The 72,089-nt window shown below is 38.7% G+C and overlaps 2 protein-coding genes across 6 annotated transcripts in view; both read left to right on the top strand.

Moving 5' to 3' along the window:
* LOC149783547 (ras-related protein Rab-20-like) overlaps positions 1–13,136 on the top strand; it is a 21,154-nt gene extending 8,018 nt beyond the window's left edge. The window contains exons 3-5 of one of the 2 annotated variants that reach the window (XM_089931815.1): positions 3,199–3,255; positions 6,595–6,707; positions 12,384–13,136. In XM_089931815.1, the coding sequence (XP_089787941.1) occupies positions 3,199–3,255; positions 6,595–6,707; positions 12,384–12,759 (546 nt within the window). In that variant the 3' untranslated portion in view covers positions 12,760–13,136. The remainder of the gene's footprint in view (positions 1–3,198; positions 3,256–6,594; positions 6,708–12,383) is intronic. The other variant, XM_089931816.1, reaches the window with a different exon arrangement.
* Positions 13,137–47,763: 34,627 nt separating this feature from the next.
* Positions 47,764–56,839, top strand: LOC149783546 (ankyrin repeat domain-containing protein 16-like). 4 transcript variants are annotated; one of them, XM_089931813.1, is made up of 4 exons: positions 48,064–48,437; positions 51,733–51,803; positions 53,317–53,388; positions 54,729–56,839. In XM_089931813.1, exon 4 carries the CDS (start codon positions 54,830–54,832, stop codon positions 56,135–56,137), a length of 1,308 nt encoding a protein of 435 aa, XP_089787939.1. In that variant the 5' UTR covers positions 48,064–48,437; positions 51,733–51,803; positions 53,317–53,388; positions 54,729–54,829; the 3' UTR covers positions 56,138–56,839. The 4 variants fall into 4 exon arrangements, with proteins under 4 accessions (XP_089787938.1, XP_089787939.1, XP_089787937.1 ...); XM_089931812.1 differs by lacking the exons at positions 48,064–48,437; positions 53,317–53,388 and adding an exon at positions 47,764–47,787; XM_089931811.1 differs by lacking the exon at positions 53,317–53,388.
* Positions 56,840–72,089: the final 15,250 nt, after the last annotated feature.

The raw sequence follows: 72,089 nt of genomic DNA, 5'->3' as shown, positions 1-72,089 counted from the left end.
AAGATCTTTTATCAGCCTTTAAGGTAAAAACAACATGACACAAAGTTTGGGGGATAGTGTACATTTTTCAATACTACCTAAGCCTGCTTTGTGAAACAATCATCTGTTCAGTTATGTCAACCAGATGAGCAGTAGCAGGTCAGTTTGGGCCTCTTGTCTTATGGTTTAGGTGCTGAAGCAATTTAGATTAACAGATCAGCAAAGGTCGGATATTGAAGGCAGCACTGTTACATTTGTTATATGTTAAATGGATGACCTTTGGCCTGGATAGTTAAGTGGTAGCAGAGGAATCTAGCTAGAGTTATTAAGTTGGAAATTCATGATCTCATCAGTGAGTTATTAGTTAGATTCAGTCAGGAAGTCCTGTTCTCAGCACAGGATCAAAACAAACGTATTTCCTCTTTTATATTTCTTTTACACACTGGCCTGAATAAGGAAAAAAAAACACATAGTTTTTGATGATTTGATTGAGAAACATGGTTTTTATTTTTTATACAAGATGCCCATCAAGACCAAGATTTAGAGTTATGATTCTTCCAACTTCAACAACCGCCATAAATCATCGGAACAGATGTGATACCTAACTGGCTCCCTGCCAATGAGACATTCCTTCAGCCTGTAGGTTTATTTGTTAACTGACAAGGCAGAATCTGCAAAAAGTCCTCAGTTTTAAAGATAATTAAGGAGTATGGTATTCATTAAAGGAAAAAATGTTAGAGGAATACATAGAGTGTAGGTATCCTATCATTTTTATCATACCTTTGTTTGTAGTTCATTTCTCCAGCTTCTAATATTTTCAGATTACATAGTTTTCTATATACAAAATTATCATGATGTGCTGTCCCTGCATCCTTCAGTGAAAATCTCATGTAAACTAGATAGCTATAAAAAAAAAAAACTATTGAGCCAAACCAAACCAAATGTTATACTTACATATCTTGAATAGGTCCCATGACCTAATTCAGTGACTATATTTAAATTATTTGCACATTTTTTAATGGTTCAGACTTTCACTTTTGTGGAAGAAAATTTTATTTTAAGTACATCAAAGTATACATAGTCTAAACAAATTACATTTTATATGCTTTTTTACCTTACTATATTGATGATTTAGTTAAATTTTCAGGCAATTATTGAAATTTTTCTGTAGATGACTTTGTTAGATTTTCAGATCATATAAGGAATTGATGTTATTTTTGAGGAGCATGATATGGCAAAGGTAGGCAAATGAAGCTTGTCACTCATGTTAGTAGGCATACTGCTGTATCTGGTAATTCTGCACGTCAAGTAATTATGTGCAACAAAACATCATTACTGTAAACATTGGATCACGTGTTGCTTTTGTTCGAAAATCAATGTATGAATAAAGAATGATCATCCTTTAATTAAGGAAAGTGATATTCATAAAGTGTACAAAACTATCCCACATTTCTACTCTAAATGCTTATAAAAATGTGATTTCTAAATGTCAGCTTGAAGACCCACTCTATGACCTTCTTGAACTTGTAACCCAGAAAAACCTATTTAATATTTATCTTTTTGAATCATAAAGATAAATACATTATTTAAAAGATGGAAATGTTTACCTTAGGACAATACTGCATCTTAATCCAGGTTTGTAAGTATACAAGGAGTTGTCCTACATGTATTTCATTGTCTGTTATAACAGTCAGCTTACCACTAGAACAGAATTCTCAAGAAATTCCCTGGTGTATGGTCAGTTTCTAAATTCTTTAGTAAAATTTTTCCCCAAAAATGAGATGTTGTAAACACATTCCTTGTTGTTTCTCTTCCACATTATAGCTTTTTTTTATTTAAAAATGTTGAACTTTTACTTAAATTTTTTACAAAGTCACTTTAGTTTGCTTAATATCTCTTGCCATTTAGTGGTATTGTTACATTGAACTTTGTAAAACCAGCTTTAACCTGACCTAATTACTCAACTGAAATGCTGATAGAGTCAAAAGTAATGTATTTGGTTTCCACGGCCGGATGGATTAACATCTTTTCAAAGTTGTGCACAGTATAGGCCAACATATCAAGAGTCATGAAAACACAGGGGTGGTATCCTCTTGTGTCCAAAATTAATATTTTCTTTTGAAATGGTAAGCATTGCAGTATCTTATTTTTGTCAATGAGCTGCATTCAGTATGCGTTTTGCACCAATATTGGTGATGGAAACCTTAGATGTGCAGAAAAGCCTGAAGTGGTATATATAGACAACATGTGGCATGAATAGATTCTATACCATTAACACATTAACTCTTGGAGGTTTTTGTCATTTTAACTTGAAAATTGAGTAGGAAACACATTTTGAAAGCTATTTCTGAACAGATCCGAAAACACCAAATCCCAGGTGATCTTTCAATAACATTCTGCCTAATTGTTTTAGAAACATCATTTTTCATTGGCTATTTGGCTCGTGCATGAGCAGAAGGGTAAATGTTGGATTTTTTTAAATTTATTTTTTTGCTAAATGGACCATTATTTTTGTATCAAGACCACTTTTTATTCCAAATGCCCATCTTATCCTACTTTTTGCAAAGGTTCATCTGTCTGTTTGCAGTTCTTAGCAGTTTGCCTTAGATCTGAGACCAAAAAGTCTAAAATCCCGGCACAAAAAATCAGGTTCTGGCCACGCAAATTTTGTGTAGAACAAAATCAGGACAAAAGTTAGGGTTTTTTATCTGTATTTTGTAGTGCAGCTAGATATTCCAGATTATTTGGTATCATTGTAGAGCTACATCTGTCTACGTTTCTATAATACCACCCACTTTAGTGTATCATGCATGACCATGATGCTACAGAGCTCGGCAGTAGGCTACTACCTCCTGCCACATTAACTCGTTGCTAGGGGTTAATGTGTTAAGGCACTTTCACAAAGTTTTTCTGTTTGTTTTGTTTCTTTTTAATGTTGAGGATTTAAATTTGAGGTCTGCATTGTTTTGCAAACACATACCAATATGTTATCTGTTTGGTCTAAAATTGCAGTATTGTGACTCCACTTTTCCAACTTATCTAATTTTTGCAACTCTGATGCTTTCCACATGCTATTTTTGTATCATGACAGATATGTGTTGGAACAACCCTTAATATAAAGACCCCTCACAATTACAATACATGTTACTTATATGGTTCCCTTAGACACCATTACAGTGAGGGAGCATTGAATTTCTTTCCATTTGTTTTTCATTCCAGACAATAGGTGCAGCCTTCTTTTTAAAGCAGTGGGGATCATACAACGTGGCTGTATGGGTAAGATTTTTAAAACGAAGACTAAAAGGTTCTTTATGGTTTCTTTTTCCTTTACACACTGTTGAATACTTCCCCCAGCTCAACACAGTTGAATATTATAAAGCGGATGTAACATTAACTGAACTTCCTTAACAATATAACATCAATCTTACTCTCATTGATGTTCCGTGCTGTTCACAGAAAATATGGTTATCAAATATGGCCTGTCCATCTGTCCCTTCTTCCACCCATCTCTTCATCTCACTTTAATTTCTGCCTAATAACTTCCTTAATTATACTCCCTGCAAACAAAGTTATGGTGGTATATTGGAGTCAGCTAGTCCATCCGTTAGTCTGCCCATTCGTCACAGTTTTCATTACTGAACCCAGTAATATATTTTCAGTGCCACACATACCTATCTTTATTCCCTAACACCCCTAAGCTTTGGGATATGTTCTTGAAGCTTTTTATACTTTTGGATCTAGAAACCATGTCCTGCACAGGAGTCCTGAATGGCCAAGTTGTCTAAAGTGTTCTGTGTTACACATGACTGCCATCTCACCTCTGTCTGCATGGGTTCTAGTTGAAAGCTCAGCCAATGTGGCTGTGTGAGAAAGCTTGCAAGTGGCTTCTTGAGGATGTTTTCTGGGATCTTTTTTCACCTGTTATACTGGCCATTATGTATAGCCTTGCCTGTGCTGAAAATGGTGTTAAATCCCATGATGACAACAGCACAAAAATGTCATGCAAGAAAAGGAGATGGACTGCTTCACATTTTAGGAGTTGTTCCAATTGTTTCCATCCATCCAGTAATAACTTTTCTAAGGGTAATATCTTCTGAACCATTCCAAATATCTTCATCATGCTTGGTATTTATTTCATTTTGGATTACAAAAAGCATTTTTGTTCCATATAAAACTGGGTTTGTTGGATTAGTACTTTTAGAGTTATCTCCCATATTTATACAAATGTATTAACACTTCATTTCACTTTACAGATTAAAGATTGAGCTCTGTATGATCGGCAATCTATAAGTTATCCATGTCGTTATAATTTTTAAAAATAATTGTTATCATCGGCTGTCATACTCTTGAATTATTCACGAAAACTTTTGCAATATTTGTATCTTGATGAAACGTGTATGCATCAGAATGTTTCAAGAGTTTATGTCACATATAAGAATGGGCATTTTCAGATTTTTACCATTAGTGCAAGAAGGTATTCTTAAAGCACTCATCTTACTAATAGATCCAGTCATTATAGGATTTCAACAAAATTTGATATGCAGCTCGATAGTCATGAGACAGTGACTGAAATCGATTGCCAATTTTCTATGTACTTTTTTTCCACATAGTAACTCTCCTAATTAGATAGGTTGTTGCTGATGAGACCTTGGTCAAGTTCAGTTGTCATTCTTTATCATTTTAGCATAGTTACAGCCCCTGAATACCAAACCCAGCCACTTTTTTCCACACTAGAACTCATCCAAGTTTTATTTGCAGTTTAATATTTGCGTGGCCTTAGCTTTCTTCGGTTGTCAGCTTTGTACCTCATTGTTTAGCAGAGTTATTGCTCCTGATTGTCAGACACACCCACTTTCTTTAATGCACAGTAAATACCTTCATTACTATTGGATTTCAAGCAAACAATATATCATATGATGCTTGATATTGATGAGCCTTTGTTGAATGTCATTGTCAGCGTTTTGCAATGTTTAGTGGAGTTATAGCCCTTTATTGTCCGTTGCACATATTATTGTATCTCACAAAAATTCTTACTTTTATTTGGATTTCATCCAAATTTGGTATGCTACTTGATATGGATGAAAATGTGGCTGATTTATTGTAAGCTTTTGACATAATTACTTAGCAGAGTTATTGGCCTTGATGGTCAGGCTCACCAAATTTCATTTCCACTTAACTTCCATAAATATTACTGGATTTCAACAAAGTTTTCAAGGTTGCTCAGTGTTGATAAGGTCTCAGCAAAATTTAAATATCAACATTCTATAGCCTTGCTTAGTAGAGTGATAGGCGCTAGCTGACAGATCCACCCATTTCCATATCTGTACAGCAGCTCCTTTATTTACAGTTGGATTTCAGCTAAATTTGGTAGAAAGCTGGTTATTGACAGGGCTTTAGCTAAGGTTGCAATCAGTTTTTTGAGTCATTATTTAGTGGAATTGTGGCCCCTGGTTCTTGGACCCATTCGCTTTCATTTCTGCACAATAACTTAGTTAATTTTAATTGGATTTCAACCAGATTTGGTGTGCAACTTGAAGTTGCTTGAAGCTTGAGTTCAGTTGTCAGCATCATTTGTCATTTAGTAGAGTTAATGCCCCTGATTATCATTTCCATCCAATTTCGTTTATGTGCATATCTCCCTTAATGGATTTCAAACAAATGTAGTAGGCAGCATGATGTTTATTGAACTCAGCTAAATTCATAAAAAATGTTTAGGAATATATTCAACATGCAGCATTGTCTTTTAACAAAGTTGTGGCCTTATATTTTCAGATTCAATAATTTTCTTTTGTTGAATTAACACAGGATTTTTACTCTTCTTATTTAAAATCTGTACATTTATGGAATTTAATCAAGCAATGTAATTATCTTTTATTCAGTTAAATTTACATGCTCCTCTTGAATGTGTACTTTAAAGAGTGCCAAGCAGAACTGAATAAATGTTCAATTTATTTCCACTTGGTTTTGATTTTTTTCACCCCAAAATCTCTACATAATGTGTGTGTGTGTATATATATATATATATATATATATATATATATATATATATATATATATATATATATATTCACACACACCAAAAATCAAACATGCCACTCCTTAAAAGCTGAGCTAGAATAAACATTTGTTAATTTTAACACATGCATATTGTTCATATTAACTTGAACCAGTTAAATTTTGGATATGATTGAAATTTTTCCCATATCCATACAGTCCTATATGGAAAGATAAAAGAGCTTTGTGTAAAACAATACAGGCCTGAGGAGTCACACTGCAGGTGCATTAAGAGTTTGCAAATCACACATATATTTAAGTTACTTTGGTCATCTTTAAATGTTTTTTAAAACATGTGCTTTTATATCTGAAATGTCTGATTACATTAATAAGGTTGTGTTGCATTGAGACAGATGGCTGATAAAGGTTTTTTCCTAATTTGAGTACATGTAAATAGCTAATATCAACTTATTACATCCATTTACCATCCATCCAACTTTTTTCCATTTATCTTTTTTATGATGTGAACTCCAGTATGTTTGTCTGTCTGTCTATCCTTACATACCTACCTACCAAGATATCCATGTATTTAAGATTAAAGATAATATCTGTCTCATTCAGGATACAGCAGGGGATGAGAAATACACAGGACTCCAGTCATTCTACTGTCGCAATGCAGGAGCAGCCATCTTGGCATTTGATCTTAATCATGAATCAAGCTTTGAATCGCTGTGGTAAGTTTATTTTTTGCTACCCTTACTGCAAAGCCTGTATATTCATCAATCCATTGTACATATTCCATCAGCCCATTGTATATATTCCATCAGCCTATTCTATATATTCCATCAGTCCATTGTACATATTCCATCAGTCCATTATATGTGTTCCATCAGTCCATTGTATATATTTCATCAGTCCATTGTATGTGTTCCATCCGTCCATTGTATATATTCCATCAGCCCATTGTATATATTCCATCAGTCCATTGTATATAATCCATCAGCCCATTGTATATATTCCATCAGTCCATTGTACATATTCCATCAGCCCATTGTATATATTCCATCAGCCTATTCTATATATTCCATCAGTCCATTGTACATATTCCATCAGTCCATTATATGTGTTCCATCAGTCCATTGTATATATTTCATCAGTCCATTGTATGTGTTCCATCCGTCCATTGTATATATTCCATCAGCCCATTGTATATATTCCATCAGTCCATTGTATATATTCCATCCGTCCATTGAACATATTCCATCAGTCCATTATATGTGTTCCTGGGATGGTCCTGGCTTTTAAAAAGCTGTCGCCAAACAAATCGCCAACCTCAATATTTTGTTGCCAATTTTCAAAAAGTGTTGCCAGAACAAGTAGTGTACATTTTTCCAAGTGTTAATTTAGTCTATTAATGTAACAGGCAATGAAAATTACAAAAGATGGGTTAGTTAATTCTTTAATTACAACAAGGATTAACATAATGTTACAGTGTTACATGAAGATCCGTCGCAATTTTAGGGCTGCCCACTTGTTGAATGCAGTTTCAAAGTCTAATTTTTCACATCTGTACATGCTGATTCTCATGAAATTCTCAAGAGATGAGATGCAGAGTTTATTTCTGATGTCAGTTTTTATGAGGTTCATCTTACTGAATCCACGATCACAGTCCACAGCACTGACAGGTGACACTAGAAGTCTATCAGCAGCCCCCCCCCTTATGGCTAGCTTCACAAAGCTTGTAGTGAATTGCTTCCTAAATCCCAAGAATGATCACTGAATGCTGTATAAATTTTCTCCACAAGCAAACTAGGATCTCCATTCCCATGAATGAAACTTACACAAGTCAACACCTGGCAATATTGGACCGTATATATAAGCATAAATTCACACCCAATTTAGAGATTCTTTCACTCTTGTATTTTGAGAAATAAATAATTATTATTAATTATGCAAAACTGGTTGTTGGTTTTTTTGTGCTATTTCTTGTTTCGGAGTTTAATTCTCAGCAGCCGTAACACGGATTGATGGCAAAAGGAAAAGATCAATGAGTAAAATGCTGCACTGGCGACAGGCATAATTGTGATTGAGATTTTTTCCATTTGCTTTGTATTTATACACAGTAGTCGGTACTTCAAAGGTTATCAGTTTTCTGTGAAGGTTCAGCAAAACTATTGTACTGGTATATGTAAAGAAAAGAAAAAAAAAAACAACAGAAGATTTAGCCATTCAATTAATTGTATCTGTTCTATTCGCGTCTTCAGAAGTCGGTCAGTTGTAGGTATAGTTCGGTAGCATGATTGACTGTATCACAGTATACAGTACTTAGCCCAGATGTCAGCATAAGCAGATTATGATGTAACAATGCACTGTAAAGATGGGGTTGTCAATACGAACAAAGGATTGTTTGTGTAACAGATTGATTCCAATGCATTGCTTAGTCAAGTTTGTGGCTTCCTTTCGTTCTCCCTTTTAATTTATCCAGTCCAAATCTATCATTGTATGTACAAATTAAATAACCAAAAAGTCTGTCTCCAAAAAAATCGCCAGATGGGATATTTTTGTCGCCAATAAGGAAAAAAAATCGCAATTTGCGACATTGGCGAAGCCCAGGACGATCCCTGTGTTCCATCAGTCCATTGTATATATTCCATCAGTCCATTGTATGTGTTCCATCAGTCCATTGTACATATTATATCAGTCCATTGTTCATATTCCATCAGTCCATTGCATGTATTCCATCAGTCCATTGTACATATTCCATCAGTCCATTGTACATATTCCATCAGTCCATGGTCTATATTCCATCAATCCATTGTACATATTCCTTCAGTCCATTGGATATATTCCATCAATCCATTGTATGAATTCCAACAAGCTTTGAATCACTGTGGTAGGTTTACTTTTAGTTAACCTTATTCATCAATCCATGGTACATATTCCATCAGTCCATTGTATGTATTCCATCAGTCCATTGCATGTATTCCATCAGTCCATTGTACATATTCCATCAGTCCATTGTACATATTCCATCAGTCCATGGTCTATATTCCATCAATCCATTGTACATATTCCTTCAGTCCATTGGATATATTCCATCAATCCATTGTATGAATTCCAACAAGCTTTGAATCACTGTGGTAGGTTTACTTTTAGTTAACCTTATTCATCAATCCATGGTACATATTCCATCAGTCCATTGTACATATTCCATCAGTCCATTGCATGTATTCCATCAGTCCATTGTACATATTATATCAGTCCATTGTTCATATTCCATCAGTCCATTGCATGTATTCCATCAGTCCATTGTACATATTCCATCAGTCCATTGTATATATTCCATCAGTCCATTGTACATATTCCATCAGTCCATTGCATGTATTCCATTAGTCCATTGTACATATTCCATCAGTCCATTGTACATATTCCATCAGTTCATTGCATGTATTCCATCAGTCCATTGTACATATTCCATCAGTCCATTGTATGTGTTCCATCAGTCCATTGTACATATTATATCAGTCCATTGTTCATATTCCATCAGTCCATTGCATGTATTCCATCAGTCCATTGTACATATTCCATCAGTCCATTGTATATATTCCATCAGTCCATTGTACATATTCCATCAGTCCATTTTGCATATTCTGTCAGTCCATTGCATATATTCCATCAGTCCATTGTCATTATTCCATCCGTCTATTGTGCATATTCTGTCAGTCCATTGCATATATTCCATCAGTCCAATGTACATATTCCATAAGTCCATTGCATGCATTCTATCCAACCATTGTGCATATTTCATCAGTTCTTTTTTGCATTTCATAAGTCCATTGTACATATTCCTTCTGTTGATTGCACGTAATCCATAAGTCCATTGTACATATTCCATCAGTTTCATTGTATATATTCCATTCAGTCCATTGTACATATTCTATCAGTCCATTGTTCATATTCCATCAGTCCATTGCATTTATTCCATCAACCCATGGTTCATATCCTAACAATCCATTGGATGTATTCTGTCAGTCCATTGTACAAATACCAAAATTCCATCAGTCCACGGTAAATATTCCATCAGTCCAGTGCATGTATTCCATCAGTCCATTGTTAATATTCTGTTAGTCCATTGTACTTATTTCATCAGTTCATTACACATATTCCATCAGCCCATGGTCTATATTCCATCAATCCATTGTACATATTCCTTCAGTCCATTGGATATATTCCATCAATCCATTGTATGAATTCCAACAAGCTTTGAATCACTGTGGTAGGTTTACTTTTAGTTAACCTTATTCATCAATCCATGGTACATATTTCTTCAGTCCATCATATGTATTTGATTAGTCCATTGTTCATTAACATGTTCTTCAGGCTCAAAAACATTTGGACCAACTAAATATGACAAGGAGTACCCAGCATTGAGACCTTTAAATTGTATGCAAATGATATACATCCATCTTCAAATAAATTGACCTTTACTAAGAATCGACAAACTTTTAAACAAACAAATAACATATCTTGGCCATATTTTTGTAAACATTTCTGAGCTGGGCAAATAATGCAGATTTACTGTTAAACATGATGGATGTTGATAAAATTTTAAAACCTTGGGCAAGATGATCACAAAACTCACAGAACAAATTTGAGCATACATGACAAAATAAATCTTGGCCTGAATACTTTTCAGCTTTTTTCCTGTAATTTTAGTCTGACACTAATTAAAATAAAGAAAACATTGTTTAAAAAAAATATAAAAAATATTAAAAGACTCAAACATGAAATGTACTGTACACAATCTGACCAAATTTAATGGGCTGGATCCTACCATCGACAGAGCCCCCATTCTGAATTTTGTGGAATTGTTATCAATTTTTCATGAAATTCCAGATTCAGAATTTTATTTTATAAATTTCAAGAAAATGAAAATTTTTAGGGATAAAGTTTTAAAACGGATTCTTCTATCTGGAATGAAAAGAGTCTAAAGTACTTCAGCACTAATAAGATAGATACGTAGAATGTAGTTGTTCAGTGTATAAAACAATAAGTAGCTAACAAGAAACCAGTTGATTCAGCTAATTGCATGAAAAATGGCAATAGAGATGAACAGAAAGAAAAATCTCTGATTATTTTCATGACTAGTATTTACGATCACTGCTTTGGTGAGAAACATTCAAGGATTTCAAGGTTTGGGAATTATTGGAAAACTCGCCATTTATTATCATTGGACCTTTATTAATTCAGACCATGAACTGGTATATATAGATTCATTGGGTATAAATTCATTACTTTTAAAGACTACTATCTATTCCAGATGTGCTGCCTAGAGTTTGAAGAACTTATGCCTGATACCTGATAAACATGATCATGCAGTGTGTCGAGAACTTTAAAATTTGTACAGATTGATGCCCTTCTCCCATAACAAATGCTTCATATTACAAAATCTTGGGGGGCCCCGAGTGGCCGAGTGGTCTAAAGCGCTCTCTGTCACGGATCACTGCCATCTCACCTCTGTCTGCGTGGGTTCGAGTCTCGGGCTCGGCCAATGTGGATATGTGAGAAAGCTTGCTGGTAACTTCTCGTGGGTCAGTGGTTCTTTCCGGGGTTTTTCCCGGGTTCTTCCTCCACCATTAATACTGGCCGCCATGTATAGCCTATCTTGTGCTGAAAAATGGCGTTAAACCCTACAACAACAACAACAACAACAACAACAAAATCTTGGAAAGACAGAATGTGAGAAAAATAATATGATGAATACTATGGTGGTCAGAAATAAAAATACGATAAGAAACTTCTCTAAAACAACTGAACGGAATTGGATCAGGTTTCGCATATCTTTTTATATTGCACAAATGATGTAAATATACCAGCAGAAATTGTCACCAAAAATCAAAATAGAAAAAAAAACTTTAAATAAATTCTTCTAAAAGACAACCAAACATATTTGATCACAGTTGACATAGATGATACTAAGATAAAGGCCTTTTATGTTTGTAAAATTAAAAATAAAAGTATGCATGTTTTGTACAACTATTGCATTTGGCTTTTAAGCTGGTAAGCAAAATCTGAATATTTGATATAAAAATCAAAGTTTATCTCATGTGATAAATTTCATCTATGATGAAGACTTGTGAAAGGTTCTCACTCTCAGATCAGGCAAGATTTTTTCCCCTTCCTGACAATGCTGTTTTCATGATAGATCAAGACTTATGTACGGTTCTCACTTTCAGATCTTATGGCAAGATTTCTTCCCCTTGTTGTAGACAGTGATAATTTCATGTATAATCAAGACTCGTGTTAGATTCTCATATTCTGATCTCATGGCAAGATTTCTTCCCCTTGTAGACAGTGCTAATTTCATGTATGATCAAGACTCATGTAAGATTCTCATTTTCTAATCTCAGGGCAAGATTTCTTCCGCTTCTAGACAATGCTAATGAGGATTGCCTTAAGGTGGTGGTGGGGACAAAGTTAGATATTCTACAACCAGGATCAAGGGAGGTAACACAAGAGGAGGCCAGGAGATTTGCAAGGGAGATAAATAGTAACATAGATCAGAAGAAACTGGATAGGGACCCTTACTTTGAAACATCAAGTAAAACTGGCCAGAGTGTGACTGAAATGTTTGAGTTTATATACCAGTACTGTCTTCCACTGTCAGAGGATGAGAAAAAGTCTACAGTGGCAACAAAAAGGACATCAGCTTATAATACAAGTACAGTGGACTTGAGAAAGCCCACTGTATCATCTCCACAAAGAACTAATTGTTGTTCTAGATGATTCCATATCTGTAAACAGTAAATTTTATGTTTTTAAGGTGATGATTATATCTTCCATCCCAGACAGAATGAAAAGCGGATTTCACAAGACCATTTATTTTAAATGTTTTGCTTTGATTATGCTATAACTTTTACAGATCTTTAGTTACGTGTTAAAGTTATATGTTACGGTAAGAGCTAATTGGATTTTATATTAAATTTCTTATGACATGTTTTGAACAGGTAACTGGAATGATGTACATACTGTGTAATCTTATTATGAAAGTAGAAAAGTGACACACATGAATAAGTTCAGCAAAATATTATGGAATAGGGATTTTCCACATTAAAAATGTCATGAAATAGGGATTTTCCACATTAAAAATGATGATAAATAGAGATCTTTCACATTGAAAATTTCATGGAATTGATATTTTTCATGTTAAAAATGACATGGAATAGGGATTCCACATTAAAAATATCATAGAATAGGGATTTTCCTAATTAAAAATATCATGGAATAGGGATTTTCCACATTAAAAATATCATGGAATAGATATTTTCCACATTAAAAATGTCATGGAATAGGGATTTTCCACATTTAACATATCATGAAATAGGGATTTTCCACATTAAAAATATCAAGGAATAAGGATTTTCCACATTCAAAATGATGAATAGAGATCTTCCACACTGAAAATATCATGGAATAGAGATTTTCCACATTAAAAATGTAATGGAATAGGGATTTTCCTCATTAAAAATATCATGGAATAGGGATTTTCCACATTAAAAATATCATGGAATAGGGATTTTCCACATTAAAAATGTCATGGAATAGGGATTTTCCAGATTAAAAATATCATGGAATAGGGATTTTCCACATTAAAAATATCGTGGAATAGGGATAATCCACGTTACAAATATCATAGAATAGGGATTTTTCACATTAAAAATGATGATGAATAGAGATCTTCCAGATTGAAAATATCATGGAATAGAGATTTTTCACATTAAAAATATCATGGAAAAGTGATTTTCCACATTAAAAACATCATGGATTAGGGATTTTCAACATTTAAAATGATGTTGAAATAGAGATCTTCCTTACAAAAAATATAGAGTAGGGATTTTCCACATTATAAAAATCATGGAAAAAGGATTTTTTGCATTAAAAAATCATGGAAAAGGGTTCTTCCACATTAAAAGCAATGATGAAACGGATTTTTCTACATTGAAAACAATATATTAAAGGAAACATTTTGACAAAATGACTGATGTACCTGCTAAATTTAGACAATTTTTTTTTTTTTACATTTCAAATGAGTTAAATATAGGAATGTAATTATAATACTTTATAGTTGTACAATTATTTTAAATATAAAAAAGTGATTCAAAGAAGAAAAATAGCTATTTGTTTACCAAAAATTGTACACCTAACCTGCATCTTTTTCTGTTCATTCTCTAACCTTTCCTTTCTCTTTCTCTCTCAAAGAACAACAGAATAACAAATTGATATTTTACTTATTAATTTAATTACTAGTTTTACTTGGTTATTTGATTATTGGTCACCTTATTTATCAGATGATCTCTATATCTATATATTTGCAATGGTAACTAAGTTACATTTAGAGTAAGTGAATAGAATTATTTAATTTCCATCTTGAAAGACTTACACTTCTCAAGCACATGAAAACAGACTTATGAGAGATAAATAGCCTGCACTGTCAGTAAGTTTTTAACATAACCTCTGTTTAGTTGTATTAGTCATGGGCCAGAAGAGATTATAGGATATCCTATTGTCTGTTGGTCATCTAATGCCTGATGAGCTTTTGGTGCAACTTTTTTATCACTACCCCTCCTAAACTACTTTACAGGGATTACAACGAAATTCTGCACATTTATTCTAAGGTCAAGTTGGTCCTGAATCAAAATGGTGTCAGAGATCCAATCTGGCCACCACACCAGCCATTTTTTTGAAAATTGTTTTCACTATATCTGCTGAATGAATGCTAATATCAATATTTGATTTTCAATGAAAGACTTAACATAATGTCTAATTGGTTTTAAATGAAAATTGTGCCACTCTGACAGCCAATATGGCTGCCACTGCACCCATTTTGAAAATCCCATTATCATTAATCTACCTAAATAGACTCATATCAGTATGAGGTTTTCACTAGAAGACTTCTAATGATATCTATATAGTTGGTCCTGAACAAAAATGTAGCTGATCCAGCCTCTTATATGGCCACTGTGATGGCTAGCTTGAAAACTGCTGTTGTTGTTGTGGGGTTTAACGTAATTTTCAGCACACGATAGGCTATGCATGGCGGCCAGTATTAATGGTGGAGGAAGAATCTGTAAAAACCCCGGGAAGAACCACTGACCCTGAAGAAGCTACAGGCAAGCTTTCTCACATACCCACTTGGCCGAATCTTAGAATCAAACCTACTCAGACAGAGGTGAGATGGCAGCGATCCGTAACGGAGAGCGCTTTAGACCACTTGGCCACTCGAAAACTGCATTATTGCTTCTCTTGAATGAATGGGTCATATCAACATGGGGTTTTCACCAAGATGTTTAATGAAGTCTATTTGGTCATAAATTAAAATGTCATTAATGTTACATCCAATATGGACACTTAGATGGCCATCTTGAAAATGGATTCCTAGAAATTTGTTTTTGCTAGTGAAGCATCAGTTACCTCAAGGGACTCTGATTAAGAATATATGTCAGAGTACTATGTCAGAGTACTATGATTATTCAAAAAGTGCATCAAAATGAAGCAAAATTATCAAATGTGTTTATGGGTGACTGCTCTGCATTGAAAATGGCTTCCCAGGGTCATGTTACTGGAACAGTGATTATTAAAATGACTTTGCCAGTGGACATTTGAGGTATATTCTGTTATCAGTATGAGTAATTACTTTGTGCAGTAGAATAGTTTTGAAAGTATCTTAGTATCAATTGATAAATCCCTGCCTATCTACTGTTCAAGGGCCCAAAGATCAGATACAATCAGTTTACAATTGTTTGTTATTGCTGCTTTGCCTAAACTACTATGGCAGAGTCATAATGCTAGGTAGTTTCCTCATGAGTTTAGTTGGTCTTAACTCGTTAACTCATATAGTAGCCTACTTCCAGGCTCTGTAGAGTCAAGGTCATGTACATTGCAATAAAGTGGATGGTATTATAGAAAGGTAGACAGATGCAGCTGTACATTGATACCAGATAATCTGGATGTTCTAGTTGCACTCCAAAATACAGAGGGAAGACTGTAATTTTTTGGACCTGATTTTTTTCCACCAAAGATTTTGCCCATGGTCGGAATCCAATTTTGTGTCTGGATTTTATGCTTTTTGGCCTCAGATCTAAGGCAGACTGGTCTGAACTGCAACCAGACAGGCAAACCTTTGCAAAAGTAGTATAAGATGGGCATTTGGAATAAAGAGTGGTCTTGATAAAAAAAAAATGATTGGCCCGTTAAGCAAAAAAACCAAACAACTCCAAAGAACTCCAACTTTTACCCTTCTGCTCATGTGCAAGCAAAATAGCCAATGAAAAATGATGCTTCTAACACAACTAGGCATTAGGCTACCTGGAAATCTCTTGGAAGTCGATGTATTTAGAAATAGACCCCAAAATGTGTTTTCTACTCTCATTTCAGGCGAAACAAAAAAGACTCCAGGGGTTAAATGAAAAATTAGTTTTCTTATACATCCAGTATCGCAGCCACATTCATTTTAATTATGCTTCTCATCTGAAGAACTTAGGTAATTCCCGATGCATCTGTGAAGTGTTACAACTCTGAGTCTGAAATTATCTAACAAAAAGAAAAAGTGAAACAAACAATTTAAGTAAAATCAACAAATAAAACATTTCTCTAAGTCACAAAGTGAAGATTTAAGAGAGTATTGTGAATCAAATCCCAAATAATCCTAAATGTCCTATGACAAGTACAAAAGTATAGAATATTCTGAATGAATTTTCATAGTCTTGAATGTCTATATATACCACTTTGATGCAATCCAGAATGCCTTTGAATGAGTTCAGAGTAATTCCAAAATAATGTGTTAATCCATTCAATGAGCCCCTAGTAATTCCAGTTAATAATTTCAGTAAATAATTCCTGTTCAAGCAGAACACAACTTTAAATGATTCCAACAGACTGGTCTTAAAACTGGAATGAATTATTTGTTTGTCAGACTCCAATTTATACACATTTTCACTTGGCCTATATTATAATACAGTGTAAATATTTTAATGGCAAAACCTAGTGTAACAGTAATCAAGACTAATCTTGAACTCTTGCAATGTAAACAAGTCTGTTTCTAGAATGTTCTGAACTAACAAGTTATGTCATCATGTTATTTACAACTTACAATCATGAACAAAAGTTAGTCCTGTAAACATCCTGTTTACAAATGAACATTATCTTGAAGTACAATCTACAATCATGGACAAATGTTAAGCACACAATATAGGTACACATAACAGAAGAGTTGTCATGAAACTTAACGCACAATTTCATCTTGTGGTCTCATTAGTCAGTAATGAAAATTAGTACCACTCAGACATCATTATGGCAGCCACAATGGTTGTCTTGACAATTTTGTCTTTCCTACTTTTTCGATGGAGACGGTCATATTAACATGAGGATTTCAGTAATTCGTCTCGCAGTATGTTGTTAGTCCTAAATCAAACTGTCATTGTAACCTTCAGTATTGCTGATCATCATAAAATTTTTGTTATCACTACTTCCCTGAAAGGATGGTCATATTAAGATTGGGTTTTCACCATAATACTGTGTAGTTGGTCCGCAATGAAAACTCTGCAAATCTGATTTCCAGCATTGTTACCATGTATGCCATCTTGAGTTTTGTTATTGTCCTTATTCCAGACCTTTTGGTCATGAAACTTGGCAGTTGTGTTCCTGAGGCTTAGTAGATCCTAAATGAGAATTGTGCCCCTTCGGCATTAATTGTAGCCACCGTGGTGGCCATCTTGAAAATCTTTCCTGATTGGCTGCCACAGTGGTCATCTTGAAAATCATGTTATCACTACCCCTTCAGAATGGAGTGTCATATCAGTGTGGAGTTTGCACTGAAAAACTTCTTATGATGATGTCTAGATGGTGCTAATTCAAAATGTTTTTGATCTAATGCCTGTAATAGGGCTTCACAGCAGCCATCTTTAAACTCTTGCTATTGATACAGTTCCTGAGCATTTTTATCAGTAAATAACTAACTTTTCTCATTGGAGAAGATAAGTTTCCTGGACAACAAAATAATCTATTGACATTACAAAAGTAATTTGAAATAAGCAACAGTTAAATGTATTAACTGGAACAGAAAATGCCAATTCCTTTGTGTCTTGTTATGATGCAACTTACATTTTACAACTCCATTTCATTAAGTTTCTGGGATTAAGTTCAGTTCAACAATTCCATGTCATTATGTGGATGGGGTTAAAATCTATTCTATATCTCCATTGCATTAAGTTTTTGGGGTTAAGTTCAATTCTACATCTCCATTGCATTAAGTTTTGGGGGTTAAGTTCAATTCTACATCTCCACTGCATTAAGTTTTTGGGGTTAAGTTCAATTCTACATCTCCATTGCATTAAGTTTTGTGGTTAAGTTCAATTCTACATCTCCATTTCTTTAAGATTTGGGGTTAAGTTCAATTCTACATCTCCATTTCATTAAGTTTTTGGGTTAAGTTCAATTCTACAAATCCATTTCTTTAAGATTTGGGGTTAAGTTCAATTCTACATCTCCATTTCTTTAAGATTTTGGGTTAAGTTCAATTCTGCATCTCCATTTCATTAAGTTTGTGGGGTTAAGTTCAATTCTACAAATCCATTTCTTTAAGATTTGGGGTTAAGTTCAATTCTGCGTCTCCATTTCATTAAGTTTGTGGGGTTAAGTTCAATTCTACATCTCCATTTCATTAAGTTTTTGGGTTAAGTTCAATTCTACAAATCCATTTCTTTAAGATTTGGGGTTAAGTTCAATTCTACATCTCCATTTCTTTAAGATTTGGGGTTAAGTTCAATTCTGCATCTCCATTTCATTAAGTTTGTGGGGTTAAGTTCAATTCTACATCTCCACTGCATTAAGTTTTTGGGGTTAAGTTCAATTCTACATCTCCATTTCTTTTAAGATTTGGGGTTAAGTTCAATTCTACATCTCCATTTCATTAAGTTTTTGGGTTAAGTTCAATTCTACAAATCCATTTCTTTAAGATTTGGGGTTAAGTTCAATTCTACATCTCCATTTCTTTAAGATTTGGGGTTAAGTTCAATTCTGCGTCTCCATTTCATTAAGTTTGTGGGGTTAAGTTCAATTCTGCATCTCCATTTCTTTAAGATTTGGGGTTAAGTTCAATTCTGCGTCTCCATTTCATTAAGTTTGTGGGGTTAAGTTCAATTCTACATCTCCATTTCTTTAAGATTTGGGGTTAAGTTCAATTCTACATCTCCATTTCATTAAGTTTTTGGGTTAAGTTCAATTCTACAAATCCATTTCTTTAAGATTTGGGGTTAAGTTCAATTCTACATCTCCATTTCTTTAAGATTTGGGGTTAAGTTCAATTCTGCATCTCCATTTCATTAAGTTTGTGGGGTTAAGTTCAATTCTACATCTCCACTGCATTAAGTTTTTGGGGTTAAGTTCAATTCTACATCTCCATTTCTTTAAGATTTGGGGTTAAGTTCAATTCTACATCTCCATTTCATTAAGTTTTTGGGTTAAGTTCAATTCTACAAATCCATTTCTTTAAGATTTGGGGTTAAGTTCAATTCTACATCTCCATTTCTTTAAGATTTGGGGTTAAGTTCAATTCTGTGTCTCCATTTCATTAAGTTTGTGGGGTTAAGTTCAATTCTACATCTCCACTGCATTAAGTTTTTGGGGTTAAGTTCAATTCTACATCTCCATTTCATTAAGTTTGTGGGGTTAAGTTCAATTCTACATCTCCACTGCATTAAGTTTGGGGTTAAGTTCAATTCTACATCTCCATTTCTTTAAGATTTGGGGTTAAGTTCAATTCTACATCTCCATTTCATTAAGTTTTTGGGTTAAGTTCAATTCTACAAATCCATTTCTTTAAGATTTGGGGTTAAGTTCAATTCTACATCTCCATTTCTTTAAGATTTGGGGTTAAGTTCAATTCTGCGTCTCCATTTCATTAAGTTTTTGGGTTAAGTTCAATTCTGCGTCTCCATTTCATTAAATTTTTGGGGTTAAGTTCAATTCTACATCTCCATTTCATTAAGTTTTTGGGTTAAGTTCAATTCTACATCTCCATTTCTTTAAGATTTGGGGTTAAGTTCAATTCTACATCTCCATTTCTTTAAGATTTGGGGTTAACTTCAATCCTGTGTCTCCATTTCATTAAGTTTTTGGGTTAAGTTCAATTCTGCGTCTCCATTTCATTAAATTTTTGGGGTTAAGTTCAATTCTACATCTCCATTTCATTAAGTTTTTGGGTTAAGTTCAATTCTACATCTCCATTTCTTTAAGATTTGGGGTTAAGTTCAATTCTGCGTCTCCATTTCATTAAGTTTTTAGGTTAAGTTCAATTCTGCATCTCCATTTCATTAACTTTGTGGGGTTAAGTTCAATTCTACATCTCCATTTCTTTAAAATTTGGGGTTAAGTTCAATTCTGCGTCTCCATTTCATTAAGTTTTTGGGTTAAGTTCAATTCTACATCTCCATTTCATTAACTTTGTGGGGTTAAGTTCAATTCTACATCTCCATTTCTTTAAGATTTGGGGTTAAGTTCAATTCTGCTTCTCCATTTCATTAAGTTTGTGGGGTTAAGTTCAATTCTACATCTCCATTTCATTAAGTTTTTGGGTTCAATTCTACATCTCCATTTCATTAAGTTTTTGGGTTAAGTTCAATTCTACATCTCCATTTCTTTAAGATTTGGGGTTAAGTTCAATTCTACATCTCCATTTCATTAAGTTTTTGGGTTAAGTTCAATTCTACAAATCCATTTCTTTAAGATTTGGGGTTAAGTTCAATTCTACATCTCCATTTCTTTAAGATTTGGGGTTAAGTTCAATTCTGCGTCTCCATTTCATTAAGTTTGTGGGGTTAAGTTCAATTCTACATCTCCACTGCATTAAGTTTTTGGGGTTAAGTTCAATTCTACATCTCCATTTCATTAAGTTTTTGGGTTAAGTTCAATTCTACAAAGCCATTTCTTTAAGATTTGGGGTTAAGTTCAATTCTGCATCTCCATTTCTTTAAGATTTGGGGTTAAGTTCAATTCTGCGTCTCCATTTCATTAAGTTTTTGGGTTAAGTTCAATTCTGCGTCTCCATTTCATTAAATTTTTGGGGTTAAGTTCAATTCTACATCTCCATTTCATTAAGTTTTTGGGTTAAGTTCAATTCTACATCTCCATTTCTTTAAGATTTGGGGTTAAGTTCAATTCTACATTTCCATTTCTTTAAGATTTGGGGTTAAGTTCAATTCTGCGTCTCCATTTCATTAAGTTTTTGGGTTAAGTTCAATTCTGCGTCTCCATTTCATTAAATTTTTGGGGTTAAGTTCAATTCTACATCTCCATTTCATTAAGTTTTTGGGTTAAGTTCAATTCTACATCTCCATTTCTTTAAGATTTGGGGTTAAGTTCAATTCTGCGTCTCCATTTCATTAAGTTTTTGGGTTAAGTTCAATTCTACATCTCCATTTCATTAACTCTGTGGGGTTAAGTTCAATCTACATCTCCATTTCTTTAAAATTTGGGGTTAAGTTCAATTCTGCATCTCCATTTCATTAAGTTTTTGGGTTAAGTTCAATTCTACATCTCCATTTCATTAAGTTTTTTGGGTTAAGTTCAATTCTACATCTCCATTTCATTAAGATTTGGGGTTAAGTTCAATTCTACATCTCCATTTCATTAAGTTTTTGGGTTAAGTTCAATTCTACATCTCCATTTCATTAAGATTTGGGGTTAAGTTCAATTCTACATCTCCATTTCATTAAGTTTGTGGGTTCAATTCTACATCTCCATTTCATTAAGTTTTTGGGTTAAGTTCAATTCTATATCTCCATTTCATTAAGTTTTTGGGTTAAGTTCAATTCTACATCTCCATTTCATTAAGATTTGGGGTTAAGTTCAATTCTGCTTCTCCATTTCATTAAGTTTGTGGGGTTAAATTCAATTCTACATCTCCATTTCTTTAAGATTTGGGGTTAAGTTCAATTCTACATCTCCATTTCCTTTAAGATTTGGGGTTAAGTTCAATTCTACATCTCCATTTCATTAAGTTTTTGGGTTCAATTCTACATCTCCATTTCATTAAGTTTTTGGGTTAAGTTCAATTCTACATCTCCATTTCTTTAAGATTTGGGGTTAAGTTCAATTCTACATCTCCATTTCCTTTAAGATTTGGGGTTAAGTTCAATTCTGCTTCTCCATTTCATTAACTTTTTGGGTTAAGTTCAATTCTACATCTCCATTTCTTTAAGATTTGGGGTTAAGTTCAATTCTACATCTCCATTTCATTAAGTTTTTGGGTTCAATTCTACATCTCCATTTCATTAAGTTTTTGGGTTAAGTTCAATTCTACATCTCCATTTCTTTAAGATTTGGGGTTAAGTTCAATTCTGCATCTCCATTTCATTAAGTTTTTGGGTTAAGTTCAATTCTACAACTCCATTTCATTAAATTTTTGGGGTTAAGTTCAATTCTACATCTCCATTTCATTAAATTTTTGGAGTTAAATTCAATTCTTCATCTCCATTTCTTTAAGTACATATAAAGTATGCTTGGTCTAATCACCTCTTTCTTACAAATGGCAAGTCTGATTTTACAGCATAAGGAGATGGCTTGGCCAAACATTCATCCATCATTGTCGGAGTTTACAGTGCTAGGAAAAGGCCTGGTTAAAGGTTCATCAATCCATATCACCATTTTCAAATATACCTTCTTTGATTGACTCCTTACAATTTTCATAGAATTTTCTTGAATTGTGACCAAACAATATACTTGCATATAAATCAGAACCCAGCTTTATATCTCCAGATCTGCATTTGCATAATGTGTGGACAGATCCAAGTTGATGTTGTTTTTTAGGAGTCATCATTAGAACCAACAAAATACACCCTGATCAGCCAGTAATTTATGCTATTTGCAGTTAGAGCTAACTTATAAATGAGTATATATAGTATTATTATATGCTCATTTTTGCTCCGTTAACTTTGCATTGTCAGAATTGTGCATTATTTTACAATATTGAACTGACATAATTCATATTGCACTCATAAAAGAACTACTTTCTATTGTAAACAAACAATGGATGCAGACATCAGCACTTTTGATTTGTAAACAAATCCTGTAGACTCTCATAGTAGGCCCTTTACATTTTGTTGCTTAAATTTGTTTCTGTGTGAACTCAAGCAGATGTGTTGTGGACTGTTCAATGCATTTGTATGGGAAAATATGAACTAGTTTTGTTGGATGGATATACTGCACCAGACCTGCCAACTCTTACAATTTTGCCATAAGTCTTACGAAAATTACCCTTAAAATACGGACTTACAGCATAATAGCAAAAGCTACGGAACAATGATTGTTGCCGCAAAATCCGGATAATTGGTTCATCCGTGTTTGATTTGGATATGGGTTTCATCTTAGAAGTAGTGAAATTAGTCAGGATAGCAAACTAACTTTACAGCAGCACTCCAGTCGCGTTAAATTGCACATATTTATTCATGCGAAGCGTCTGCATGATCAAACTGTTGATTATATAATTTTTTTTAAACGGCGTTCAGAAAGTGGTGCATGTTTAAGACGAAAGGGACATTAAGCTTCGAGAAAAGTGTTAATAATCAACACAGCAGAATAAAAAGGAGTATTCAGATTCTTGTGAATAAAAGCTGGAAAGGACACAATTACGTTTATTGGACATCAAGTGCCAATTTGAGTCTTACTCATAACGGGAAATATGATTGCCGTCATCATGTGAAATAGAAAAGAATTTCCAAGAATTATGTCAAGTTGAGAGGTAGCAACAAGCAGTTGAGCTGCATAGGGTTTGGAACTAGAGTTTGTGCAACTGTACTATTGGTAAAAAAACGTCTATGCGTAGTTTACAAACTTTTCAGTTGAACATAAGGTTTATTGTTGATGCATCAAACTTTTAATTACGTTTTACAATAGCAGTTATTCATAATTTGTTACACCTTACTGAAAAGTGGTCGATCCTATGGAAAACATCAACTGCCTTACTGAGACGGACTCATCAGAGTTGGCAGGTCTGCTGCACTCCCAAGGTCGTGCAGTATTCCATCTGAGAAAATTGTCCATATTTTCCCATACAAATGCAGTAATGTATATTACTGCATAATATCCTGTACACAAGCATTGAAACCATTTATTTTTTGTCTTATTTCCAGTATATTATATCATTCAGTATGGAAATTGTAGTTCATATGGTAATAGCAATAGACATGTTTCTGGACAAGATTTAAAAACCATTCAAAACACCAGGTTTGACCAATTAAATATTCTCATGTTATCTTTGCTCCCTGGTTGGACAAATGTCCTGCAGCTGAAGTCTACTAAGTTGAATAGTTATAGCATCAAATATGTGCAGCATTTCATATCAGATTAAAGATGTTCTCTACACATCCTAGCTATAATAATGTAGCCTCGACTAGCATTTGTATAGGTTGATTACGGAGACCAGCACATATCATATTGTATCTTCGACTGGCATTTGTATGGAGGTAGGCAGATATGTAGCCTTGACTGGCATTTGTATAGGCTGATGAAGGAGGCAGGCGTATTATAATATTGTAGCCTCAACTAGCCTTTAAGTTGATGAGGGAGGCAGGTGTATATAATATTGTAGCCTCGACTGGCATTTGTATAGGTTGATAGGGGAGGCAGGTGCATATACTATTGTAGCCTCGACTGGCATTTGTAGAGGTTGATAAAGGAGGCAGGCACATATAATATTGTAGTATCGACTGGCATTTGTGTAGGTTGATCAGGGAGGCAGGCATTTATAATATTATAACTTTCGCTGGCATTTGTATATGTTGATTGGGGAAGCAGGTGCGTATAATATTGTAGCCTTGACTGGCATTTGGTTGATGGAGGCTGGCATATATGTAGCCTCAACTGGCATTTGTATAGGTTGATGAGGGAGGCAGGCACATTTAGTATTGTAGCCTAGACTGGCATTTGTATAGGTTGATGGAGGCTGGCGTATATGTAGCCTCAACTGGCATTTGTATAGGTTGATGAGGAAGGCAGGCATATATAATAGTATAGACTGGACTGGCATTTGTATACATTGATAAGGAAGACAGGCATGTATGATACTGTAGCCTCGACTAGCATTTGCATAGATTGATGAGGGAGGCAGGCACATTTAATATTGTAGCTTCGACTGGCATTTGTATAGGTTGATGTGGTAGGCAGGCACAGTTAGTAGTGTAGCCTCGACTGTCATTTGTATAGATTGATGAAGAAGGCAGGCGTATATAATAGTGTAGCCTCAACTGGCATTTGTATAGGTTGATGAGGAAGGCAGGCATATAAGTAGTGAAAGGGGTCGGATTAGCGACAATGGGAATTAGCATTACAGAGACCCTTGGGTCCGATTAGCGACAAGGGAAATTTAACATGGAGAAAAATCGTGGGTCCGATTAGCGACAAGGGAAATTAACATGGAGAAAAAAAATATCGTGGGTCTGTCTAGCGACAAGGGAAATTTAACATGGAGAAAAAAAATCGTCGGTCCGATTAGCGACAAGGGAAATTAACATGGAGAAAAAAATCTTGGGTCTGATTAGCGACAAGGGAAATTAACATGGGATTTTTTTTTTAAAAAAAAGGGGTAGGCAATGGAAAGGCTATCTCTTTTCGAGATATATGGCTGGCCCTGAAAAGGGCCTTTGGTTTATGTTAATATGCCATTAACATAAAGGGCATTTGCGACATCTTCTTGTCCTCAAACTTCGTCTTACAGCAGGGCCATACATCAGAGTCCTCTTGAGGCAACCTTGTCTCTCTATATAGACTCTTCTTATCCACAGGCTGCTGCTGGTCCTGTGGACAACGGTCCACTTGGATCGGACATACATGAGCATGTCCGTCCTGAACATCATTGTTGACACAAGGGTTGAAGATTCAACGTCGGTCCACATGTTGAGGCTCCGAGAATAGGTGAATCAATGCAGTGAACTGCGCTTATTTATAGGAACAGAAAGGATTGAAACGGATTGAGTTCATTCACCAATCCGAACACGCGTTACAGAATTCAGTCAGCCAGCATCCAATCCGAAGAGAGCAGTCTGTGACGTCACGTAGTCAATATAGATTCGCTAGCGCTTGTGTGCAGTCAATCTATGCGACAGTGATTCAACATGACGGAAACTCAGAAAACGATCCAATGGGGTGCACCAGCAGGGGAGACCGCCCAAGGGAACCCGGACTTACTTTCAGAACAGGTGAATTGGGATTTTGTGGATTTTCTCTCTTCGCAAGAATTTGTTCCGGAACCTGTGTTACCTTCTTCATTACCGCAAGTGGAAAATTTTAGACAGAGACAGAAAGAAGAATTGGAGAAATTTATACAACGACAAAAGGAAGCCGAACAAGTTTTTCTCCTACAGCAACAGCAGCAAGAAGAAGAGGTAAGAAAAAAACAACAGCAGCAACAGCAAGAAGAAGTAGCAGCAGCAAAGAAACAAGAGGGTGAAAATCAAACGGTCACGGTACTGTTGGACATTTTAGCGGAGTTAAGAAGTCTGAAACAAATGTATCAGACTTCTTTATCACGACCGAAGAGAATACGACCTTCCCGAGCTAAACACGTTAACCCTGTGACTAAGCCTACCGTACCACCCTTAGTGATTTCAACCCAATCATCAACATTACGCAGTTCAGAAGTAGGCCTTGGCCGTGGCAAAGGCATAAGGCAGTTAAAGTTGATTGGTTAAACTCACCCCTGCACCTAAATAAAAAAGGCCCTTTTCAGGGCCAGCCACATTTCTCGAAAAGATATACAATTTCAAATTGCCAATAACTCAAAAAAAATATTCAACAGCCCATTTTACCCTTATAGTACGTGTTTGTGTATGAGTGCGTGAGTGTACGTTCTTATTTTAAAATCAAAACTCAAAGACACTTACCTTATATCATTCATTTATTCTTTTCTCCATTTTTTTACAATCCAATTCACAATTCACAACATAACACTTTAATTAAAAGTTCATTGACTTCTACTGTCTCCTTGTTTAGTCTCTCTGTTTTTTGAATTTTTTCACCGTCACACTCTTTTCCTCTTCTTCCTCCTCCTCGCTTTCTTTCCTTCTTCTTTTTTTCTCCTGTTTCTTTTTCTTCACCTGTCTTCTTTCTTCCTCAGAAGAATCCCTCTCTTCCTTTGAAGAATCCTTCTCTTCTTCTGAAGAATTCCTCTTTTCTTCTGACTCCTCTTGTTTCTTTTTTGGGCAATCTGGAGACCAATGTCCTTTTTCTTTACAATAATAACAGGTATCTTGACTTTTGTCTTTTTTATCCCCTGTTTTTGTTCTTTTTTGACGGTCTGGACACTCTGAAGACCAATGCCCTTTCTTCTGACAGATATAGCAAGTATCCTGACTTTTATCTCGAAAGGAAGGAGAGTAGTCCGTAGGCTGGTCTGAAGAGAATTTTCTAATGACCCCTCGCAAAGCTCTGACGAAACGTTCGATTTGGTTAGTCTCTTCCATCGTTGTTCTCGGCTTGAGAGTGAAATGAATAGTGAAAGAACAAGACACACACCCTTTTATATACGCTAGTCTGCCATGACTATAAATTAGTCTATGGTGTTTGAACTTGAGTCATTTGACGTTTTTCACTCAAGATGAAACGATCCCATTCATTTGAGAGGAAAGAAAAAGAAAGTAAGAGGCAGAAACGTGATCTATCGCCTCGTACCAGGGCTGAAATCTTGGCACAAATTCATGCCAGTGATTTTGAAGAGGACATGAGTGAACCAGAATCCGAACCCTCTAAACCAAGTTTGTCACCCTTACTCAACCCTGAAAAATACTATTCCATTCGAGAGACGGAAAAGCGCTCCTCTAGAAAATTTAGAACCACGGCTTACACCTACACGGTGAAGTTTAAAGATTTCAAGTCCGACGTACCGTTGGAGAAAGCAGAAGGGTTCATCACCGAGATGTGGGATTCTTTGCTCACTTCACTCAAGCAACAATGTCAACCCAAAGAAGACGATCGCTTGACACTATCCATAGATCACGACGGTTTGAAATCCCCTGTTTGGATCGAGTTTAGCAGACCCGCAGAACTAACCCCTTCCAAAATCATGGACAAGATTCAACACGTACAACAATCTAATGACCAGTTTGACATCACCGATGGTAAAGCCACACTGAAAATGGCTCACGTCTCTCTTCCTCAAGGGACTGGACAACGCAATAAGGTGTTATTGGTGAACGAACTTCGCAGTACCAAAAAGAGCCTCGTCCAAATTCACAACCCTCAAGACCAGATGTGTTTAGCCCGTGCCATCATGGTGGGACGAACCTATGCCAACAAGAACGACACGGTAGAATGGAAAAGAACCTGGAAAACTAGATTGTGCCCTACGAGTAGACAAGGCATACGTACCAATAATACCAAGGCACACATATGTTCAGGAAAAAAGAAATGTCACATTTGTCATCACATCGTGGACTTGGAACACCAATGCTACGTGCAAAAATACCAACCCCACCAGAGAAAGAGGATGGTCACAAGAAGAAAAGCAATTTCATCTTTTTCGATTTCGAATGCATGCAAGAGACTGGCATTCACATTCCTAATTTCTGCGTGGCTCATCGAGCGTGCGAGAAGTGCATTCAAGAACCTATCTTCAGTCATTGCCCTCACTGCAGCAAGATTCCTGGAGGGCGTGAAAAAATCTTTCGAGGACCTAACACGCTAGCCGATTTCGCTCGATGGGTCTTAGACCCCGTCGACAAGACGTGGAGCCAAGAGGACATCGAACGTTACGGAGATTGTCATCGTCATGCCACGGTGATGGCTCACAATTTCTCCGGATACGATGGACAGTTTCTTCTCAGATACTATACGGAACATGGCACCGAACGTCCTAAAGTGACTTTGAACGGAGCCAAAATCATTTTCATGCAAGTGGGACAAGTACAGTTTAAAGATTCGATGAGCTATTTGGCCATGCCTTTGAGTCGAATGCCTAAAACGTTTGGAATGACAGAAATGGCTAAAGGGTACTTTCCACACTTTTTCAATACGGAAGCCAATCAACACGCCGTTCTACCCCATTTACCTGAGGCTCACTATTACGACCCCGACAACATGCGTACCGAACAACGAGAAGCTTTCTACGCTTGGTACCAGGCTCACGCCTCGGACCCTTTCGACTTTCAGGAAGAAATGTTAAAGTATTGTCGTTCCGACGTGGACATTTTACGGCGTTGCTGTGGAAAATTTCGAGAACTGTTCATGGAACACGGAGGGGTCGATCCTTTGAAAGAAGCTTGCACCATTGCCAAAGCGTGTTCCTTAGTGTATCGACAACGATTCATGCCTGAAAACACCGTGGCTGTCATCAGCCCTCAAACGACCCACTATGTCAAACGTCAATACTCGGTCAAAGCCCTACGTTGGTTACATTACTTGTGCGACAAGGAAGACAAGTGGATTCAGCATGCCCGCAACGGAGGGGGCGAAAAGACCATCGGAACGTATTCGGTCGATGGCTGGGACTTAGAAAACCCCAAGATCGTGTACGAGTTTAACGGCTGCTTATTTCACGGATGTCCCGTCTGTTACCCTGACCGTGGCACTAAAAATCAGTTTTTGCAACGAACCATGGAAGACTTGTACCAGGACACTTGTCAGCGACGCCTAAAGTTAGAACAGGAAGGATACCAAGTGGTGGAAATGTGGGAACACGAGTACGATCACCGTATGAAAACCGATCCCGAGTTTAAACGCCTCGTGGAAAGTTACCAGTTCATGGACCCGCTGAACCCGAGGGATAGTTTGTACGGAGGAAGGACCAATGCCACCTGTTTGCTGTACCAAGCCGACGAAGAGAAAGGAGAAGAAATCAAATACTTGGACGTGTGTTCGCTGTATCCCTACGTGTGCAAATATTGTCGCTTTCCTGTAGGGCACCCGCAATTGCTGACGGAACACATCGACCTGGTCAACATTCGACAATACGAAGGCTTGATCAAGTGCAAAGTTTTGCCTCCCACGAACCTATACCATCCCGTCTTACCTCACCATTGTCAAGGCAAACTGATGTTTCCCTTGTGCCGTACTTGTGCCGAAACATGAAACCAAGACGAACCTTGTCAGCACACCCAGGAAGAACGGGCCTTGACGGGAACCTGGGTCAGCGTAGAATTGTTCAAAGCTCTGGACATGGGATACCAACTGTTAGAAGTGTACGAAATTTGCCACTTTCCCAAGACACAACAATACCGCAAGGGTGACCCTACTCAGAAAGGCATTTTCGCCGACTACGTGGATGCCTTTTTGAAACTGAAGCAAGAAGCCAGCGGCTATCCTTCCTGGTGTCACACTCCCGAAGACCAAATAAAATTCAAAGAGAAATACTACGAACAAGAAGGCATCACTTTAGACCACATCGAGAAAAACGAAGGCAGGCGATCGTTTGCCAAAGTGATGTTAAATTGCTTGTGGGGTAAAATGGCACAACGACCGTGTTTACCCAAGACGGAATATTTGACAGAACCTTCCCGCTACTTCCAGATGATTCACGACAAAACCAAATACATGAAACACGTGGACGTCGTTCGAGAGGATTTGATCTTGGTCAATTACGAAGAAGATCTGGACTTTGTACAAGACGACCCTTTTGGAAGTGTCATCATTGCGGCTTACGTGACAGCTCATGCTCGCTTAAAATTGTACGAAGCTTTAGAACTGTTAGGGGAACGCGTCCTGTACTTTGACACGGACAGTTGCATTTACATCCATCACCCGATTCAACATCACCCTGACATCGAAGGAGACCGTTTAGGAGCCTGGACAGACGAGCATCCCGACGACAAGATTCTAAGTTTCGTCAGTGGCGGTCCCAAAAATTACGGCTACGAATACCGGGACAAACAAGGAGAAGTGCACACGACGTGCAAAGTGAAAGGACTGACTCTCAATTATCGTACCAGTCGAGTGGTCAACTTTGGGGTATTGAAAGAAGCCTTGTAATCGGGAGAGGATGGAAACTTTAAAGTGACCACTTACCAACCGAACAAGATTGTACGTTTACCCACTCACCACATCGTCAGTCGACCTTTGGAAAAAGTTTATCAAATCGTGTACCAGAAGCGAGTTCGACTTCCCAATCATTTCACCTTACCGTATGGACACGTTGGTATAAAACATTGGTTGTAAGAGGATAGTTACACCACCAGAAAGATGACTTCGCCACAGCAAGAATCGAGTGAGAAACCCGATGAGAACTCCAAGTTCAAACCCTACCATTTTCCAGTCTTCTTACCTGACTATTGTGATTGTGCCCGTCGATTGGACACGTTTCAGAAATGGCCTACGGATAGGGAAGGATTACCTTCTTCGCATGTTTTAGCTAGAACAGGATTTGTCTACTTGGGACCTGAGTCAGGATTGGGATACGAGGTACAGTGTTTCGCTTGCGGACTGAAGTTACGAATGGATCTATGTATCTATAAAGATTCAGCTATTCTGGAGCATACTCGATGGTCTCCGCACTGCCCTTACCTTTCTATGGCCTTTCCACCCATCACACTACGGTACAATGTTGACGGTACCTTAGAGACGGTACCTTCCAGAACAGGACATAAAAACCGTAAAAAAGGAAAGATGTACAAGCTGGAGACTGCATTGCGACTAGTATAAAAAAGGGCTATGGTCAAGATCGATAGTTCATTGTGACTACCAAGACCGAGCGAACAAGATGAATACTTTGAAAGAGACATCGTTCCAGTTTGGGGATTGTAAAAAAGTTGTATCTTCCTCTAGTGTGACTAATATTGGATGGATAAGACCCATGCATTGCGACGGAAAATGTCCGGAAGGAAACTGCGATTGTCCATGTGGTTACCATTGTAATTGCGTAACGGAGTTTGCAGACGAGTGCGATTGTGAGCCTTGCGATGGGACCGATGCTGTACGTTGTGATCTGAGCGATGCCGTAAAGCATCATGGGAACTTTAGTGTCCCTACCCCTATCATGGAAAGTGATGCTGTGCGTGTCAAACCTGTGGGATGCGAAAGTGATGCCGCTCGTCCTCTTGGACATTTTACTGGGTTTCGTTTTAAAGGGGAATGTTCACTTTCACGTCTACCCCCCTACGGATGTCATCCAGCCCTGAGCAAACTCCTGCCCATGTCACTCAACCCTCATCGTAACGAACCTGTGAAAGACGAATATTCGTTCCCTGTGCGTTTGTCGGAATACTGCGACTTTGAAAATCGTCTTCAATCGTTCGAAGGAAAATGGCCTAAGTATCTGGGAGGACCGACCCCCGAAGAATTAGCCAGAGCCGGATTTTTCTACTTGGGCGAAGGAGATAAAGTCAAGTGCTTCAGTTGCGGTGTGTCACTTCACCACTGGGAACCGCAAGATTCGGCCTACGTAGAACATGCTCGATGGTCACCGAATTGTCATTACTTACCCTTAGTGGGACCGAGACATTGAAGTAACTTCTTACCATAATAATCTGTTCATGGATACTTTACAAGAGAACATTCGTGCTTTGCCTGTGGAGTTGAGAGAACGTATTTATCGAGAACTGGTCAAAATACAAGTGAAACGTAAAGAACAATTGCATCCGTTACGTCACCGGTGTTTGAATCACTGGTACCTGAAGGCTATACAAGGATTGATTCAATTGAAAGTGTTCCATCGGACAGACATTGATCAACGATCCTCTAGTTTTAAAAAGGATTGGTTTGGTATGGACGATTGTAGTTACATCATTGTAAACGTACTGCATCGAATTCCAGAGGAAGAGTTAACGAATTACCAACATCTTGAACACACTGTCAACTTAGTGAAAGAGGAAACTTCTGAACGAATTGTAATGTGTAGATTAGTGACTCAACGATTTAAATTCGACACTGAAGTGAAACCATGTTTGTGCAAAGAGTACATTTCTTGTGTCAGACCAAAGAGGATTTAGTATGACCTATTCATGGATACTTTGCTAGAGAACATTCGTGCTTTGCCTGTGGAATTGAGAGAACGCATTTACCGAGAGCTGGTGAAAATACAAGTGAAACGTAAAGAACAACTGCATCCGTTACGTCACCAGATCTTTAAGCACTGGTACCTGAATGGCATAAGAGAACTGATTCGTCAGAAATTGTTTCAGTGGTCAGACCTTGTTCAATACTTCCAGGCCCCCGATGATCCACGTGTTGATCATTTTGGTTACTTCGAGATTCACCTAGAGCAACGCATTGAGGAAGACGAGGTAAAGGATTACCAACATTTGTTACGTGGAATCTACTTAGCGGAAGAGGAAACTTCTAATCGAACTCTGACGTTTCGGTTACAGTATGCAAGATTTACATTCCCAACTGGAGAACGAAGATCACTGGCTAGAAAGTACGTGTATTCTTTTCGAAACAAAGAGACTATAAAAACAGGCTGCTATGCCACGACTTATGTCGTATGTAATCCAACAGATTCCGTGGAAGGAACTCAATGACCATATTCAAACTGTGGATCATTCCCATCGATTATTACAAGAATTGTATCCATTCAATTTGGGACGACAAGTGGTGTGTGTCTTAGTGACTTGTTTTCTGGGATTTCGTTTACCAGCCGATTCTTTGTGGACTCTTTACGATCAGTACTTACCACCTCAATGGCCTTAAATGGTCACAAAAAACTCCTTTTGCTCAAAGCCTTGCGTTTTCATCTGGATACTTCTCGACCTCAACAGGAAAAAAAGATTCGTCAACTTTTAGCTACCCAAGACGTGTATGACGATGTGTGTGTAGCTTGTGACTTACATCCCCATTGGACAGATGTCCGTGCCTGGAAAGAATGGGGTTTTGAGGCTTGGACCCAAGAAGTGGCCCAGTATGCACGAGAGTTGTTCAAGGAAAAAAGTTACTTTTCAACCCGTGTTAGTGACGGTGCCAGAAGAACCCGTCACCCAGGACAGGACTGTCGTGGACAGGCCTGAAAGACCCTTTCGGGAGGACACTTGTGTGACCTTACCCCCTACTATAGAACTGGTTAGAACATTACCCAAAACATGTTGTACAGACACTTGTGTTTATTCCACATTCATCGTTATCATGTGCCTTTTATTCTTGTACTTAAGCCTTTGGCTTTTATGCATTTTTGTCTTTCGTATTCATGTTTGAAACATTCAATAAACGTGTTCTGAAAAAAGTATATAAACTCTTGTCTTGTTTGTTTTTCGTGTCACAAGTGACATTTCTCACACCATGGCTACCTCTGCTGTCTCTGCTCCCTCTTCCTCTACTGTCAAAGTCATCGACGAACACTTAGATCGTGCCAGTTGGGAGGCTTTGTATCTTCGCCATCCCTTTAACATGCTCATTGCTGGACCTAGCGGTTCGGGCAAAACCGAATTCGTCAAACGTTTGATCGAACATAAACATCATTTGATCGATCGACCCCCTCAACAAATCGTGTGGTGTTACAAAGAGTGGCAATCGGCGTACAGCCTCTTGCGAGAAAGTCAAGGCGATTCCATCGTGTTTGTGGAAGGCATTCCTAAAGAAGACGACGGCATCGTCTCTGACTCCCGTCTAACCCATTTGGTCATTTTCGACGACATGTTAGGAGAAGACGAAGAAGAAATTAAACTGTGGTTCACGCGCAAAGGGCATCACCGTAATGCCAGTGTCGTTTACATCACCCAAAATTTGTTTCAACAAAGTAAAGCCCATCGCACCATCAGTCTCAATGCGCATTACGTGGTCTTGTTTAAAAGCCCTCGAGATAAATCGCAAGTGCAAGTCTTAGCCAAACAGTTAGGAACGCCTTGGCTGACTCAGGCGTACGACGATGCCACTCAAAGTCCACACGCCTATTTAGTCGTCGATTTGAAACCTACGACTCCCGAGGATTTGCGATTTCGTACCCACTTGTTTCACCACTGGTGCCAAGACGGAGGGCCTGTCCTGTACACGTCTCCGTCCTCGACTTCATTTCACTCCCCATGAAAAAAAATCTATAAAAACCTCAGACCCTTTTTCGTCTGTCTCACTCTCAGTGCGAACATGACGTCCCTTCAGTCGCATCTTCCCGTCAAATTGATTCGTGCCTTGTATGGCATCAGTCGAGAAAAAGATCCACAAACACGAGCTCGTGTCTTAGAAGCTAGTCTCAAAGAAGTCTTACGATGGTTCACGGTGACGGCACGTCAATTACTCCAAGGAATCATTCAGATTCCTCATCAAACCAAACGCTTTTTCGATCGAAACAAAGTCGCTTTGGTCCAACTGGCCGATCCCCGCATCGACACTCAAACCAAAAAACAAATCATTTTGAAACCTGGAGGGAGCGGTACTCTAGGAGGGGTCATCATTCGCTCACTCTTAAGATGGGATCCTAATGCCCCCAAAGTTATACCCAAGACAAAAGTCCAACGAAGCCCCAAGAAGAAAAAAAAAAAGACCAGGTCCCCAACAAGAATAACTTCTCCAGTGGCAGGACCCTCCTCTTACCAGACACCACCACCCCGGAAAAAGAAAAGAAGCCCCCAGAAAAAGAAACAGAGAAAAAGTCCTCAGAAAAAGAAAAGTCCACAGAAGAAAACTTGTCGCAAGAGAGGCACTTCGGCCAGGACGCAACCTTACACTCGCAAACCACGACCTGCCACGGCGTTGACTGCGTCTCCGGCAGCTTCACGTTTGTCCACTTCTCCGTTAATGACACCCAGAACTGAAGAGTACTTGGAGACGTTGATCACACCAAGAACTTCTCCGTTGATGACCCCCAAAAGAACTTCCCCAGTGGCAGGACCTTCCAATTTAGTGGCAGTGGCTGCTGCTCACAAAGTACCTTCTCCCAAAATCAAAGTTCAAGAAAGATCGGGCATGTTACAAAGTTTACTGGATTTGTCCAAGCAAGAACTGGCTCGATTTAGTCCGTTGCGTACCCCTGCACGACGTGTCATGCCTGTCCTCAAACTGATACGACGTAAAGACAATCAGTGGCGACGCGTTCCAGTATAAAAAAGGCCTGTGACCAAGTCGGGTATCAGTGTTTTTTCGGTGCTCCTGAAGACTCAAAGATGTCACCCTCCAGAAAACCCCAAGGAAAGAAAAGGAAAGGACTGCCACCACGTTTAGCCAAACATGGGGACATGTTATCTGTCCTGTCCAAAGCTTCTCCACCCCTACGAAAAAAACTCATTCAAACGGCCTCCAAAGAGGTCATCGATACCGTGTGCGAATGTTGTTTGAACGTTTTGAAAGGCACGATCCCTTTGTCCAAACACCAGAAACAATGCTTAAGCAAACATCGTCACGTTCTTCGCCAAATGGTTCGAAAGAAAATTCCCATTCGTCAAAAAAAGAAGATGTTAGTGCAACGTGGAGGTATTTTACCTCTCTTGTTAGGCCCCATACTGAAAGGAGTCTTGGGAACCATGTTGGGAGGACTGGTGGGAGCAAGATAAAAAGGCCTTCGGAAGTCCCAAGATCTCAGAATCGACCCCTGACAACCCCATGGAAGGACGAAAACTAGCTTTAGTGCCTTACAAACGATGGATGGAATACCATCGGTGGCAAGAACAACGCACCCCGCATTTACCTCCCAATCCCCATTTGAGCGAGATGTCCCAGTTACAACACGAACTGCAGTCCTTGATGGATCGCCAAGATTTGTCCGAAACAGAAAAATCGCAAAAGTACGGTCAACTCTTGCAACGACTGCAACTCTTTCACCAGAAAGCTTTAGACGAAACAGCTCTACCCACTCTGAAAGATTTTAAGACCTTGATGAAAAGTCCAGCACCATCACCAGTACCAGTACCAGTACCAGTACCACCAGTACCCGTGACCAAGACAGAAAAAGGAGAAGAAGAGGAAGGGTTTCAAACTCCACCAGAAAAAGTACGCAAGTTAACAACACCACCTACCTCCAGAATTGGATGGATTAAAAAGATGATGGCCACCCCTTCTTCCTCACAAGAGAAAAAGAAAGTGAAGACAGAAGTGAAGACAGAAGTGAAACAAGAAGCGATATTCCCCGCTCAGACATCCTCCTCCTCCTCCTCTTCGACACCTATTGCCGGTCGCACACGCAAAGGCTTGCAATCCAAGAAAATACCCCAAGAGAAAAAGAGTAGCCTCTTCCAAGAGTGGGTGCCTTATTAACACACCAATCAACACAAAAAATGGAAAAAGTCTTAGCCAGCATTTACTACGATCCCTCCCATCCTGCAGGTTACGCAGGAGTTCAAAAATTGTATCGTGCTGCCAAAACGCGACTGAAAAGTCTCCGTTTACCTCAAGTGCAACGATGGTTACAAGAACAAGCTACCTACACTTTACACAAACCCATTCGACGCAAGTTTGCCAGAAGTCGCACCCGAGTGGAAGGCATCGATCATCAATGGCAAGCCGATTTAGCCGATGTCTCTCATTTGGCCAGCTACAATCGTGGCTACAAATATTTGTTCTGTGTCATCGACGTCTTTTCCAAATTTGCCTGGGTTGTGCCTTTGACTTCCAAATCCAGCAGCGAGTTAGTGCGAGCCCTGCAACGAGTGCTGAAACAAAGCGGTCGTCACCCTCTTCGATGGCAAACGGACAAAGGCACCGAATTTCTGAACCAAGCTTTCCAAAAAGAATTAAAGAAACGTGACATTCATTTTTTTACCACCGAGAATCCCGAAACCAAAGCCAGCATCGTGGAACGTTTTCAACGCACTTTGAAAGAACGCATGTGGAAATATTTTACGCATCACCACACTCTGAAGTACATAGACATCTTACCGCACCTGGTGCAAGCGTACAACCAATCTTACCATCGAAGCATCGGACGTGCCCCGCAAGACGTGACTCCCGACAACGAAGTGCTGGTGTTTTAGCGCCTGTTCGGTACGTCCCCGACGAGGGCTGTCCCCAAGAAAAGTGGAGAGTTGACCGTAGGAGATTGGGTGCGCATCGGCAAAACCAAACGCACTTTCGACAAAGGTTACTTACCTAACTGGACGACCGAATTGTTTCGCGTCACTGGACGAGTGCATGGCCGTCATCCTGCCGTCTATAAATTGGAAGACATGAACGGAGAAGTGCTCAAAGGAACGTTTTATTTGCCCGAGTTACAACGTGTCACCAAAAAAGAAGACGACGTGTACGACATCGAAAGCATTCTCGAACGCAGAACCCGTAAAGTGGGCAAACGACGTGTCAAAGAAGTCAAAGTACGTTGGAAAGGATATCCACCCAGTTTTGATTCTTGGATCGACGCTTCGCAAGTCATCGACTATAAAAAGAAGTGACCATCATGCCCTTTCACACAGCAGACGCAGCTACGTCGACCACTCCTTCTTCACCTAGTTCTTCTGTGCAAGATTTACAAAAACAACCCTTGTGGGTGTGGTGTGGAGAACGTGTGCCTAAAACGCAAATCGTCTTTTTCTGCCAAATCTTCGTGGTGTATTGTGTCATCGGGGCAGCCATCGCCAATTTGAGTTTGCAACAAGGAGACAAACAGTTGTGGACCATTTTATTGAGCAGTTGCATCGGTTACCTGCTTCCTAATCCCTCCCTGAAATTCACCTCGAACGGGAACCCCGGGAACCTTGTGTCCAGTGCCAGTGCCAGGCACCACTTCAATCACAACCAGAACCCCATTTTAGACGGAGACACGCCTCTGACGTCCAGTAACCCCTCGGACAGCCACAGAACTCTGGAATTATGAGTCACCAAAACCAATTTTACTTAACTTTACCCAGTGACAGTTCCATGGAGGTGTTTCCCAAGAACACGTTGTGCTGTTACACGGCCAAATTACCTCAGGCCATCCCCTTAGATCACGAAGCCCATTGGGAAGTGGCTTTGGTAGAAATGATTCACCCAACACAAATCCAAAACATCATTGAAGGTCAAAACACTTTTGACGTCGAAATTTTGGACCCAGCACTGCAGCAAAAGATGACGGGCAGTCCTCAACATAACTCACATTCTGCAAAGGAGCTATTACCCCGCAGCAGTGACTCTTCTTCTCCTCCTCCTCCTCCTCTTTTCGTTTATCACTTTAAAATTAACCCAGGCCATTATTTTAGTGGTCAACATCTGGTGGAAGCCATCGCTGACAAATTCTATGCAACCTTTGACAAAGTTCTGACCGGACAAAAAAAACGTGTCACCATCGAGTACCACAAACTGTCTCACCGTCTACTCATCAAATTTGAAAGTGAGGAAAGAAGTATACGTATTAAATTTTGCCCTGAATTGTATGACATTTTGGGTGGAGACCTCAAAATGGTCACGGATAAGGACACCAAAAAGATTAAAAGGGCAGAGATTGACAACGACGGGCATTTTGCAAGGTATTTTCGTTACCCGGTAGAACTGAACCAAGGACTGAATTTGATCTTCGTGTACTCCGATGTGGTGGAGTACAACGTGGTGGGACACACCTCCGTACCGTTACTACGTGTCATTCCTTTCAAAGTAAATTCTGCCACGGTCACTGACGAGGAAGGTGGAAACACTTACCACGTCCACCGCGAATTTGTCCATCCTCACTATTTGCCTGTCAGCAAGTCGTATTTGGACACGGTCAACATTGCTATAAAAGGAGATCTGGGACAAAATATTGCATTCACCAAAGGAAAAGTCACGGTGAAACTCCATTTTCGAAAACGGTTCTCTCGCGACTCGTAAGTAAGTCATGTATCCAGTGTACCAAGGGGTTGCACGACAGCGAGGACACGGTTTAGGAGACATGTTAAAATCGGCCTTTCGTTCGGTGGCCCCGGTGTTGAAACCGATGGTGACACGCGGATTGCACGCCTTGAAAGATGCGGCACAGACGCAAGGCAAAGAATTTCTCCAAAATGTCATCATCGACAAACAAAACCCTAAAGAAGCCTTCATTAAGGCAGGCAAAAATGTCTTGCTGCAAACGGGTAAAGACATTTTAGGCCGACGAGACACACCTATAAATGCCCTGCACGCTACTGAGTCAGGCATTCAGCAAGGACAAGGTAGAAAGAGACGACGACGAAGAAAACACCCTTTCACCAGACTTCAAGCGAGAAAGGCCAAGAACAGAAGAACCGTTCGAGACTTAGACGTTTTCGATTATTGAGACACAGAACAAAAAAAATGACGCACCGAGAGTCTTGCGCTTGTTCCAAGACGGAACTGGATCTGTTTGCCATGCCCCCTACCATGATGACCATGCAAGAATCTCAGTGGGTGGAATTTCACCCCGTCTCCTCATTAACCGATTCCGCTCCCATCGAGTTTGAAATCAAAGGACAGTCCGAAGATTACATCGATCTGAATAGCAGTTACTTGTACCTGAAAGTCAAAGTTGTAGATAAGACAGGAGGTGATATAGACACTGAAGCAGTAGCTCCCGTCAACAATTTCATGCATTCCTTGTTCAGTGGAGTGGACTTGTACTTGAACAACAAACTGGTCAGCAGCAGCATGGATACTTACCCTTATCGGGCCTACCTGGAAAATCTCTTGACGTACGGAATAGATGCCAAGAACACTCATCTCAATGCCTGTGTGGTATGGGAAGCTGACGATGAAGGCCAGTTTGAAGAATTGGTAACTGATACAACCAAAGAACACAATGGGGGATTTGTAGAACGAAGAGACAGAATCAAAGATGGAAAGAGTTTAGAACTGATGGACCGTTTGCATTTGGACATGTGGTTGCAAGAGAAATATTTGCTGAACGGGGTGAATGTTCGCCTGAGACTGAATCGGAGCAGTACCGCTTTCCATTTATTGGCTAGTGCTGACGATTACAAAACCAAAATCCAAGAAGCCAGACTCTACGTGCGACGTGTGGAAGTGCTACCTAAAGTAGGTAACGACATCAGTCAGACGTTGAGCAGAACGACCGCCAAGTATCCCATACGACGCGTGGAAGTGAAAACTTTCACCATTCCTAGGGGACAGCGATCCATGATCGAAGATCATTTGTTCCAAGGACAGCTACACAAACGTTTAATCATTGGTATCGTCGAGAATGAAGCCTTCAACGGAGCTATCGCTAAAAATCCTTTCTACTTTAAACACTTTGACGTGTCCAAGATTGAAGTCAGTCGCGATGGCAAGACCTTGTGTACCCGACCTTTCGAACCTGACTTTAAAAAGAAGAATTACTTGAGGTCGTACTTGTCCCTATACGAAGCCACCGGACAGTTAGGAACCAACACCAGTCACGGCATTACGTACGAAGATTATGCAGGAGGCTACGCTTTGTGGGCTTTCGATTTCACTCCAGACCAAGGCAGCGACGAGGGACATTTCCACCCTATAAAATCCGGCCAGATTCGTGTGGAAATTCAGTTTGCAATCAAAGACCCCGGTGTTGATGATAATCCAACGTTGAACGTCATCCTGTATGCAGAATTCGATAATACCATAGAAATCAACAGTTTGAGAGAAGTTATTCTAGATTACTAGAAGCCATGGAAGACTGTTATCCCTCTTTACCTAGTGGAGAAACTTTGGACATGGAATGTGAGGAGACCGTGGAAGGAGAATCCCAAGACAAAGACGAAGAAATTGTCATGATGAAGTCGAGATGGCCAGAACAAGAAGCCCATTTAGTCTCCTGTTTTGCCAAACACTTGGTCGACAAAATGACAGAATTGATCAAGAAAAATTGCTATGGATGTCAAAACGATCATCCCAGTCAAATTCAACACGATAAATGCCTGATGTTAAGTCAAGAAGAAAAATTGGACGAGTATCTGGACGAAGCTTGGAGTCTCATCTCGAACAAAGACGTGTTGCACCAGTGGTATAAAGACTTGCGTGAACATTCTTGTCCACCATTAACCACTCAAGAGATCCATCGTATCGAAGCTCTCCTGAATCAGAGTGAGGAAACAGAACGAATAACCGTTTATTCGTCAGACATTTTCAAGCAAAAAGTCAGGATTGAATTGACGACTTATTATTACCTGTGAAGAAGAAAAAACCAAACAAATGGATACCTGGGAACTTTATTACCTTTTGAACCACAGTTCGTATACGGCTTCTTGGAATCCTGTCGTCTGTGCTAAAGATGAACTCCCTCATCGCAAACCTAAAGACCATCAAGCTTACGTGATCAACACGGACGACAGTCATCTCCCAGGAACCCACTGGGTAGCCGTCTACTTTACTCAAGAAGGATGTGTGGAATATTTCGATTCGTACGGATTGCCCCCTTTGGAAGACGATATCATCGACTTTATGAGAAGAAATGCTCAAACCACCCGATTCAATAACGTGAAATTACAAGGCACAGATTCCTTGGTGTGTGGACAGTACTGTGTGTATTTTCTGCATCATCGCAGCCTGGGCTATTCCTTAGAACATTTAGTGACTCATTTTGATCCTCGTTCTTCTGCTAGAAACGATGTGAAAGTAGATCGATGGTTTTGTGACCATTATGCTTATCTTTTGTCTCAAGCTAGGAAACGTAGTGTCCATCAATGGCCTAATGATTTCCAACAGTGGAAATCACAATTTCATTCACAACGTTGTCAGCCCTGTTCAAAGTAGAAAGTCTATTGAGAAAAAAATGTTTGTGATTTGAAAAAAATTGTTTGATGTTATAGTGTTGGATTATTGTTAAAAAATGTTAGAGTTGTTGTTTAGTGTTAAGTGATTCTTGAATAAAAAAATGTTGTGTTTTAAAAAAAAAAATGCCTTTGTGGTTTGTTTAGCTATAAGAATGTTGGATTGATGCTCTTTGATTTCTTACTATCCCTCTCATGACACTCACTAAACGTTGCGGCTCAAAAACCGTGTGGGGGATGTTTTCCTTCACGTCCGCGCTTTGACTTTAAATAGAGAATGTGAGAATGTTAAAAATCACTGAAGACCTGATAGAAGAGCTCTTCAGAGAAGAAATGAACAGGGAAAAAGAAGAATGGACAGAGAAGTACAGACTTCAGAGACAGCAACAACAGCAGCAACAACAGCAACAGCAGCAGCAGCAGCAACCTGAACCTGACAGAGGCTTTGTCGATTGCCGTATCGACACCAAAGAGTTCTTCTTCTCTTTCCGAAGAAGCAGACCTATCGCCAGAAAGTCTATCCTCAGAGGACATCGCATTCTTAGAAACTAAAAAAAAGAATGCCATAGCAAAACAAAAAAAAAACAGCCCTTAACAGGGCTACCCAATACTCTAGAAAAGAAATAACGATCGATTTGCCAATGTGTGTAGGTAGAGTAGTGTGAAAATAAACACTAACTCTTTCTTAAAAAATGTGAGGGTATGTGTTTGTGTTTGTAAGTGATAAAGTAGGTTGATGTGGACAGTAGATTAAAATGATGTTTGTTTTTTTGGGCTGTTTGAGGTGTATATTTGGGGTTAGATTGGATTGCTTTGCGTATGTGGATAGTCTATTGAAGTGATTTATAAAAAATTTTACAATAGTGATGGGTAGCATAAAAAGTGAGTGAGTGTTTCTTTTAGGTCCGCGCGTTGTTGTTTTTTTTGGTCATGATCTAGGTAAGATCAATTTTATGTTATTAGGGGGATGTTTTCCATCACGTCCGCGCTTTCACTATAAATTGAAACTCGCTGGGCAGTCTAGCTACCCTTGTTGATTGATCAACACAGCCAGAAGAATGAATAGCAGAATAGTGAAACTGTTAGAACTCCAGATGCACCTGGAATATGCCAGGCGCATAGTAAACGAACTATCAGCGGAGGCTATAGTAGAAGAAGCAAGAGTAAAGAAGGAAGAGGAGGAGAGAAGAGAGAGGGAAGAAGAGGAAAAGAAAAGAGAAGAGAGGATGTCGTTCAATATTCCCGAGACAGAGGATTGGGGTGTTGAAGCGAATCATCCTCCCTCTGCGCTCCCCAGAAGAAAGGTGAAAGAAGACTGGGGAAGAAGATGCGTGTGTGGCGCCAGGCCAGGAAGGTGCAACCATTAGATAGGTGCATCAGGAGTTCAAAAAACAGCCCTTTTCAGGGCTACCCAATACTCTAGAAAAGAAATAACGATCAATTTGCCAATGTGTGTAGGTAGAGTAGTGTGAAAATAAACACTAACTCTTTATTAAAAAATGTGAGGGTATGTGTTTGTGTGTTTGTGTGTTTGTGTTTGTAAGAGCTCAGGTATGTTTGTGTGAATAGTAGATTATGGGTTTCTTAGCGTATGTGAAGAGTATAGTTAGGGTTTTATTATATGAAATGAGAAAGTATGGGGATGTTTTCGTTCACGTCCGCGCGTTGTTGTTTTTTTTTTGGTCATGATCTAGGTAAGATCAATTTTATGTTTTTAGGGGATGTTTTCCTTCACGTTCGCGCTTTCACTATAAGAACCCACAGTGTTAGTTGTTCAAACCATTCTGCAAAGAATAAAAAGAAGATGGCGTCAAACCAAATGGACAAAATACAAACCTTACAAGACGTTTTAGACAACTTAGGAATAATGGAACAGATGCTAATAAGACTCGTTGAAGACCATTATTCCTATAGTCCCCATCGTGTAAAGATGGAAATTAACAACTTAAGAAAAGCAAAGGACAAGATTAGTGGTGTGATGAAGGAAATAAAGGAGGAGAAGGAGGATGAAGAGGAAAAGATAAGAATAAGAACATGGAACGAAAAAATTGAAAAAGAAGAAGAAAATGAGAAGAGGAAGAAAGAAGAGGAGGAAGAGAAGAAAGAAGAGGAGGAGAAAAAAAAGAAGAGAAAGAGTGTTGGAGATAAAATAAGAAGTTGGTGGAGGAAAAGAAGAAATTAGAAGCAGAAGAAAACCCAAAGGCCCTTTTCAGGGCCAGCCATATATCTCGAAAAGAGATAGCCTTTCCATTGCCTACCCTTTTTTTTAAAAAAAAAAAAATCCCATGTTCAATTTCCCTTGTACGTCTATTAACCCACAATTTATTCCCATGTTAAATTTCCCTTGAGGCTAATCTGACCCACAATTTTTTCTCCATGTTAATTTCCCTTGTCGCTAATCGGACCCACGATTTTTTTTTCTCCATGTTAAATTTCCCTTGTCGCTAGACAGACCCACGATATTTTTTTTCTCCATGTTAATTTCCCTTGTCGCTAATCGGACCCACGATTTTTCTCCATGTTAAATTTCCCTTGTCGCTAATCGGACCCAAGGGTCTCTGTAATGCTAATTCCCATTGTCGCTAATCCGACCCCTTTCACTACTCATATATAATAGTATAGACTGGACTGGCATTTGTATATGTTGATAAGGAAGACAGGCATGTATGATACTGTAGCCTCGACTAGCATTTGCATAGATTGATGAGGGAGGCAGGCACGTTTAATATTGTAGCTTCGACTGGCATTTGTATAGGTTGATGAGGTAGGCAGGCACAGTTAGTAGTATAGCCTCGACTGTCATTTGTATAGATTGATGAAGAAGGCAGGCGTATATAATAGTGTAGCCTCAACTGGCATTTGTATAGGTTGATAAGGGAGTCATGCACATATGATATTGTAGCCTCGACTAGCATTTGTATAGGTTGGTGAGGGAGGCAGGCACATATAATATTGTAGCCTCGACGCATTTGTATAGGTTCATGAGGGAGGCAGGGGTATATAATATTGTAGTCTCAACTGGCTTGTGTCCCCCTCTTCCCTTGCCCCTATATGCGGGCGCCCATGAATAAAAAACCAACATGAAAGAAATATTGAATATAATTTGTAATACCATACTATACGTTGAACACAGTGCTCTTGAGTTATTAGTAGGAAATTGGGAAGGGGAGGTTTGTATCTGTCGTCAACAAAGGAAAAACAATTATCATGAGACTGGCTTCAGCTGAGATGACACATGCGCTTTTGTGCTATGAGCCATATCCGACATTGTGCAGTTTCCCATTTTAATTACTCCTACAGAATGAGAAAATATAATTGGCTACCAGAAAGAATGATTATATCTGATCTGCTACATTAAAACACTACTGGAGCAACCTTGGAAGAATTTATAAATTAATTCTTTATCTAATCGATGTTTATGTCAATTGTTTTTATTTCTCAGGTGGAATGTATTGTTTTATCTTGTAAGGACTTAACTTTTTCGGATTTCAGGAAATTGTGCTGCCCTATATTAGGATAAGTGTTTAAATTTATAGAATACACAAACACACACATCCATCTCTCTCTCTCTCTCTCTCTCTCTCTCTGTCTTTATATATATATATATATATATATATATATATATATATATATATATAGAGAGAGAGAGAGAGAGAGAGAGAGAGAGAGAGAGAGAGAGAATCATAAAAATTCAACAAAAATGTTGGGAGTAATGTAGATCAGAAATGGTATATGTTATATTGTCTTGTTGATACATGCAACTGGACACACATTTGTCCATCCACCAAACAACACTTGTAAATATGCCATTTGGAAGCTGTTTACAGTGGCTTTGTTGATCCAGTTTGGTATCGACTTGTTGGAATATTTGTTATGTGGTAGTTTATTGAAATGTGCCACGCCTAGCCATAAGATCAGTTTAACCAAGTATATTATAATCCCTGTGTGCAAGAGATATTTAAAAATTCTGTAAAATTGTTTTGCTTTATTAGTGAGCAGTAAGTATGTGTATCCTCTCAAAATAACCCACATGCACATCAACACACTTTCTTAGTCTGACGATCCAAAAGCAAATGCCATATTGTCCTTGCTTTTTGCTATGCTGTTCATACACTTGAAAACTGCACTTAGAGAATCTTTGATAATGGGATTCAGGTAGCAAGAGACAGTTTCGTAAATTGGTCCTTGTCAGATTTCATAACTTAAAACCATGGTGTGACCTTTTCAGTTGTTTTTTTTAATTATTAAAAATATGGATATGATTGTTTACTATGTGTTTCGGGCTTGTGTTGTTCTTGAATTGGATGTGTGGTATGTATGCCTACCATAGTTACGTTACAGTATTTAGCCAGTGAAATACCAATAGTTGTCTTGAGAGAATATCTAACCACCCATAGCAGTAAATATACGGGTTCAGGCCAAGTAGAATGTCTCAAAAACTGTTCGGATGGCAACTATTTTGAATTGCATTAACCTGTTTAGTATACAATGTTTTGCAGAATTATCACCTAGGAAGTGGGCTTGTTTTCGCACTGTGAGTATCACATGGTGCAAAAAAAAATGACCTTTGGAAGTGAATAATGTCGATACAAAGTTGAGGTTGGGGTGAATAAACTTATTTTGCTATAAACTGCCAATGACTTCTCTGATCAAGGGAATAATATCCTTATGCTTTGTTTTAATATAGCAATCCAAAAATATGATTCTTTTTGACAACACTTTTTTAATACTAGACAAGTAAATGCAGCATTATATCTGTGCATAAAAACTATTCCTTGTACCCTCACTCACTTTGAGACAAATTAGGTCCATATTAAGGGTGCGGCGGAGGTAAGAATACATACACCAGGATGGCTGCCATGACGGCGGATTTATGTGCTGGTGCGTTGTCAAGGATACCTCGGACAGTGTCGGTGGTTCTTCCCGGGGTTTTCCCGGGTTCTTCCTCCACCATTAATACTGGTCACCATGCATAGCATATCGTGTGCTGAAATGTGGCGTTAAACCCCACAACAACAACAATTAACACCATACTATATATATTACATAATCCACATTACTGTTACGTGTTCGTTTATGAAAAGAGGTGAGCGCTACATGTCCACTTGGGCTTCTTGTTCAATAGAATATTATGCAGGGGCATTAAATGGAATGTAGTGTAGTCATGTTACTATATTGTTATACATGTGAATTCAACAGCTTGATTCTTTGTATCATCATACCACCAAGGTTAAAAATAGACGTCTACCATAGGTAAACGGGAGTGTAGGTAAGCGGGATTGAATTAAGTATATTATCATGGAGTTGACTCTTGAAAAGCATTGTCACGTTCAAATTTCCAAGTTGTTTATGTAAATAAGTAAATTGTATAAAATGCTACAATCAATAACTTAGTATAACCTGCACCCACCTAAATCAGCAGATGGACTCTTCTAATTGATTTTGGACTTCGCTATCATTTTATGATAGAGGGTAGAGATATATGAGAAATACGAGTATTAGAGAATCTGTGCCGTCACAAATGCGCGTGACACATAATGTACAGTAATGTTTTAAGTAGTATCATTATCTATATAAGCCTCACACCGTATTGTTTAGTGAGAACAAGTTCTAGATTCGGGGACAAGGTGCGCGCTAACTTAGTCCTGTCCCATCCCAACCCCCTTTGCCAGTATAACCGGACGTTTGTATATCAACAAAGCCATAAAACGAGCTATAAATATTAGTACCGTTTAATTACACGTGTAATGATATATTGGTATATTGCCCTATGCGAATAAGGTATGTTTTATAATCACATAAAATATATGGATATGGTATGTTTTGTTGTCACATACATGTCCATTTTATTAACTTCCGTATTTGTTCACCAAAAGATATGTGCGAGATACCTCCAGTATGTGGGATTATTCGTCTTAGGTATGTATACTTTATTTTGATACAGTTTTAGATCATTTGTTGAACTATTGTTGAACTATAAAAAAAAAACCAAATCGGATGATGTTAAAATGGGGTATTGTTGTTAATATGGGTTTAACGCCATTTTCAGCACAAGATAGGATATACATGGTGGCGACTATATTTGGTGAAGAAAGAACTGGGATGACTCATCGACCCTACGGGTAGCTACTGACAAACTTTCGCGCCTACGTTGGCCGAATGAATTTTGTATTGAATACCGTGTTAGATGAAAAAAAAAAGGCTATCTGAAAAAGAGAAATGAGCATTGATATTAAAATTGTAGGGTTGTTGTTGTTGTTGAGTTTAATTATAGTGGCGTGTGCACAATTGTGCATGTGCCACTTTTTTCTGACTGTACCGCAGCCTGCTAGTTGTTCCTGGGAAAGGGAATGGTGCCACTTCCCCCAGGCTTTTATGGGTTCAAGGAACCCTGACAGTTTGGCCTCAGTCTGTGGGTCCATAAGTTGTAGGGAAAGCGGCGGTTGTGTATTAATTAATAATATGCTACCAGAAGAAGGTCGTCTGTCCGTCCCTTCCATCACATGCTTAGATGCTATATACCAATGTCATTTTCCTCCTTATACCACACTTCTGCATACTAGCAGAGTTGCACACTCCCGTCTTTCCTGTAGCTGATGCACTGATGATAAAAGACTTACATGCAGTACTTAAGTTTTGTTTGGTTTTTTTTTTGGATGATTCAAGCCTTTAATCAGCAGATGATAATTAGGTAGATTATTAAGTGAGTACTTACCTACAGATAGAAAGAGAGATAGATATTGTACACAAATTTACTTTTTGTGCGTCAAAATTTAGCGGAAGTGAGCAGTGGAAGAATAGCATAGATTATATTTTGCGCTTCTTGATTTTATGCTTCAACGACATTTTCTGGCCAGTTGTTACAGGTATCACTAATTCGTGAAATAGTATATCGAAACAAGATGTAGAAGAAAAAAAAACAGAGTAACAGTTAATAAAGAAAATGACCGCTCCGGTGGCCTATTGGTTAGAGCGTCCGCTTGGCATGCGGGAGATCGTGGGTTCGATCTCCGGCCGAGTCATACCAAAGACTTACAAAAATGGTACTAACAGCTGCCTCGCTCAGCATTAAGAGGTTAGTGTTAGGACTGGTCGGCCTGGTGTCAGGATAATGTGACTGGGTGGGATATCGTGCTACATCTATGTGGCATGATGCCCCAGAGCTAGACGTCACTATAAACTGTCACACTGCAGACATCGTAACGATATGACTGAATTTTCTTTTAAAAATCACACACACACACACGAAAGAAAATAGAGGTGCCTCGCTTAGCCGTAAGGTCAGTTTAAGTCAGTGTAGTATAATCTCTATATACAAGGAGTATTCATAAAAGTAGCATTTTGTTGTTGTTATTATTATTATTATTAGTAGCAGTAGTATTCTACGTACATTGCATAAGCCAGATAGTGAAATTTCTAACATTTTATTTCTATACAACATGGGTCTCAGGTTTCAATGACATTAAACGGCAGGGACATTATACGAAATGTGGCATTGTTTACTCTAGTATTACACACATGCGTGAAACATCTGTTCAAGTTCTTTGTACCAGCACACCACTAAGGTAAAACTTAAGAGCCTACTATATGCGTGCAGGAGTGAATAAGTTCGTATGCCCTTGAGTTTAGGCTTGAAAAGCATTGTCACACACAACTCTCCATATTTTGTGTTGTTGTTGTTGTTGTTGCTTTTATCCTATGTGTATTTTTTCTAGCATTTACACTTGTAAATAAGTCAATCAGGTTTGAAGCTGAAATATGCACGGTATGACAATCTGCACAAACCTAACTCCGCTTATCGATTCTTGTAAACGTAAAACCTTTGGCTTCGTTACCACTTTGTCACCAGAGCTGAGCTGTGTGGACGACATAAATATAGTAGTGTTTGATACAAAACCTACTTTACTATTATCAGTGGAATCATAATTGATACAGGCCTACCGTTTGTGTAATGTTACCTGAGAGCCGGTTCTAGATTAGGACAAGGTGCGCACGAGCCTATATATGTTCTATCCCACCCAACATCTTCCAGCATTGCCCCACGAGCCTATATATGTTCTATCCCAACCCCCATCTTACAGCATTGCCCCACTAGCCTATCTCTGTTCCATCCCAACCCACATCTTCCAAAATGGCCCCACGAGCCTGTCTCTGTTCTATCCCAACTCCCATTTTCCAGCATTGCCCCACGAGTCCATCTCTGTTCTATCCCAACATCCATCTTCCACCATTGCCCCAAGAGCCTATCTCTGTTCTATGCCAACCCCCATCTTCCAGCATTGCCCTACTAGCATATCTGTTCTATCCCAACCCCCATCTTCCAGCATTGCCCCACGAGCCTATCTCTGTTATATCCCAACCCATATCTTCAAGCATTGCCCCACGAGCTTGTCTCTGTTCTATCCCAACCCCCATCTTCCAGCATTGCCCCACGAGCCTATCTCTGTTATATCCCAACCCATATCTTCAAGCATTGCCCCACGAGCTTGTCTCTGTTCTATCCGAACCCATATCTTCCAGCATTGCCCCACGTTTTTGTTATAAGCTTACCTTATCGTCTATGTTAGAAATGTAAACAGCTTTGTCAAGAGTTGTCCGAGCTTAGAATAGCCTTTCGGGTAACAAAGACAAAAAATAATAGTTCATTCATCAGGTGAAACGTAACATAAAATGAAAATGAACCTTAAATAAATGTCAGAATGATAATGATCTAAAGCGATCATTATGTGAGGTGCGAGATTATAAATGAATCAAGAAAGAAGAAACACCATGGGAGAATATGTATACAGTTTTTATGTTTTCATATTATGAAACATTTTCACTGACATTTTTGGATGAATAATATGAATCAAATCAGAACTGTAGTATAACAGCTTCGAATACATGTAAAGATTCATACAGATATATAGACAGACAGACATACATACATACATACATACATACATACATTGCTTAGTCAAGTGATGTTTTGGAGAGAGAAAACCAAGGAAATTGTTTGCGGAAAATAATAGCAACAGTGTTCGATACTTTAAAAACCACGACAAGGCTATTAAAGAAGCAGGACGTATGTATTGGCTGGTGTTTAATGCATAAAGTAGGTTAGATAAAAATATAGCTCTTGCATATAGTGTTCGTGATATCACGTTACGTATGGGTAGGGTGTGTGATACTGTCACAATCATAACCATTTTATTCACTTCCTGTCTGTTCACAGATCCTTCAGCGTGGGCTCTCTCTCTCACTCTCTCTCGTACATGTGGGATCAATCAACCTAAGTATGCATAGGTATGTATGGTTTATATATATATATATATATATATATATATATATATATATATATATATATATATATATATATATATATCCTGCACTTTATGACAGATAGATGGATGGATGAATACTGCACATAGCTTTATTTTTTTTTTTGGTTGGGGAGGGTGTCAGAATGTAGTGGAAATCCGAAATGGAATCAATGGCGAAGATAATATTTCGCGTTTGTTGATTTTATGCCTGTACAACATTTTCTGGTGAATTATTACCGGCATCACTACACTGTTACACTCATTGAAAATATGATCCGTTATTGCACCTTTTGTAGTGCCAACGAAAAGAACTAATAGTTTTGCTCTGATTTTTCTTGGAGATTTGCTGTCCAGTGAAGAGTGGTTATTTGCCTTTTTTAAAAAGCTGCATTGAAAACTAAACAGAAAATACAATGTTTATTGATTTAAGCTTATTGGCTTTTAGATAGGATGACATCATAAACATATGCCACTTTCAGACATGTCACTTGCACTAAAAAATCCCAAAATAATTTCATTCAATTGCAACTTTTTCCAGAAAATGCAACCGAACATGTGCTGACTTTTTGTACATGGTATGTCCTTGTTAGTGCCTAAGTAAGACCGTCTTTGTACATGATATTTTGTGTGTGCTCACTAAAATGGAAAGTATGAGCTGCTTCCATTCACCGTCAAAAGTTCTAGCTGTTGAAGTGTTTTCGTAAGCAGCGAAGATATTTAGGCCAACAGAAAAGACCAGTATTTATATGGATTTTGAGCATGCCTGATCATTAGTAGTATTGTGTATTTAGCATATCGTATAGGAGATACGAGAACACTGATATGATCAAAAATCACTGAACTACTTCTATATCTTTTATGTATTACCATCTCGTACATAGATATAATAACATCAAAAATCAACATTAAAATTGACTAGACCAATCTGATTAGGGTTAAAAATCATTTGACCACATGTACCCTCATACGAGATTAAAATATAATATGTTAGAACATACCGGATTACGCAGATAATAAAGACAATCAATCTGCAAAATTTGCTAAAGCGGTACATCGAACACAATAATAGTCTGATTTGTTTGGGTACATCATAAATAACGGCACAAATATTCACTGTATTAAGTCCAACAGTTGTTTGACAGGTGAAACAAATATCTCACCAGTTTAACGTGAAAGCAACATTGTCGGTATCAACTAATTATGATTATTATACCTGAAGTATCATCTTTGTACATCAATATAATATGTTTTCCAACGTGATACTTAACTTCATTGTCATTTTCTTTGTACTGAAATCGGAACAATTTTATTAAATTTTGATTGTATATAACTTCAGTAAAAGTCTAATATATGAAATGCACGTTAAATATTCAGTAAGTACTTAGCGATTTGTTTTAATATATATTCAACTATTTAGCATGTTTATACGCATAATCACTGACATTTAATCTCTGAAATTTTCAATAAAATTTAATCACATTTTCAATAAATTTCAGCAGAAAACCCATCTGCCTTCTCTGATCTGTCAGTCTCTCTGTGCAGCCATCTCTAATGCATTGGGTGAAGTGGTAGGATTCATCTCTTTTTCTTTCGTGAATTGGGAGGGTTGTCGCCATTTTTTTATTGCTTGTTTGTTTGGGTTTTTAAATTTTGATTACAGCAAATCAAGTTTGAATATCGCTGAATCACTTAAGTTTATATGACACAGTTATGTTCATGCTGTTTCACATGCTATGTCATCGAAAATAATGTCCTGTCGTTCCCTCGTAACTAATTCTTAGATTACTAACAATTAACAAGAAGGACTGAATACGCTCAGTTATTAAAGATTCTAAATTCCTTAAAAAATGTCTTAGTTAGCTTTTGGGGTGGTAGTTGTTCTAATAATATGTATATTTTGTCAAATATTTAAAAGCACACAAACATGTTATGATATTATTTTATACAAAGGAGATACAATGAAATACTTTATTTCAGGGTTTTGTTTTGTTTTGTTATTTTCTGTTTTCATTTTAGATTTTAAATCACGTAATTTTAAATGTCATTATCAACATATTAAGAGATTTATCTCCTTTGTCAGTTTCGCTCGCTGTATTTTGCCATTACTTATTTTGCCTAAACAAATATAATTAAAATTATGATTGTTTGTTCATACTGCTCATTTGGGTGAGAAAGCTTCTCGAGGGTCGGTGGTTCTTTCAGGGGATTTCCTGGGTTCTTCCTTCACCATTAATACTGGCCGCCATGTATAGCCTATCGTGTGCTGCAAAAATGGCCTTAAACCCTACAACAACAACAACTGCTCATTTGGTATGCATGCGCCCGGCTCATGGATTAGCTTATGTGCTGGTGATCATTCGCGGAAATGAATCATATTTATTTTCTGTTATCAATCTTTCTATCCTGTTTTTGAGGTATTCTGAATTTTGGTGTGTGTACTTTGTGAATATATTTGTTTTCTCCGGTTGGTGGAGATATCTGTTTTTAATTATTCAACCACACAGTTATACGTTTAATCATCAAATTTACCAAGCATGTGAAAACTAGCTTTCGCTCTTCCCCATTCAAGTTCTTTCTTACATGAGCAATCTATACATCGTTTGTATCCTTTGTTCCATTTCATTTTATTATGTATTGCAGTAGGAAGATTTCATGCACAATGATAGCGGGATATATCTGCCTATGTAGATAATGAGTTGCGCACCTTTTGTGGACTTGCAGTGAATGAATAATCTACATGCATTCCGTTCAAAAAAAGGCAACCCCCAATTATAGTTCTGATTAACAGTTTTAATTTGGAAAGTCGACTAAGTAGTCTAGAATGTTCAATATTTGCCTACTTTTGCTAAACCGGTTTACGCGGATACCGTTTCGTATTTCACTGCCACAAATCTGTTTACTTTTGCAGATGTTTCGTGCTGTGACGATGAGGTGAAATCGTCAGAACGAGTAATCTGCATATTCAAGATTATCAGTTGACAAGTGTCACGTGTACAAAAAAATTGCTCGATGGAGTACCACATTAGCGAGTGTCATGTGGCTTGTCAAAACGGTGATCGCACCAGGATCCAACAGCTCCTGGACAAGTTTCCCTTTGCACTCCATCATGCTGATAGTCGTGGGTGGACACTAGCGCACTACGCCGCTCTGGGAGGCTCACAGGCCACAATCAAACAGTTGTGTAAAGCCGGTCTTGACCCTCATACACGGGATATGTATGGAGCAAATATTCTGCACATCGCTTGTCTTTATGGCCGTGTCGACTTGGTGAAGTATTTAATTAAAAAATACCCCAAAATGTATATTCATCATGACTGTTATAACTGGAAGTCTGCACACTTTGCAGCGCAGGGAGGATCAGTGGATACAATGAGGTTGTTTGTCGAGACGGATACAGATTTTACTCTCAAGGACCAATATGGCGCAAACGTACTTCATCTTGCCTGTGGTTTTGGTCGTTACCAATTGGTCGAGTTCCTCCTCTTGCAGTTTCCAGAGCTTCTGCATGAGGTCGGCGAGAACAACGGCACCGCCGCACATTATGCAGCACAGGGCGGGTATGTCAGAGTGATGGAATTACTAGTTCAGCATGGAGTTAATATGAACAGCAGAACAATTCATAACATGAATGTTTTACATATCGCATGTCAGCACCGAAACGTTGAAGTAGTCAGGTATATTCTGAAAATCAACGCCTCTTTGCTGGGTCAGTCAGGGTTGTACAATTGGAGCGCTGCCCACTTCGCCGCTCAGGGAGGGTCAGTGGATGTCCTAAAGCTGATTGCGGCCGATGTACAGATGGTCAGAAAGAGGTCTATCGCCGGTGAAAATATTTTGCATATTGCATGTCTGCACGGCCACTACGATATGGTAAAGCATATACTGACAATTTACCCTGACATGCTTGATGAATTGGGAAAGTATTATTGGACTGCGTCACACTACGCCGCCCAAGGCGGAAATGTGCATATTATGGAGCTACTGGGCCGGTACAAACTGCCCAAAAAGACAAGGTCCGGCACGAACGCCAACGAACTTCACATCGCTTGTCGGTACGGGCACGAGAACATGGTACAATACCTGCTCGAGGTCATGCCGTCTCTGTCGAAAGAGAAAGGAGAGTATGGGTGGACCTCCTACCACTATGCCGCTTTGGGTGGATCCTTACGAATCATGAGCATGCTAGCAGAGTCCGGGCTGGATATCAGGCATGAGAACGAGTCGGTGGCAAAAGTTTTGGAAATCGCTTCTGTCCACAGAGATAAAGAATTCGAAAAGAACGTGAAATTTCTTGTGGAACATACGGCGTGTGTGTAGTGATGATGGAAATCTATTCAAAGATAGGAAAAGAGATTACTGCAGAATGTTGTTCGAAAGATCAACAAAAGTGAAAGTTTTCTTTATATATGGCGTCTGGTGGTTATAGAAATGAATTCATTAGACATTCTTATCATTCATCTACTCATGTATTTATTCACGCATGCGTACATCGATCCACCCATCATTTATACATTTGGCTGCCGTGGTCGTTTAAGATTTTACAGAAAATAACTTATTATAATAAAGTTTGTAAGAAGCTTTAATTCATCAATGCTAACGATGTATAGGAAATAGCCTATAACAGCCCGATGACGTCACAGCTAGCAATGTCATGGTAAAGAGGACTGCTCTGCTAGGTTTTCGTATCGTTTAGAATTAATATAAAGGAAATTATATACATGAACCCTTCTCTAATATTCCCAGCTGCAGAAAGGTTGTTACGTGTAATAATGTGTACTTTGCTTCTTTTCTTTAGTTAGAATAGTTTAAACATATTTATTGCATAATGTGTAGTTGTAGATTGCCCGATGTACAAGATGAAAAGGTAAAGGATTAGAAAGAAAGCCAATGTTTTTTGTATAGTTTTCCTTTGACGATAAAACACTTGCAAATGCACGGGAATGCATGACGGAAAATATTTTTAATGATAACAATTTTTAATTCTCAAGAGTTTATTTATTAAATGTTAACATCTATAAAGATTGTTTTAATTTAATATATATTTATAAGGCTTTGTGTGAAAAGTTGAAGACATAAGGAGGAAGGGAAAGGGAATTAAACTAGAAAGGAAGAAAAATTCGGTATTTATGGTGAGCAATGCTTCCTTGTTGATCAGTCTTAAGAAAAAGGAAACTGCTGTTCATGACGCGTAGATTGTGCGTGTATATTAAAAACGCAATGTCCTGCATCTTTAAATAGATACTAAATTCACTTCACTCGAAGGATCCTCATCACTTGGTTGGTATCATTACAAGATCAACTATATTGTATTTTGCTTTGCCACACATGCGCAACCCGATGAAGCCTTAAAGGAGACTAGAAATCAAAATTTTCCTTTTACGTATCTAATTCTCTACAGATTTTAATTCGACTGTCATGTTTATAAATTAAATATCGTAAGCGGGTAGTGATTTTATTGCATGGAAGATACCACGATTCCGTAAATTGCGGAGTTTTTCCGAGTTTTGATGAGACGACAGGTCACGTGGTACCGTGACGCATCACTAGCCAGTCCTCGAATACAAACATAAACATTGGCGAGCGAGGCAGACGGAAGGAGACCACATTTGGGTTGCACGTTCAAAACTTGAATCTGCAGTCTGATATAATAGTTTATGTACTATACTGGTCAGTGCTAAAAGAATTTTTTTAGGCACAGGCCCCGGGCTGGTGACTTAAATAAACTCAAGCCCTGACTGAAATTCTACAAGACCGGACAGTTCATACCTGTCAACTCTTAAGCCGGGAGAAAAACCTCCGATTTTGGGGTATTTCCTCATCTACATCCCGATCTCGTAATATCTCTAAATGTTTCGCAGCGAAGTCCCGATTATTACATTATGTCTGTCAATTTTCATTTGTCAGAAGAAAAAAACCCAACCCCAAACCATTTATAAATAGATATAACGTATGCAATCCACAGTCTAAACTGCCACACTGCAGACATCGTAGTGATATGACTGAAAAATTGTTAAAGCTACTTTAAAAATTCAAATCACAGTACACACGTCTAAATCCGGCACTAGACGAAATAATTGATATCACACAACAGTTTTTTTTTCTTCAGTAAATAGAACGTGAAAATTAAACATTATTCAAGTAAATTTCAGATGTTTTTAAACAACTACAACAGTACTATAGTATAAAAAAAATTAAAAGAATAAAATTGTCACCAATTAGCTTAAATGAATGATCACTGTGAAATTTTCTTTGCAAACAAAATCGCATCTCCATTTCCGCCAAAGAAACTCGACCAGTTAACACCTGACATTCCTCTACCGTATATGTAAAGTTTAATTACCATGATTAAATTACAAGGAATAAAACAAAATATACCATGCAGTATATGTGGCCCTAAAGAACTAATTCTGAATAAATATTTTGTTCAGCAAACAGTGTTACATGCATTAAGACTTAAACCTGAAGTCCATGGCATCGTAAGTAACAACAAAATAGGCATCGTTTATTTTGGCAATCAATTGCTGGTGCTTACACATACACACACTGTCGAACATGGTTTCTTTGAAGTATGTCCGAAGAGCAGTCATTTTCACAAGATCAATGCAAGGATAAGGAGTATGTTCATTAGTCACACCGGCTTTATAGTTTGCGTACTTAACTCAAAACTTTAGCTATTTTGCAATTTAGCCAGAGCTGACCAGAATATGCAAAATGGGCTTGTCCTGGGGGAATAATAAGGCGTATCACATGGAGAAAAGGTACGTCTCATGGGCGCTCGCACATTGGGGCAAGGGGTTGGGGGTTGGGTCAATAGTCCCCCCTCCGTTTCTATTGTCAGCCATTTAATGTGAAACTTTGACCTCTTTTCTTTTAATCGCTGCTATTTAAACTGCCCAAGGAATAGTTTTATATCAGTTCCAATCATTACAGATTACCGTTTATACATACTACATGTATACAATGATTTTTTTATTAAAATTTGTCATTTTTATAAGATTACTGAAAATTGTGTTTACTCGAAACACGACAGGTTCAGAATATTATCATTGGCAAAGCCTCCATTTGATTAAAATCAAATCTAAATTTCACCTTGGACAGTAGCGATTTGATTTAGATTGTGCCGTGTTAAGGCATGTATGTCAACATCTTGAAAATACATTTACTCATTTCACCAGCGCGATCAAAGTTTCCTCAGGCAAAAATTTTTGTTTCGACAAGCCTGACGGGCACCTCACTTTGAATACAGGATGGGCCGGAACTAAAACCAGAGGGGCCCAGGGTGTCGGGCTATCAGATTTATTTTTAGCACTGCTGGTGTAGATAAAAGATCTGTGAATTGATTGTTGCATTTTGTGGTCACTTACTCGACCTTCTGCCTATTTTCGTAACTCAAACGTTTATAATTTTTCCCAGGATTTAAAATATTCAACGTTATGTCTGGAACAGCGCCAGCTTTTAGTCTAGGCCTAGTATTTGCGTATCCTTGAGCTGCCATTTTTTCAGAATCCCTCTCGTAACAGTCCTTTGAGAAATGTAACGAGCACATAGTGCTGTATGGTGTTGCTTTGAAATCGACTCGTTTGTAATAATGTATCCATTCTTTCATTATGCCGTTATCTTTCGGAAAAGAAAAAAAAAATGTTGTCCACAGGCTTTTCTTAATGTTCTATTACACCCGTAAGCAACGCAAAACGGTATTGTCTTTTACTCTGGCAACTCCCACTTGGGCTGCGGGAGTCGCTACTATGACGTCACATCCCGAAAGTAACCGAATAAGCGCGGAAATTTTGCATACGAGGCCACGGAAATTCAGCTGCTAGAAGATAGGCCAATATTTTAATATTGGCATTACGGTCGCAGATGATACTTCATAATAAGGTTTTCTGCTATAGTACTTTTATTATTATTCTATATTTCCATTGGTTTCTGGTCTCCTTTAAACAAAAAAGAAAAACTTACAAGAGAGGAAAGTTTACAGGTAGATATTAGAAACGAATGCCTTGATATGACCAGTAATAGTTTTCGTAATAATTATATATGACCCATAAGTACGTTTCTCCGGGACGTAATTGTTATTAGACTGGTATATTTAAGAAGGGAGCCACCGAAGCTCAGTTGGCAGAGCGACATACTAGTAATTCAAGGGTTGACTGGTTCTATACCCACCCAGGCCAGCTAGGGTCGGCTGCCTCTGTGTGCCCCTGGAAAAGGCACTTAGCTCATATTTCTCCGCCATAATGCAGCAAATATTTTGTTAAACGTACCGTTAAAAACTTACAAAAATAATAAAACAGATTGTCCAAGAAACTAGGCAATAGCATTAAACGTCAAGTCACGAGCTCACATTTTGCTTATGACGATAGCACCTTTCTGTCTCCAGTCAATTCAAGAAAGAGCAATAAATGATAATCATTCAGGAACCCAAGAACAGACAAACCATCTCGATGGGCAGTCTCAAAATAGTTCACACATATTTAAACACATTTACAGCGAACAGTACGGTTTGCACGAGAAATATTTTTCCGTGTTAAATTCGCGTTCAGTTTCTGAAACTTGTTTTAAGCAACTACACTGAGCAAATAAAACTTCATCTCGTGTTAAACAGCACCCAAGTTGTCGGAGACTCAAGTAATACCGACCAAAGCTAGTACATACGAGACTTGGATGTTTATTGCACGAGATGGTGCACAGGCGTTTTGACTATGTGGAACGAGCCACGTAACGATTAATTCATGAAGGGGTTATCTCCCTTCAGCTGTTTCTCTCAATACTGCATGCAAGGCCTAGTTTTGAACATTCTGGAAAGAAAGAGGTAGGAAGACTGACATGGGGGAAATTTGTACACGATGCACAAGAAACGCAATCAAAGATGGTAATAAACCTCCCAGAAAAATGGCGTATGACGTGTGACCAGCATTGAAGTATGATTTTGACATTTGAAAGGTCGCCCCAGGTGTTGAAAATTCAGTTTTGCAAATTCAGTCTTGCAATGATACAAGGGGACTGACAAACCGACTAAATGTCAGATGGCAGCACAAGTGATATCTACTGGTATCTTTTTACTGAGCTAGCGCAAACAAATCGCTCAAGGAAAATGGGAACCATTTTTAAACAAAACGCTATGGAGTATACGTAAAAAGACTCAAAAATGTATAACCTTCCACACTAACGATAACTTGGTATTCAATAGTTACAGAAATCTGTAACACCCAGCACAAACGATAAATTTGCAAAATTGGTCATATTAAAAAGACCACCAAAATCGGCACCTTTTCGCATGAATCATAGTTTGGATTGATCTGGTACAGTGACTCGCCTCTTCAAGAAGCTGTAAGACAGAACTAGAACTGCATGACTACGCAATGTGGACTTATTTCTATTTTTCTCATTTATTTCATATTTGGGCGAGAATCTAAATTTCATCTGTTTCACGTGAAATATGGTGCTATTTACAGAACTTTCGTTGAATATTAGACTGTTTCCTCACTCGACTCCCAGGAATCGGTATTAATGCATTTCAATAGCACGATCCACCTCTTATATGATAATCCATTCGAAATTAGTGTAACGAATGAATTAAATGCAAATATACCTCACTTAGCTAGAACTATGTACCATCCTGAATATAATATCCACCAAAGCCAACTAATTTAATTGACACCGAAAGCAAAAGCGATCATTCTACACAACTCCAATTCCCCCTCCCATCCCTTTAAACCACACATTTGAGCTTAAGACAAGAGATAACAATAATGATTACAAAATTATAATTCTCATTGTTCATCGTTTCTATGGAAATGTTGTTCCGAATATGTAAGTGTTTCATAGGGAATGCAAGACTGTTGATGAAGAAAATAAACACAGTATTGTTCATACGTAATTAAATCTGATCCTTGCAATTTCACGTTATTGAAATGGGTTGAAACACCATTTCTTTTCATAAAGACGTACATAAAGCTTGTGATTTCTTCTTCGATGATGGAGGTGAGGACAGGTGGCTAAAGAGGAATTACTATATCCTAGAATGATGTTCTTCAATAAATAGATGCCGACTCATTGTGTTCCTTGTCAATAACTGTCGTCTTTGTAGAGTACGCAGGCTTGAAGGTCTTTGGGTTTTCCATTAGGGAGTTCATCTTTAGCACAATTCACGGGAAGCCGGGTGTGGTATATGAATTGTGACAGGCGGTAATGAGGTTCATATTTATACATCTCTTAAGGTCACAAAGTTTGACTTTTGAGGTGGTTATTGTGGCTGCTGTACTTTATGGGTTTGATCGTGAATTTACATATTTTGTAGTTTATTAATGTTGATGTCAAAAAAGTATTGTCGAATACTGCAAATAAGAACACGTTCACCGTGTAATCGAGAGCCTGACATAACTGAAAAATTTCCACACCATTTATCCCGATCGTTGTAGGATAGAAATGTTTCTTGTCACAGACTTGGTCTTGAGTGAAATTAAGTCCCCGCAAATAGTAACCTCGTGCATAGGCATTGTAGGAAATGCCACTGTATACTGAGGGCAAACGACTAACATTTGGCTTCAAACAGAGTCAACTAAGATCTCGAGTAATTATTCTGGACAAAGTTAATTACACAGAGTTTAGTATACAAAGTTTCTACGTCTCTGGTGCCTTCTATCTTCGAAAAGTTGCACTGGCAAGGGATTTGATTAAAAACTTCGTTTAGAGGCTTCACTGCTGACAATATCAATAAAGAGAAGTTTAGGTGACTGACCGTGGAAGACATTATGTTCAATTTTGCATCGAACTCAAGCAGCAGTGCTGAAGATGTTTATTTCCGCTCCTTATAATAATTTTGAGACGATGTTCTTGGCCAGACCCTCACTGATGTCATTTCTTACTCGAAGTAAAAGTTCAACACGTTACACGTATAGTCCCGCTTTTTATGATGGTTGTGAAATCGTTAGCACTGGCCATCACATTGAAAATTGTGCTACTTCAATTTAGTATCAGACGTACATCCTTTCCATACACCCTCATTCAGCAAATCTCTTTTAACTACACGTCTAAGTGCAAATAATCCATTGTATCAAAACTATAGCCGTGTTTTATTTTATTTTGTCGGTGGTACAATTCTACACGGTGATTGTCGTTATTCTCTGTCAAGACTGTCGTTAAACACGAGTTTCGGCACTACGTAAGATATGTGGTTTGACTTCGTTTATGTAAGTGTGCATATTCTTTAGGCAGGTTCATTACGGGTAAGTGTTTATACTGATTCTTACTCGTCTGTCGAATGTTTTGACCACTTTCACTTTGAGGCGGATAAATCAGGCATTGGTTAGTTTTGATTGCAAACCGAAATTAATGAAAGTGACAGTCGAAAATTGGATGCAAGTTCTGCTACCAAACTAGGCAGCAAGATTGTCAAGGCCTAACAAAACTTAACGTCTGACTGTAGCAATAAACAAACTATAGACAACAACTCCTTACAAGAAAACTCACAATCATTAAATATATATTTTCTTTAAAGATGTTCTGCTCTAAGTCTGTTGGATGCAAACGAGCTGTGATGTTTCTGCATTACCCCAGGGTATCAATTCGTGCGTACACAAAATATGTCAACAAAAATATAAAAATCTATTGAGTTTCATATAAATACAGTCATTAATTTGACAAAATACATAATTTAAAGCATGAAATATACCAGCTAAAGTTATAAAATATCGCTGCCCTAACCTTATTGTAAAATTGAAGAACTTTTCATGGATGTGGTAACGCAGATGCTAAATGGGTAAAGTCCATTCAAATCCACAACTTACAAAAATTAATAATAAAATAATAACTACCTGTTTTAGTAGACATAAGGAAATATTTCACTCATGAATCGGAAAAATTGTATTGTCACTCGAGAAATATTTTCGTATATCTACTCCAAAACCGTAGATATCATTTACTTCGAATAGGTTAAAACAAGTATTATGTTATCGACCATACCTTAATGATGAAGTTGCTAGATCTCCAGAAAGTATCTCTGGGGATGTAGCTGATGCATTATTTTATACAGGAGCACGCACGTATCCAGTAGATGGCTGGGACTTAGAAAACCCCAAGATCGTGTACAAGTTTAACGGTTGCTTATTTCACGGATGTCCTGTCTGTTACCCTGTTTCTACAACGAACCATGGAAGACTTGTACCAGGCCACTTGTCAGCGACGCTTGAAGTTAGAACAGCAAGGATACCAAGTGGTGGAAATGTGGGAACACGAGTACGATCACCGTTTGAAAACCGATCCCGAGTTTAAACGCATCGTGTAAAGTTACAAGTTGATGAACCCCCTGAACCCGAGGGACAGTTTGTACGAAGGAAGGACAAATGCCACCTGTTTGCTGTACCAATCCGACGAGGAGAACGGAGAAGAAATCATATATACTTGGACGAGTGTACGCTGTATCTTTACGTGTGCAAATATTGTCTCTTTCCTACAGGGCACCCGCAATTGTTGACGGAACACATCGACCTGGACAACATTCGACAATACGAAGGCTTGATCAAGTGCAAAGTTTTGCCTCCCACAGACTTGTACCATCCCGTGTTACCTCACCATTGCCAAGGCAAACTGATGTGCCGAAACGTGTAACCAAGACCAGCCTTGTCAGCACACTCAGGAAGAATGCGCCTTGACGGGAACGTGGGTCAGCGTGGAATTATTTAATGCTCTGGACATGGGATACCAACTGTTAGAAGTGTACGAAATTTACCACTTTCCCAAGACACAACAATACCACAAGGGAGACCCAACTCAGAAATGCATTTTCGCAGACTACGTGGATGCCCTTTTGAAACTGAAACAAGAAGCCAGCGGCTATCCTTCCTGGTGTCACATTCCCGAAGACCAAAAGACATTCAAAGAGAAATACTGGGAGCAGGAAGGCATCACTTTAGACCAGATCGAGAAAAACGAAGGCAGGCGATCGTTTGCCAAAGTGATGTTAAATTGCTTGTGGGGCAAGGTGGCACAACGACCGTGTTTACCCAAGACAGAATATTTGACAGAACCTTCCCGTTACTTCCAGATGATTCACGACAAAACCAAATACATGAAACACGTGGACATCGTTCGTGAGGATTTGATCTTAGTCAATTACATAGAAGATCTGGACTTTGTACAAGCCGACGAATTTGGAAATGTCATCATTGCGGCTTATGTGACAGCCCATGCTCGCTTAAACTTGTATGAAGCTGTAGAACTGTTAAGGGACCGTGTCCTGTACTTTGACACGGACAGTTGCATCTACATCGATCGCCCAGGTCAACGTCACCCTGACATCGAAGGAGACCGTTTAAGAGCCTGGACAGACGAGCACCCGGACGAGAAGATTTTAAGTTTCGCTAGTGGTGGTCCTAAAAATTACGGCTACGAATACCGGGACCAACAAGGAGAAGTGCACACAGAGTGTAAAGTGAAAGGATTGACTCTCAATTATCGCACCAGTAGAGTGGTGAACTTTGGAGTATTGAAAGAAGCCTTGCAGTCTGGAGAGGATGAAAACTTTAAAGTGACCACTTGCCAACTGAACAAGATTGTACGTTTACCCACTCACCAAATCGTCAGTCAACCCTTGGAAAAAGTCTATCAAATCGTGTACCAGAAGCGAGTGAGGCTTTCCAACCACTTCACTTTACCGTACGGTCACATCGATATTGGTCAGCAGATAAAAAAGGACAACGTCCAAGGTCAGTAGTGCATTGTGAGTACCAAGGCCAAGCAAACAAGATGAATTCTTTCAGAGAAGCACAAAAGAAGTTCAGAGGGATGTCATGGACATTCCTGAAAGACCATTTCGGGAGGACACTTGTGTGACATTACCCCATGTAGAACTTGTCAGAACATTACACTGTCCCTTGGACACCTTGGTTACCAAACACACGTTGTACAGAGACTTGTTTCTGTTCCACTTCGATCGTTTTAATGTGCATTTTATCGTTGTACATAACTATTTGGCTTTTATGTATTTTTGTCTTTCGCGTTTATTTTTGAAACATCAAAAACTCTTGTCTTGTTTGTCTTCGTGTCACAAGTGACATTCCTGACACTATGTCTACCTCTACTGTCACTGCTCCCTCTTCCTTCACTTTCAAAGTTATCGACGAACACTTAGATCGTGCCAGTTGGGAGGCTTTGTATCTTCGCCATCCCTTTAACATGCTCATTGCTGGACCTAGCGGTTCAGGCAAAACCGAATTTGTCAAACGTTTGATCGAACATAAACATCATTTGATCGATCGTCCACCTCAACGAATCGTGTGGTGTTACAAAGAGTGGCAATTGGCGTACAGACTCTTGCGAGAAAGTCAAGGCGATTCCATCTTGTTTGTGGAAGGCATTCCAAACGAAGACGACGGAATCGTATCTGACCCGCGTCAAACCCATCTGGTCATTTTCAACGACAAGTTAGGAGAAGACGAAGAAGAAATTAAACTGGTTTACGCGCAAAGGGCATCATCGTAATGCCAGTGTCATTTACATCACTCAAAATTTGTTTCAACAAAGTAAAGCCCATCGTACCATCAGTCTCAATGCTCATTATGTGGTCTTGTTTAAAAGCCCTCGAGATAAATCGCAAGTGCAAGTCTTAGCCAAACAGTTAGGAACGCATTGGCTAACTCATGCGTACGACGATGCCACTCAAACTCCACTCGCCTATTTACTCGTCGATTTGAAACCCACTAACCCCGATTATTTGCGATTTCGTACCCATTTGTCTCACCACAGGTGTCAAGACGGAGGGCCTGTCCTGTACATGTCTACATTGCTATAAAAGGAGATCTGGGACAAAATATTCCATTCTCCAAAGGGAAAGTCACGGTGAAACTCCATTTTCGAAAACGATTCTCTAACGAATTGTAAGTCATGTATCCAGCTGTGTACCGAGGGGGTGCTCGACAGCGAGGACATGGTTTAGGAGATATGTTAAAATCAGCCTTTCGTTCGGTGGCTCCGGGACACGAGGATTGCATGCCTTGAAAGATGCGGCATTGACACAAGGCAAAGAATTTCTCCAAAATGTCATCATTAACAAAACCCCAAAGAAGCATTCTTGAGGAGAGGTAAAAATGTCTTGCTGCAAACGGGTAAAGACATTTTGGGCCAACGAGAAACTCCTATAAATGCCCTGAACGCTACCGAGTCAGGCATTCCTGCTTCCCTGACTCCACAGCAAGGACAAGGCAGAAAGAGACGACGAATACAACATCCCTTTTACAAAGTCTTCACACTTCTAAAGCTAGAAAGACAAAGACAAAAAGAACTGTTCGAGACTTAGACGTTTTTGATTATTAAATCATAGAGACAAAAAATGATGCATCAAGAGTCTTGCGCCTGTTACAAGTCGGAACTGGATCGGTTTGCCATGCCACCCACCATGATGACGATGCAAGAATCCCTATGCGTCGAATTTCATCCCGTTTCCTCTTTGACGGATTCAGTTCCCATTGAGTTTGAAATCAAAGGACAACCCGAAGATTACATTGATCTGAATAGCAGTTACTTGTATCTGAAAGTCAAAGTGATCAAAATGGACGAGACTGCTCCAGGAGCCGATGCTAGAGTAGCTCCCGTCCATGAATACTTACCCTTACCGAGCGTACCTGGAAAATCTCTTGACGTACGGAAAAGAGAGCAAGAACACTCGTCTGGATGCTTGCGTGGTATGGAAAGCTGACACAGCAGGTGAGAACACGTTTAACGACACAGCCCTGACAGCAGATGACGATCCTCACAATGTATGATTTAACGACCGTAGAAAGAAAATCCTGCAAGGACGAAGTTTAGAACTAATGGATCGTTTGCATTTGGACATGTGGTTGCAAGAGAAGTATTTGCTGAAGAGTGTGGATATCCGCCTGAGACTGAATCGTAGCTGTACCGCATTCAATTTGATGGCTCATGCTAACGAGTAAAAAACCATCATCCGAGAAGCCAGACTCTACGTGCGTCGTGTGGAAGTGTTACCTAAAGTGAGAAACGACATCAGTCACACTTTGAACAGAACGACCGCTCAACGGAGTCCACGATCAAAATCCATTCCAGTTTAAGCACTACAGAGTCTCCAAACTCGAAGTCAGTCGCGATGGCAAGGCCTTGTGTACCCGACCTTTCGAACCTAACTTTAACCAGAAGAATTCCTTGAGATCGTACTTGTCCCTGTACGAAGCCACCGGACAGTTAGGAACCAACACCAGTCACGGCATTTCGTACGACGTTACACTTTGTGGGCTTTTGATTTCACTCCAGACGAAGGCAGTGACGAGGGACATTTTCACCCTATAAAATCTGGTCAACTACGTGTGGAACTTCAGTTTGCAGAAGCTCTACCCCAGACGGTGAACGTCATCCTGTATGCAGAATTCGATAATACCATAGAAATTAACAGCTTGAGAGAAGTCATTCTAGACTATTAGAAGCCATGGAAGACTGTTATCCCTCTTTACCTTAGGTCATTATGGTTATCTTTTGTCGTTAGCAGGGAAACTTAGTGTACATCAATGGCCCAATGATTTCCAACAGTGGAAATCTCAATTTAATTCACAAACTTGTCAACCTTGTCCAAAATAGATAGTTAGTTTAAAAAAAAATGTTTTTGTTAGTTGATTGAATGGCTAATTTTTAAAAAATTTGTTAATTGTTAGTTGTGAGTTATTTGAATAAAAAATGTTGTGTTTTGAAAAAATGCGTTTGTCGTTTGTTTTTGCCATGGGTATCATGAACCATGCTCTTTGACTTCTCTTTATCCCTCACATCACACTATTTTAGCGTTCCGACTCAAAACCGTGTAGGGATGTTTTCCTTCGCTTCCGCGTTTTTACCATAAAAGCGGGGCAATCTCCAGTCTGACCATCCATTGTTGACTCATCCTCCTACGAAGATGTGCTCAAGATTACCCAAGCTGAACGAAGCTTACGTGAATTTGCATAGGGTCATGACAAGTCTGATTCCGAGACCTGAAGAGATAGACAATGTCAGAATGTTTAAAGTCACTGAAGACCTGATAGAAGAGCTCTTCAGAGAGGAAATCAAGAAGGAGAAAGAAGAATGGACGGAGAAGTACAGACTTCAGAATCAGCAAAGAGAGCAGCAGCAACAAGAGCAGCAGGAACCAGATAGAGGTTTTGTCGACTGCCATGTCGACACGAAAGAGTTCTCCTTCTCTTTCCGAAGAAGCAGACCCTATCCTGCGGTAAAGCCTGTCGCCAGACGAGGTCGCAATCTTCGATCATAAAAGATTGCCATAGCTCCTCGTTCATAAAAAACAGCCCTTTTGAGGGCTGCCCAATACTCTAGAAAAGAAATAATCATTTTATTGTCAGTGGTATGTTAGTCAGTTAGAAAAAAATAGAAGTGCGTCTATAAGCACATGATTTCTTTATCTTGGTTAGAAAGTGTGACCCTAAGTCCTTCGCTTCCGTCGCTTGTCAAAAACGTTCATAATGAGTGATTGTCAGGTCAAAAAAGTGAGTGAGTGTTTCTTTTAGGTCCGCGTGATTTTGGTGATCATATGGGTAATGTAAGATTTGGGTGTCAAGGGATGTTTTCCTTCACGTCCGTGCTTCGGTAATATAAACGGAAACACTCGTCAGTCTGGCTACCCATTGTCAACGAGACAACATTGAAAATGAACAGTAGACTCGCAAAACTGTTGAAACTCCAGATGCACCTGGAATACGCAAGGCACCTCCTGAATGAGCTGGCAGCGGAGGCCATTGTAGAAGAAGGAAGAATGAAAGAGGAGGAGGAGCAGAGAAGGAAGAAAGAAGAGGAGGAAAAGAAAAAACTATCCTGTCTCACCCCATGATGAGACCTAAGTGTGAGGTGAAACCTGAGGCGAGGACGCCTCCACAGGTAGCACGACAGCCACAGCCACAACAATAGCGTCAACAAGAACCACAACCAGTACAAAGACTAGTGGTTCACCAGAGAGAAAACTGGGAGGAGGAGCTAGAGAGAGAATGGAAACAAAGTCAAGGACAGCATCCTAGACTGCGGGATAGAGAAAGAAGAAGACAGAGGGAAGTTTTCATTATCCCAGAAACTGAAGATTGGGGTGCTGAGGCTACTCATCAAGCCTCTGCACTCCCAACCATAAGGGTGAATTGGGAAGGGGATTGAAGCAGACGATACGTGTGCGGTGCCAGACCTGGGAGATGCCAGCATTAGCCAGCTGCCTCTGAAGTTCCAAAAAACAACCCTTTTCAGAGCTAACCAAAGCTCTAGAAAAGAGATACTGTTCAATTTGCCAATTGATGTAGTGTGATTATAAACACTTACTCCTTTACTAAAATGAGTATGTGTGTGTGTGTGTTTGTATGTGCTCACGTACATTTGTGTGAATAGTAGATTTTTTGGGTTTGATTTTGCTTCTTGATAGTATATCTGGGGTTTGATTTTGCTTCTTCGTGTGTGTGTGTGTGGATAGTAGATTATGGTAAGTTTTTGTCCTTCGCGTGTGTGGATAGTATATCATGGGTTTGATTTGGCTTCTTCTCGTGTGTGGATAGTAGATTCTGGTTAGATTTTGCTCCTTCGCGTGTGTGGATAGTATAGTTTTTGTTTGATTTTGCTTTTCGTCATGTGTGGATAGTAGATAATTTGGGTTTGTAAGCACTCACGTACGTTTGTGTGGATAGTAGAGTGTGTGGTTGTTTAACTTTCCTTCTGTGTGGATAGTAAATTGGATTTTGATTTTGCTTCTCAGCGTGTGTGGATAGTATAGTTTGGGGTTTGTTTTTTTTTTTTTTGCTTCTCGGCGTGTGTGGATAGCATATTTTGGTTATGTTTCTGCTTCTCGGCGTGTGTGGATAGTATAGTTTGGGTTTGATTTTGCTTCTCAGTTTGTGTGGATAGTAGATTATGGTTATGTTTTTTGCTTCTTCGCGTATGTGGATAGTATAGTTTGGGTTTAATTTGGCTTCTTGGCGTGTCTGGATAGTAGATTATGGTTATGATTTGGCTTCTTCGCGAGTGTGGATAGTAGATTATGGCTATGTTTTTTGTTGTTTGTTTTTTTTTTTGTTTCTTGGCGTGTGTGGATAGTAGGTTATGGGTTTGATTTGGCTTCTTCGCGTATGTGGATAGTAATTTATGGTTATGTTTCTGCTTCTCCGCGTGTGTGGATAGTATAGTTTGGGTTTGATTCTGCTTCTCGGCGTGTGTGGATATTAGATTATTGGGGTTTGTAAGCGCTCACGTACGTTTGTATGGATAGTAGAGTGTGTGGTTGTTTAACTTTCCTTCAGTGTGAATGGTAAATTGGGTTTTGTTTTTGCTTCTCCGCGTGTGTGGATAGTATAGTTTGGGGTTTGTTTTTTGCTTCTTGGCGTGTGTGGATAGTATATTGTGGTTATGTTTCTGCTTCTTGGCGTGTGTGGATAGTATAGTTTGGGTTTGATTTTGCTTCTCGGCGTGTGTGGATAGTAGATTATGGTTATGTTTTTGCTTCTTCGCGTGTGTGGATAGTAAAGTTTGGGTTTGATTTTGCTTCTTCGCGTGTGTGGATAGTATAGTTTGGGTTTAATTAGGTTTCTTTGCGTGTGTGGATAGTAGATAATATGTGAAGAGAAAAAGTAGTGGATGTTTTCCTTCACGTCCGTGCTTTAGAAAAAAACTCAAAGCGTCCGTCATTCGTGCCATTCTACGGAATAAGCGCAAAGAAGATGGTAGCAGTTACGGATTTATTTAAAATGTAAAAGACAGTTGGTATTGGATGGTGGATGGAGCCTGTGTAGTGGAAAGGCTTGAACAGGAATGGAGACATCCAGTTACCAAACACTTTGTGGCAAGTCAAGTAACCAGCCTCAAGGTAGCTATGGATCTTGTCCAGGGAATAACAGAGGAAGAAGTAAAGATATTAAGAAGCTTCATTCACCCTCCCTATGTGAGAGTAGGTGGCTTGAAGGAAGCCCTTGATCATGTCACGAGAGTCAGGTGCTTCATAGAAGATATCTTGGAATGGAGTGAATGGTCTTTTGTGAAGTGGGGCTTAGACCAACTCAGAAAAGCAGAGGAACTGATGAGAAAAGTGCTGACAGAAGAGGTAAAGAAGATTAAAGAAAAGTTGACAAAGGAGAGGAAAGAAGAAGAGAATGTCAAGACAAAAGAAAGATTTGAACAACTCAACAACAACTGGATCAAAGTAAAGAAGAAATTGAGAGACATTGGCCATTCTGACTGGATGTCAGAGTCGGAAAAGAAGAAGAAAGGAATATTGGGAAAGGTCAGGAGATGGATGAAGAAATGGAGG

Source organism: Sinohyriopsis cumingii, chromosome 14 (genome assembly GCF_028554795.1).
Source record: "Sinohyriopsis cumingii isolate HCF-2022 chromosome 14, ASM2855479v2, whole genome shotgun sequence".
Classification (NCBI taxonomy): domain Eukaryota; kingdom Metazoa; phylum Mollusca; class Bivalvia; order Unionida; family Unionidae; genus Sinohyriopsis; species Sinohyriopsis cumingii.
Note: the sequence above shows the minus strand (reverse complement) of the source record. Positions and strands in the feature narration are given on the sequence as shown.

Coding starts and splice junctions, on each gene's coding strand:
- LOC149783546 (XM_089931812.1), top strand. CDS start 54,830: ATGGAGTACCACATTAGCGAGTGTCATGTGGCTTGTCAAAACGGTGAT.